Source organism: Salvelinus fontinalis, chromosome 18 (assembly GCF_029448725.1).
Source record: "Salvelinus fontinalis isolate EN_2023a chromosome 18, ASM2944872v1, whole genome shotgun sequence".
Lineage (NCBI taxonomy): Eukaryota > Metazoa > Chordata > Actinopteri > Salmoniformes > Salmonidae > Salvelinus > Salvelinus fontinalis.
In genome coordinates this window covers 36,082,149-36,154,237 of record NC_074682.1, presented here as the reverse complement: position 1 = coordinate 36,154,237, position 72,089 = coordinate 36,082,149, and the positions used below count along the sequence as shown (strand labels likewise).

The window sequence follows — 72,089 nt, the reverse complement described above, 5'->3', positions numbered from 1 at the left end:
ATTAGTAGCCAAAAAATACAATCTCTCCTGGACAACTTTTTAGCCTTAACATTCTCCTTCAGCAATGAAGGTGTAAATTTGGCCGTTAGAAACATAAACTTTATATTTGACAAATTATCCTCCTTGGCTAATCTAAAGAAGCATAAGAGCAAACCAAAAATAACAGATAATGAAAAATGGTTTGATAATGATTGCAAAAATCTAAGAAAGTCATTGAGAAATATATCTAATCAAAAACACAGAGAACCAGACAACAAAAATATACGCCTTCAATATGGGGAAACACTGAAGCAATACAAACGCACCCTAAGAACAAAAAAGGAACAGCACATTAGAAATCAGCTGGATGGAATTGAGGAATCCATAGAATCAAACCACTTCTGGGAGAATTGGAATAAATTAAACAAACCTCATCATGAGGAATTGGCTATCCAAAATGGGGATATGTGGAGAAATCACTTTGCAAACCTCTACAGCAATATAACAAAGAGCCCAGAACAAAAAGATATACAAGAAAAATTACAAATCCTTGAATTAGCAGTCAAAGACTATCAGAATCCTGTAGATACCCCAATTACAGAAGAAGAATTATTGGAAAAACTATGCAATCTCCAACCCAAAAAGGCCTGTGGTGCTGATGGTATTTTAAATGAAATGATCAAATATACAGACCACAAATTCAAATTGGCTATACTCAAACTCTTCAACATTATCCTCACTGCAGGTATTTTCCCCGATATTTGGAACCAGGGATTGATCACACCAATCTATAAAAATGGAGACAAATTTGACCCAAATAATTACAGAGGAATTTGCGTTAACAGCAACTTGGGGAAAATTCTCTGCAGTATTATAAATAGCAGACTACATCATTTCCTTGACGAACACAACGTCCTGAGCAGAAGCCAGATTGGATTTCTGAAAAATTATCGTACAACAGACCACATTTACACCCTCCACACTCTAATTGATAAACAAGTTAACCAAAACAAAGGCAAAATCTACTCGTGTTTTGTAGATTTCAAGAAAGCATTTGATTCAATTTGGCACGAAGGTCTTTTTTATAAACTAATAGAAAGTGGTATTGGAGAGAAAACGTATGATTTTATTAAATCAATGTACACTAAAAACAAATGTGCGGTTAAAATTGGCAACAAGCAAACAGACTTCTTCTCTCAGGGGCGGGGAGTGAAACAGGGCTGCCCAATAAGTCCAACATTATTTAACATCTACATTAATGAATTGGCAAAAACATTAGAAGAATCGGCAGCACCTGGTATCACCCTACACAACACTGAAATCAAGTGTCTGCTGTACGCAGATGACCTGGTGCTGCTGTCTCCCACTAAAGAGGGGTTACAGCAGCACCTAGATCGTCTTCACAGGTTCTGTCAGACCTGGGCTCTGACCGTTAACCTAAAAAAAACAAATATAATGATATTCCAAAAAAGGTCGGGAAATAAGTATGACAAATATAAATTCTATTTGGACACAGTTCTATTAGAACACACCAAAAACTACACATATCTAGGACTAAATATGAGCAACACAGGTAGCTTTCACATGGCTGTGAATGAGCTGAGAGACAAAGCAAGAAGAGCATTCTATGCCATTAAAAGGAACATCAAAATTGAAATTCCAATTAGAATCTGGCTCAAAATGTTTCAATCAGTTATAGAACCAATTGCTCTATATGGCAGTGAAGTATGGGGTCCACTCTCTAATAATGAATTCACTAAATGGGACAAACATCCAACTGAAATATTGCATGCAGAGTTTTGCAAGACTGTATTGCAAGTACAAAGAAAAACTCCAAATAACGCATGTAGGGCAGAATTGGGCCAATACCCCCTCCTCATTCGAATAGAAAAAAGAGCCATAAAATTTTACAACCATCTAAAAACAAGTGACCCTAAAACATTCCATCACACAGCTCTACAATGTCAAGAGATGAAACCAGAGAAGAGTCCCCTCAGCCAGCTGGTTCTGAGGCTCAGTTCACCAACCCAAACCAACCCCATAGAGCCTCGGGACAGCCCTCAGAAAATCTGGCCCAACCAAATCATCACAAAACAAAAAGAAAAATATATAACCTATTGGAAAGACACCACAAAAAATCAAAGTAAACTTCAATGCTATTTGGCTCTAAACAGACAGTACATGGTGGCAGACTATCTGACCACTGTGACTGATAGAAAACTGAGGAAAACATTGACTAGGTACAGACTCAGTGAGCACCGTCTGGCTATAGAGACCGGTCGTCACAGACAAACCTGGCTGCCCAGAGAGGACAGGCTGTGCTCACTCTGCTCCAGAGGAGAGGTAGAGACAGAGGTGCATTTCCTACTACACTGACAAATACTCAGACCTAAGAGCATATTTCTTTCCCAAAATCATAACTCAATACAAAGAATTTGAAACTATAAAAGATGAAGAAAAAATCTAATATTTATTGGGTGAAAAGCCAAAATGTGCAGTTTTGGCAGCCAAATATGTGTCCTCCTGCCACAACCTGAGGGACAGCCAGTGAAAAATGCAAAGTAATATTGATAATATTTCCCATTTAGCTTAGTTTTGTTTTGTCTTTCTGTTACGCACGCCTCTGAGAAGAGGGAACGCAACTCCCTGCTACAACTCAACTCTCTGAAGTGCAAGAGGTATGGACTGTAGGTGCGAGTAAGGATGACACCAAAAGCAGAATTTACCGTTTACTAGAATTTATTTTCTTACACGGTAATATGGGGAAAAGGGGCTGGACGGAACCAAAGCAAAGAAAGTAAATATCAAAGTTCCCCCTCTCCTATCTAACCTGCCTACCCACTTAACTTACCTAACTTAACACCGCCTGGTGCCCTAACCAAAATACAGGGGGTGGTCCGCCCAGGTCTTACCTAGTGTGCCTAGACAGTAAATATACTACGGGTATATGTATGCCCGCGGGCCTCTTGCCTAAGCACTCCCAAAGTGCCTTCTCCTTCCCCCCTGGGAACAAATGAAACAGAGTAATTATTAATGATTTCACAAACACTCACAAACACAGGACATAGAAAAACTGCTACCAACAACAACAGTACATACCACACTTTCTGATACACAACCCACACTATATCACAATCTAATTTTTCTCTCTCTCAATCTCCAAATCTCTACTCCTTATCTCATCTCTCTCCTCTCTCAACCTTCTCTCCTGGGCAGAACACTGGCTTTTATCTTCAGGTGGCAATGGTGATTAGAGTCAGCTGCTTCTTGACGAGGGGGCGGGGTCAGCTCCAATCACCAATTAGCCTGGGGTTGACCAATCAGCTGGTTGGGGAGTATTTCAGGAAGCCATCTCCTGAAACACACACACTAAAATACAAAACAGAACACAGAAACTGGGGAACGTAACACTTTCATACCAGGTCATATGTCTTCTCAAGTCATATTGACACTGGTCTACTACTGTTGCTTTAATTTATTGTTGTTCTGATTAATATTGTTGTTGTTGTTAATGGTAATCCCATGTCCACTACTACTGTTATTATTGCTGTTGGTCCCACCATTTATTTATATATAAATATATATATATTTTGTATATATATACATATATATTTGATTTTTATTTTTCGATATGTATACTTTGACAATGTAAGTAATAACGAACCTACCATGTCAATAAAGTCAATTGAATTGAATTGAATTTAATTGAGAGAGAGAGAGAGAGAGAGAGAGAGAGAGAGAGAAAGAGAGAGAGAGAGAGAGAGAGAGAGAGAGAGAGAGAGAGAGAGAGAGAGAGAGAGAGAGAGAGAGAGAGAGAGAGAGAGAGAGAGAGAGAGAGAGAGAGAGAGAGAGAGAGAGAGAGAGAGAAAATGTTGAGGTCAGAGAGGCGTGTCCACTGCTTCGAAATGCCATTACTTGTATCAGCTCACCAAGCAGTTAGGGTGTTTGGTTCAGTTGTCTGGCTGTGCTTGTCTCCACAGTGTTTGAAGGGGTTTCAGCATGCATTGATTCATTACATGACAGCATTATCACTTGACCTATGGGTCACTTCACCTGAGTACCAAGGTTGAACAGGCTCACCAAGACCCATAGTTCACAACTGCGCCAAGGCTCACCACTGCACTTAGCAGGTTTATCAAGACACCAGACTTATGTGCTCTTATTTGATAATTAGACAGACAAGGGAAGAAGATAAACCAAAAAACGGGAACAACAATTTCCCAGTAAACTCAACTGCATGAGTAGGCTATGGACTGTTGGATGAGGTGCATGGAATCACTGAGACATCATGCACATTTATGATCCAATTTTAAACACAGTTAATGACTAGTAATTAATTATTTCATGAATTACAATGAGCTGAAAATGAGTTCAGACAAAAAATATATATTATCCTCCAACCTAGGGAGTTGTGTATGTTGGCAAGATGCAGGTCGGTTTTAGAGGTATGCAGTGCTGAGATAATTAAACAGAAAAAGGAAGGATGAGGAAGGAAGGACACTTTTTTGTCCCCTACTCCAGATGCAGGCTATTACAAATGCATGCTGTTTCCTGTGTGTCTCTGTGAGGCAGCTCCGCAATCGACTGTGAGTAAATTAATATTCAGACGGTAAAAAAAGCTACCCGTAGATGTGTTAATCGAGCTCCGGGTTGGAGGAACAGTAGCGGGGATGCAGGTGAACCCTGGACAACCCCAGGCGCTGTCACACAGACATATCTGCTTATTATGCAAATGTAAGGAGTGAGCTATTGATCCCAGCCTGTAGGATACCATTAGCCCGCCCAGCTGGGACCAGGGATATGTCTCAGTGTTGTACCCATGCACACTGCATACTGCTGATCATTTGCAAATATATATAAAATGTGCATGAAACAGCCTCCAGACACTCAATGCAAACAGACCATATCCCATGAAGGTGACACTGGGAGGAGGGGTGATGATGATGAAGATGATGATAATGGCGATGAGGATATTGATAATGATTGTAATTCTACAATAACAATTACAAGCAGTAAACACATTTTATCCATGTTTATTGATGATTAATTTCCATTTCTGCAATGGTAATTAGGAATAGGGATCAAGTAGGCCTCCTGTACATATATATATAAAAATTAAGTAGGCTACACACTGTATCTTAATTGGGTTCTCTACAGATCTTTATTGTATTCTCTCTAGCAGTCAAACACACAGGATTTGACCACAAGCAGAACACAAATGCTAACACACACAAATAAGTTTACAGAGGAGACAACACAGATGCATGAAGAGGAGCACAGGCATGGCAATTCATTTACACTTGCCTGATTATCTTTCACCATCCAGGCCGCTCCACAACTGAACCACACCTTCCAGAGTTGCTCTTGCACTTGATCCCTACGGAAAACACACATCAAAGGGTTACAGCAATTCATCTATCAATCATAGGAATCACTGTGTAATCGGAAACAGGGCCCCTGGTCTGTTTATTATGAAGACTTATCTCTATTTGCACACTGTCTCTATCCATCTTTATCTAGCTACCATTCTCCACATCACCCAATCACATCAATCAATAATGAGAGTATACTGTGGTATTGCCTTGATGAAAAACGAACAGTAGCAAAAGAAAACAAAAGGAAGAATGGTGACAAAAGATATGTATATATAAGATACATTGTTTCTTCATACATTGTTGGTTGAATTCAAAGCTTTCTGACTGGACAAAAACTTGTTGAATCTACATTGTTTCCATGTTGTAACGGTCCTGACCTGTTTTATGTTGTTTTTTGTATGTGTTTAGGTCAGGGCATGTGTTTTGGGTGGGCAGTCTATGTTATCTGTTTCTATGTTGGTTTTGGTTGCCTGGTATGGCTCTTAATTAGAGGCAGGTGTTTTGCGTTCTCCTCTAATTAAGAGTCATATTTAGGTAGGGTGTTCTCACTGTTTGTTTGTGGGTGATTGTCTCCTGTGTCGTCGAATGTATGTAACATACGGGACTGTTTGGCTGTTCGTTTATTTTGATGTCGTCTGTTTCCTGTCCGTGAGTTTACGTTTAGTTATGTAAGTTTATGTTCAGGTTTCGTCAACGTTGTTTTCTTGTTTTGTATATTTGAAAGTGTTTTGTTTCGTGTTGCCATCGTCGTGTTAAATAAAAAGATGGCTTATTTCCCTACTGCTGCATTTTGGTCTGATGATCCTTCTCTCCTCTCCTCGTCCGAGGATGAGGAGAGAGACAGCCCTTACAGAATCACCCACCACGCTAGGACCAAGCGGCAAGGGAAAGCTCGACAGGGCAACAAGGACTTCTGGACTTGGGAGCAGATATTGAATGGAGAAGGTCCCTGGGCTAAGGCAGGAGAGAATCGCCGCTCTCAGGAAGAGAGGGAGGCAGCTAAAGCCCAGGAGCGGTGGTTTGAGGAGGCAGCAAGGAGACGTGGCTGGAAGCCCGAAAAGCCATGGGAGCAGCTGGAGGCACTGAGGAGAGCAGAGGCTACCGGAGAGAGGAACCGGAGTTATGAGGGAACGCGTCTGGCACGGAAGCCCAAAAAGCCCGTAAGTAACACCCAAAAATTTCTTGGGGGGGGGCTAAGAGGTAGTGGGCCAAGGGCAGGTAGGAGACCTGCGCCCACTTCCCAGGCTTACCGTGGAGAGCGGGAGTACGGGCAGGCGCCGTGTTACGCAGTAGAGCGCACGGTGTCTCCTGTACGAGTGCATAGCCCAGTGCGGGTTATTCCACCTCCCCGCACTGGCAGGGCTAGATTGGGTATTGAGCCAGGTGTCATGAGGCCGGCCCAACGCGTCTGGTCTCCAGTGCGTCTCCTCGGGCCGGCATACATGGCACCTGCCTTACGCATGGTTTCCCCGGTTCGCCTACATAGCCCGGTGCGGGTTATTCCACCTCCCCGCACTGGTCGGGCAACCGGGAGCATTCAACCAGGTAAGGTTGGGCAGGCTCAATGCTCAAGAGTGCCAGTACGCCTCCACGGTCCGGTATTTCCCGCCACCTCCCCGCCCCAGCCTAGTACCTACAGTGCCTACACTACGCACTAGGCTACCAGTGCGTCTCCTGAGCCCAGTTCCTCCTCCACGCACTCTCCCTGTAGTGCGTGTATCTAGCCCGGTGCCTCCAGTTCCGGCACCACGCACTAAGCCACCTGTGCGTCTCCAGAGCCCTGTACACACTGTATCTTCTCCCCCTACTAATCCTGATGTGCTTGTCCTCAGCCCGGTGTCACCAGTGCCGGTACCTCGCATCAGTTACAGAGTGGGCTTTGAGAGTACAGTGTGCCCTGTCCCTGCTCCCCGCACTAGTAGGAAGGTGCTTATCCTTAGCCCGGTGCCTCCAGTTCCGGCACCACGCACCAGGTCTACAGTGCGCCGTATCCGGCCAGAGCCATCCGTCTCCCCAGCGCCGTCTGAGCCATCCGTCTCCCCAGCGCCGTCTGAGCCATCCGTCTCCCCAGCGCCGTCTGAGCCATCCGTCTCCCCAGCGCCGTCTGAGCCATCCGTCTGCCATGAGCCTGCAAAGCCGCCCGTCTGCCATGAGCCTGCAAAGCCGCCCGTCTGCCATGAGCCTGCAAAGCCGCCCGTCTGCCATGAGCCTAGAGAGCCATCCGCCAGACAGGATCTGCCAGAGCCGCCCGCCAGACAGGATCTGCCAGAGCCGCCCGCCAGACAGGATCTGCCAGAGCCGCCCGCCAGACAGGATCTGCCAGAGCCGCCAACCAGACAGGATCTGCCAGAGCCGTCAGAGCCATGAGCGTCGAGAGCTGTCAGCCTGCCATGAGCGTCAAGAGCCGTCAGCCTGCCATGAGCGTCGAGAGCCGTCAGCCTGCCATGAGCGTCGAGAGCCGTCAGCCTGCCATGAGCGTCGAGAGCCGTCAGCCTGCCATGAGCGTCGAGAGCCGTCAGCCTGCCATGAGCGTCGAGAGCCGTCAGCCTGCCATGAGCGTCGAGAGCCGTCAGCCTGCCATGAGCGTCGAGAGCCGTCAGCCAGCCATGAGCGTCGAGAGCCGTTCAGTCAGGATCTGCCTGAGTATATCAGCCGGGACCTGCCCCTTGTCCCGGTGCTGCCCCTTGTCCCGGTGCTGCCCCTTATCCCGGTGCTGCCCCTTGTCCCGGTGCTGCCCCTTGTCCCGGTGCTGCCCCTTGTCCCGGTGCAGCCCCTTGTCCCGGTGCTGCCCCTTGTCCCGGTGCTGGCCATTCATTTAGGGGATGTTAGTTTTAGGGTGGTCATTGGGAGGGGAAGACAGAAGCGGGGAGTGACTATGGTGGTGTGGGGACAGCGTCCAGAGCCGGAGCCACCACCGTGGTCAACTGCCCACCCAGACCCTCCCCTGGACTTTGTGCTGGTGCGCCCGGCGTTCGCACCTTGAGGGGGGGGGTTCTGTAACGGTCCTGACCTGTTTTATGTTGTTTTTTGTATGTGTTTAGGTCAGGGCATGTGTTTTGGGTGGGCAGTCTATGTTATCTGTTTCTATGTTGGTTTTGGTTGCCTGGTATGGCTCTTAATTAGAGGCAGGTGTTTTGCGTTCTCCTCTAATTAAGAGTCATATTTAGGTAGGGTGTTCTCACTGTTTGTTTGTGGGTGATTGTCTCCTGTGTCGTCGAATGTATGTACCATACGGGACTGTTTGGCTGTTCGTTTATTTTGATGTCGTCTGTTTCCTGTCCGTGAGTTTACGTTTAGTTATGTAAGTTTATGTTCAGGTTTCGTCAACGTTGTTTTCTTGTTTTGTATATTTGAAAGTGTTTTGTTTCGTGTTGCCATCGTCGTGTTAAATAAAAAGATGGCTTATTTCCCTACTGCTGCATTTTGGTCTGATGATCCTTCTCTCCTCTCCTCGTCCGAGGATGAGGAGAGAGACAGCCCTTACACATGTCATTTCAACCCAAAATCGAACTTTCCCAAGTACAAATTCAGAGATCAATGAACACTGATGCTAGTGAATAGACACATTACAAACACTCAAGTGTCAATGGCGTATATGTAACGATCGTCTATAGGTGATTGAGCGGACCAATGCGCAGCGGGTGCTGAATGCATACTGAAATTTAATGAAGATCCAACCAAAACAGAACACTGACAAAATACAAAACAAATAAACGACGTGAACGAACGAGACAGTACCGTGTGGGACACAGACACAGCAACAATCACCCACAAACAAACAGTGAGAACAGCCTACCTTAATATGGTTCTCAATCAGAGGAAACGTCAAACACCTGCCTCTAATTGAGAACCATATCAGGCAACACATTAAACCCAACATAGAAACACAATACATAGAATGCCCACCCCAACTCACGCCCTGACCAACTAAACACATACAAAAACAAGGAAAACAGGTCAGGAACGTGACAGTATACCGAATGCCCCTGTCACTAGCCTACTACAACGCCTTATACCTGCTCTATGTGAGTGAAGACAGACATGGCATCTAAACACCATAATTAAAGGAAGTGGCTTACATAAAGAATCTCTGTATATTTGTGAATTATTATGAGTATTAATAGACTGTGCTGGATATTTACAAATGAATGACTGTTATAAATGCATCCATGCTGTTGGAGCATGACATATTATTTGAAAAAGATAAAACATTCAGAAAGAAATTAGTTTCTCAAAACCTAAGAAGACAAATAATGATTAAGCATATATTTTGAGATTATTTTTTAAGGGTTAAGCATAGTAGTAGCATGCTTTATCTCTATTTTTTGTTTTAGTTTGTCTCTAAAAGACATAGCAAACGAACAACAGCCACAATTGACCACATTAATCTGTCCACGTATAACCAAATTAATCCAATTTAAAGATTTAGGCTACAGAAATGTGTGCTCATGATGAATTTTCAAGGTTTCTGTTCAGAATGTATGGGAGTCAGGAATTCCAATTATCAAAACGTGTTGACAACGTTCTGCAAAATTGAGATTGTTCAATCTCTTTTGCTAAATAGTTTGTCAAAATACCTACCTTAATTTAATTGTGTTGCTAGATCTCCTTCGATTTGAGGATGGATCTAGTGTTTTCAGTAAAAACTGAGATTTTGATTGTATGCTGTTTTTTTCCTCCGATAAAATGTTCTTTATTTTTGTGATTACAGTTTGGAAAAGGTAGACCTATATTAGAAATCTTAATTAAGAAATATTTTTGGCAAGCATGATATAATAAATATGTGCGGAGTCTTGTACTGCAATATACCGTAAATGGCACAGTGGCACAAGGCACATTCGAATGGTTCTCAAAACTAACTTTAAAAACATAAATGGTATAAATCCTAGATGTGCAGGGTATATTTTAAATGTTTTATGAATGTGCACCTCACACAAAAATATAAACACCACCAAAATAGAAGTTTGATCTTCCATATCCTTACCATTCGAACCCACCCGCATCATGCAGCTTGCGCAATTATCAGGAGTCCATAATGAAGTCACTGGTCCACTACGGATTATAAATGGCTTTAGATCACCTCAGTTAGTCGGCAAAGGGTTTTTTCCGAGTTGATATATTTCCTTTCAATATTAGATATTCTAACCGAGCAATACAAAGTTGAATCCTGCTGTTTTCCAGATCATGAAACATTTCCATAAAAGTTTTTACTAACTTAGACCGTCATTGTAAAGAATAATTTGTTCTTAACTGACTTGCCTAGTTAAATGAAGGTTAAATAAATAAATAAAATGATTCGATCCTCAACTCGAAGCGCGGGGTATGGTGCCATTGCAACGACAAACCTAGGGACCCATCTATGCAGTCTATGTCATCACAGGTCGGTGGATCAAACTACTTCTGAAATGTAGGAAGAAAAATAATACAAATAAACAAATAAAAACTTCTGAAATGTAGGCTGAGGTTGTGACTGAAGTCAGGCGTTTGACAAGCCAGCCTGTTTCAGGTAAGCCTATGGGAAACCAACAGCTCTGGTTGTTTTTTATGTTTAAAAGTATATTTTAAACGAGGAGCTCTAAATCATGCATTGACGTCAATGGGTAGCCTAATGTGTGAAAATTCGAGTTACACACGTGCGTGCTCTAAGTTCCCTAACATAGTGGTCTCGTATAGGCTAACTAATAGGGTCAACTGTGCCCCATTGCTATCAAATGAGCTGCTGTCATAAGACACTTGGTCAGAGCAATCACGATAGAATCACATTTTGGAGCCATGTTGTCCAACTACAGGCTAAACCCAGTTCTAAGAGAGTTTATTGTAAGGTCTTCAAGAAACAATTGGCAGAGGTATATTTTTTATTTATTTAACTAGGCAAGTCAGTTAAGAACAGTCTTAATTACAATGATGGCCTACCCCGGAAGACGCTGGGCCAATTGTGCCCCGCCCTATGGGACTCCCAATCACGGCATGGAATCAAACCAGGGTTTGTAGGGAGGTCTTTAGCACTGAGATGCAGTGCCTTAGACCGCTGCGCCACTCAGGAGCCCAAATATATAAAGAGAGAGGACCAAGGTACTTGCTTTCAAGTAGTGTGACATGTTTGTCTAAACAGTGATAAAATGTGAAGGCTTGGTGTTGTAAAAATATGTTCTTCAATAGCCTATAAACGGCATTACATTTTAGAAATGAACTTAGAGAAAATCGTCAGAGCTACAGTCGAGAGAGAGGTCACAAAGGACAGAAGAAATGGATGAAGGAAGAGATAAAGAGTGAGGTTGAGGTAGCAAAGAAAGGGGAGATAAAATAAAGAGTTGGAGAGACAATTGAGAGAGAAAAAAGAGCACAGGTGATAGAGGGAAAGAAAAAAGGTGAAGATAAAGAAGAGAGAGATGGACCCAGAAAGAGAGATGGCTCTGTGTGCACGGGCCAATCCTATCATTTATCAGAGCCCTGGAAGATCTACCATCAGAGCACCTCTGAGTGATGTTGCTCACTTGCCTCCGCCTCCATCATACCAAACCTCAGTGGGCTATGACTGCAGTTCCACGAGCTGTGGCAATTTTCATAAAGCATCGGGGTGCTGATCTAGGGTCAGTTTTACCTTTTAGATCATAATAAATAAGAGGGGGACCTGATCCTAGTTCAGCACTCCTACTCTGAGACGCTTTGTCAATAGGGGCCCTGAGCTACTCTCAACATCCCCATGTAGGCTAATAGAGAGCGCAGTAACAGGTCAGTAACATGAACATTTCAACAACTTTGGTAGTCAGCAAAGAATGATTAGAATACAGGTTTCATTATGTAGGCTAAATAAGGATGTACACCTTCAAAGCACTCAAAAGCAAATGTAACATTAGGTAAAGGGTGTCAAAACGGGTATGCCACATGTGGCCAAGCACAAGATGTATGGACGTTTTATATCACCCATCATCACTTTTCTAATAAATTGTTTGTGAAGCATCTATGTAGGTCTCGTGATGGGTTATGATGGTTTCATTAAGCCCAAGAAGTTAAACATTCATTTAAACGATCCTTTATAATACATTTTGATACACAGGAAATACTAATTTCAAGCTGAACAAAGATATAGGCGTTTCCTTCATATTCCCAATGTGTTCTCTATTACAGATGTCTTGCGGGTAACATCTTGAAAAGGTCTAAAAGCAGCTCCCGTGCGTGAAGAATATCAGGAAAAAGTGGCACGTGCTGGTTATTTATGCAAAGGAAATTAGTTATCGTGTAGCCTAACACTATGACTAATGTTTTTTTGTGTTAAATAGCCCAGATAAACTAATACTTGAACAGGATAATAGGCTACATGGTAACCCCTTTCAATTAAATCCCATGGAAAATGTGTTCGACACTGTACAAGTTCAATGCAATCGAAATGCATGCAGAATGGCATACGATGATTATTGTCTGATTATTGACCTCGACGTTCTGGTAATAAATACGCCCACATGTACGTGAGTAGGCCAACAGGCTATTAGGACTAAGAAAATAAGAAAATATATTAGGCTAGTGCAACTTGAGAGATATGATTTGGTAAAATTAGCATATCAACCCCTTACAATCTCAGAGCCTATATAATGACTAACATCTAAAAAACGTAATTATGAAACTGGCCATTCAAAAAAACAAAAAATATCCCACTTTAACAACACACCAAAAAGGATAACACATCATCTTTAGCCAGTTCTATAACTGCCTACAAAGAAGTAGGCTACATTTAATTGACACAGCAAGTTCTGGTCTTGAAATTAATTTCCGATAATTTCTCGATAGGTTTCATCACTTTTATCAGCAGTCCTTCTGCTACAGAATTCAGTGAGCATCATGGTTAAAGGAAAAAGGCAATTAGCCTAATTCAATTAAAAACGATAAACTTTCGAGGTTTAAGTGCAGCCAACAAAACATGTTTTAAAGTTGGGCTAGATCTATATTAACTTGTGCAACCGTGCAATATTTTTCCGTCTCTTAAATGAAGTTTAACACGGTAAATGACTGCTGGCAAGTTAATGTCGGCCATAAGAAAAATGTGGATTATGGTGGAAAACAACAATTGACTAGTCACTATTGATTTCGGCATTATGCTGACATGTTTTTGGGGGAAACAAGGGAGAGAAGTGAGAACGGTAGTGAGTGGGGAGATCACATCTGGTACGTTCAGAATCTGAAAGTTGCTCACATTTGTCAGATATTGCTTGAAAAATAAACAATTACAGGGCAAAACAACGATATCAGAACGCTGAAGTATAGCCTACACGTTAAAAAAAATTAACGTTAAGAAAATACAAATGTAAGAAAATAGGTTTCTGCTGCATCGGAATGAATTTGTCACGCCCTGGCCTTATTATTCTTTGTTTTCTTTATTATTTTAGTTAGGTCAGGGTGTGACATGGGTAATGTTTATGTTTTGTTGGTTTTGGGTGTTTATTTGGTAAAGGGGTTATGGGGTGTAGTAGATGGTTTTGTGTTGAGTGTATATGTCTAGCGTTGTCTATGTTGGTTAGTTATCTAGGAGAGTCTATGGTTACCTGAATGAGTTCCCAATTAGAGACAGCTGATTTCGGTTGTCTCTGATTGGGAGCCTTATTTAGGGTAGCCATAGGCTCTCATTGGTTGTGGGTAATTGTCTATGTAAGAACGTTAGTAGCCTGTATGTTTGTGCACAACGTTTGTAGCTTCACGGTCGTTTTGTTGTTTTGTTGTTTTGTTGTTTTGTTAAAGTGTTTTTGTGTCGTGTTCATCTTCGTGTTGTTAAATAAAAGAAGATGGCTTATTTTCCAAAAGCTGCATTTTGGTCCGTTAATCCGCCACACGATCGTGACAGAATTAGATTAAATTCAGGCTAAAGTGGGGATAATGTTATACAGACCATTTCAAATACTTATTTTTTCACTCGTTGCAAATTCACTTCAATTAGAAACATCAAATTGCATGTTTACTGGTGTTTACAGCTCTTCACTTACTCCTCGACTACATTGCTTTCCTTGGGTGATTGGAACTTGCTCCCCGTTTCAACTTAGACCTTTCACCTCTGACTCTCCTTGGGCTGACTCGGTCACCGGGTTGGAGAGGCAACACTCAGTTGACTAAATATTCAAAGAAATTCTCTCAATCGATTACCAACAAACCACTCCAACTCCACTAATCTGTCACAGGCTATACTGCAAATTGAAATCGGCCTGGCGTGAAGTTGAATACGTTGTTATTTTGTAGAATCACCTCAGAATAGGAACTTGCACATTTAACAATGATGCGTACCCTTTTTTTTACTCACTTTGAAATTCAGGGTGTTCATTTATTTTTGTATAAGATTGAAAACATGTTAAATCATAAAGATTATTATTAACATATTCATAAAATAATGTTTGTTTATAAATTAAACTTTATTATTATCATGACAATAAAAAGGTTGTTGTAATGTGTAATTAATATGAGCAGGTATATTATTCATATTAATTTTATTAGCCTTAGTTCACCCGGTGATCCTTGGCATTAAGTGCAGGGACACATACTTTTAATGAATTGACTCGAACTTTAGTTTGTTAATGGACAAATCACATTGTATAAGGGCTGGTCCCGCTATTTACAGAACCATGAGCTTGGGTCTGAAACAATCGATGTTAGCGAAATAGAAGAATAATGAGCACCCGGTTACATTAAGATCATTGATGGTATAGGCATATACTTTTTATTTATCGTTTAGGGAGGGCACTTCATAATATCAACTTGGAGAGATCCGTTATTTTAACGTGACCATCATAACATAAGGCTGCCGAAATAAAGGTAACAGAGCTCCCTTACAGTTTATCCTCAATGTTGTGTAAAATAGTAGATATAACAGGCCTGCATGCCTGATTCATGTAGACGACAAATGAAAATGAATGATTCTTTCCATCTGAACAGCCTATGCAGAAACAAAGGGCCCATAATACTGGGGTATTCAAACTCTTCTAGTTCTTTGTCTACCCTATTGTAGCATATCATACTACCTAATGTAAAGTAACATATCATACTATCTAATGTAAAGTAACATTTCATACTAAATGGAGTGGGACGGATTTTAGTCAAATATAATAGCCTATGTTTAGTTGTGAGACCACAGCCAGCGTACAAAGAGGCTTCAATCTAGAGCGAGCTGATGTTGCAAGTCTGTGAGAGAGTGAAATATTGTTTTCAGTCGGATTGAACGCAAACATGCAGCTTCTCTCTGCCTGCCAGAAGTTAACGTCTCTGCAGTATAAATTAGCAGCATTCAAACGCAGAATTGCCTAATCCGTATTTAAGTGTTTTGCATTGTTATAACCACACAATTCAATTGGAAATAAGAATAGAACCAAATGTCACCTCAAGAACAACGTGGTCAGTATTTGCTAATACATGACGGCATACCTGTTTATGTTCTGGTATTGATACTACTCAGTAGTAAACCTCTGTTAAAAGTAATACTTGATGAACTACACTGGGAATTCCTAGTGGGATATAGGCTATCCAGCTCATGCTTTCTATTTATGGAGATTCTATCCGAGATTGGGGCACCATTGCGTGTGTTCAATATCTGCTGTTCATAGCGGAATTATTCTGTTGATTATGTGTTTTTTAGCAACCTACTAAAGAGGTTCTATGTTTCATGGTGACTGATGGGTTTTCGTTGCACTTCTCTGTTCCGACACTGTTTGCCTGGAAGTATTTTCCAGCACCAGCTGACAACTCCGAGTCCACACCCACTATGCCACGTGCACTGTTACGCAGGCCTTCAGGCTGCGTAATCCTGAACGAGCACGTCGAGAGCAACAAGCAGTTCGCAAACAACTTTTGCCTGCACAGTATTTTAACATGTTTCAAGATTGTATGCATAGTAAAGAATCGCATATTTGGTTATTGACTATGACAGCTACCCGACATCTGACGTTAATTAAAAGTATACAACTTTTGGTGAATCTTTCTTGAATTTCAGCGAAAGATTATGCTACGGTGTGTGTAGATAGAGGCTTTCACCTTATCAATGGAGATGAACAGTCGGGCTATTATTATAGCTGAGGTTAAGCACATTTTGCGTATTCGCAAATGTTCATGTTTCATTGTCATTCTTTACTCATGTTTCACTATCAACAGGTCAAAAAATTCGACTCCGGTGGGACTCGAACCCACAACCTTTGAATCACCACGATCTTTAACCTAGAAGTCCAATGCGCTATCCATTGCGCCACGGAGCCACTGAATATTGGGGAAGTAGTTTCAAATACGACCCTCGGCCTTGAAACATGCCCATCTTTTTACCTACACACTATGTCAATGTTAGGGCAGTTACGAAATAGGCTGCACACGATTTGAAGTAAAATCCAAAGTCAAAAAAATCCATCAAACGCTTTTATTTTGGGTGGTTTCAAAATAGATGACCCAAGCTGTAGCCTACAATAACTCAAGTTTTTTGGTCACATATTATTAGCCTACATAGACCCATTATAAACTCATCACAACCGTTACATTACTCCAGCACAGTCACAGTACCATCTCTTACATATTATGAAATTGATGGTCTTTCGTTACAATATTGTACTGGCGGTTTGAGACAGTCAGTCGAGGACATTTCTGGTAGCGAAAACCAATCATATCCCTGTTCCTACCAAGAAGTTACGAAGAATTGCCCTCACCAACCAATCAGAGACGGCACCGCTACCAAGACGTTACCATGAATTGGCCAATGAGAACAGAGCTGTGGAACACCGCTCACACAGCGATGACCGCTGGCCTTGGCGCGGTTCATGACGCTTCCACATAAAATTGGCTTATCAGAGTAAAAGTAGATAGATATTTGGTTGAGTGAGGTTCCCATTTATTGCATGATATAACATACATAGTTTCCCTGCAAAAGATTACCTTAGAAAGGATGCAGAGACGTGTATTCCATGTTGTTCTAGTGAGGCGGAAAGAACCGTGTGCTCTACTCTCACCTGTGCGAACACTTTCTTATTGTATACATACCTAGGCTACACACAGTCAGGTAAAAATGATTGGCACCCTTGATAAAGATGAGCAAAAAAGACTATGAAATAAATAATTCAAATACTGAGCTATATTGTATGCAAAAAAAATTATATGATTATTTTACATTAATACAATTGCTCAGAGAAGGAGATTTGGTTTAACTTTGTTTTTTAAAATGTGTTAAAATGATTGGCACCCCTGTTTTCAATACTTTGGCACCCTCCCCCTGCAAAGATAACGGCACTGAGCCTTTTTCAAAAATGTTTTATTTGATTGGAGAACACATTGGTAGGCCATTCCTCCATACAAAATCTTTCCAGATGTGAAGGATGTTTTTTTCTCTTTTTAACAAAAATATATGCCTTATAGAAATAGGACATGTTAATCACAAAACATAGCGTGACTGCAGAAAAGCTGTTGTTAATCTAGGTTGTCGACTGTGCAAACCACAAGGTTGAGACAAGATGTAAAAATGCTGAATAACAAGAAAACAGGAACTGAGGAATGTGTAGGAAAAATGCTGAATAACAAGAAAACAGGAACTGAGGAATGTGTAGAAACCGACAACTCAGCTCAATCTTCACAAACACCATTCCGGACATCTTAATCCTGAGGGCTGTGGGGCTGGGACCAGCTTGGGCACCACCGATAGGCTAGCAAGTTTAAACCACGCTAAGCCTCTTTTATACTGTGACAGAGGTAGTTCCAACTTTAGAGTTGGCTTGTCACAGTATAAAAGAAGATGTCTGTACTATTTCCGTCAGTTCTCTGCTTTACCCTGCGTGGTGATACAGTGAACCCGTATATACGAAAATTGCATTTACCATTTATCGCTTATGTTAAATAAAAATACTTAAAGTATATTCGGTGACTCTGAATCACATTTTATCCTGATACCAGATTTGATTGACGCAACCCTTTACAAGATCAAATATGGCCATTGCAAAATGTTTATTTTGTGGTAAACTAACCATTTCTTTGTGGAGTTGGATGTGTGCTTGGGGTTATTGTCTTGCTGGAAGATCCACTTGCGGCCAAGTTGCTTCCTGACAGAGGCAACCGGGTTTTTTGCTAAAATAACCTGGTACTTGGTAGAATTCATGATTATGTTGACCTTAACAAAGGCCCCAGGACAAGTGGAAGCAAAACAGCCATAAAACATCAAAGATTCACCACCATATTTTACAGTAGGTATGAGGTTCGTTTCTTCATCCTTCCTTCGACACTGGTGTGTGTGGCCACTCATGTTTTACTATCAACAGGTCAAAACCTAAACTCCAGTGGGACTCGAGCCCACAACCTTTGAATCAGTTCAACCCTTTACTTAGAAGTCCAATGCACTTTCCATGACAAGGATATTGTTCATCAATCGAGGTTGTAAAACTAGGAATTAATAATTGTGGCGAATTCACCGGGAATTTATTTTAAGCAAAAATGAACATACTGGCCGACACGGTCCTGAGATAGCTGCTGTATTTAGCCTAGAATTGTGTTTCTCATGCTTTCTTTTCCTTACTTTGAAAACATGAGAGTAGAAAAGCATTGGGCTTCTGCCAACATATATCATCCTTCATAACGTTTTAATATGAAACCTGTCTATTTTTGTCAAACCACTCACTCTCGTCAGGATTTGAACTTGTAGAAGGGTACATTAGAAGGCTAAACACCACAGGAGTTAAATCTTGTTTATTCCAGTTTTAGAGAAAGGGCTTAATCTATACATGTAATATCATGATCCCATCGAAAAAGTAATGTTAGCTAAGTTATTTTGATTGTAAATCAAGGAAGTAATTGAAGACAACATAATTGGAGGAAGATGTGAGAATGACAAATATACTCTATTTATTTTTTTAATCAGTGCACAGCACACACTCAGGAAAATTAAATAGTTTATACAATGGCGCATTCAAAGACTGACATTAATTGATCAGAATGTAATTACAGCATTCAGCTAAGGGGTTTTGTGCTCAGAGTAAATTAAGTGGAAGGGGAGAACACTGTTGACTAATACATCAATGAACAGTGATGCTGTAGAAGCTTGAAAAATAGAGGATCAGCCGTGCACAGGTGTGGAGGTCATAAACTTGTACCCTGATGAAGACAGCTTGCCTGTCGAAACGTTGGTAATTAAATATTTTTGCATCTGAGCTCCTAGAGTGTGCGGCTCTCCTTTATTTTCTAGTGGAGGTCATAAACACCACAGAGGGACAAACAATTGAACACAAATAATTACAATTTTGTATAATTAACTTAAAATGGAGAGAGACTGATCGTTAGCTCCAATCAGAATGCCCAGCCGTAAGGAACAGAGGACAAGGAGCTGACTGAGGGACAACCGAGCATAGATGTGGAGAATGGACAGAGGCCCAGCCGGGCACAGGTGGGGAGGTCCCAGACAGAGGCCCAGCCAGGCACAGGTGTGGAGGTCATAAACTCGCAGTTCAATTCCATTACACGTAAGAGTCATTGGACAAAGGCGTATTCTGTACGGGAAGTTGCTAAGAGCCCCGAAGTTCGGTCTGAACATTAACGTGCACCGCTTGCAGTACGGTTTTGGAACCATAAGGACCTTATCTTTCACATACAAAACAAAAAACAAAAGGTTAAATTGATACACACCTATATGGGGTTAGTCTTACCACAGGGCCATATCTCCATGTTACAGCTTGTGTTTGCCAGTGGCGACCCGTCATTCAGGGCAGGTGGGGCAGAGTAAATAAAAAGATTTAAGAAATAAAGTGCTTTCTGTGGTGGTGGTGGTGGGGCAAGCCAGCAGAACATACGGAGCATTGCGCCGTGATTGGCTCAGTGTTCTGTCAATCATGGGGACACTACGTCACCACCAAGTCTAAGGGTAGAGCTCGAAAATTTAAACCCCTTGAGTGCTTCCACAGAGTTACATTAGAAGTGCCCATCCAAGAAAGCTCAAGGTCATTGGCCAAAGATAAAATAACATCAAATCACGTTATATCTACAGTAGCTTTCTTACTTTCAAAACCTTAGCTAGCAGTCATCATCATGAATCAAGTCGACAATCTACTGGCAAATCCTTTTTAATCCTTGTCATATGAAGAGAAATAATTAAGTGAAATTATAAATAAAACGTATCGGTGCTCATCGGCCATAAACAACACAACAAGTTGGAAATCACAAATTCAACAATTAGTGGTTTGGAAGCAATCAGTGGCTAACTGCAAGCATTGCAAAGCAATCATTAGCCTGCTATTCAGTGGAGTGGCTGTGTGGTCCCAAGTCTAAGATTAAGGGTCTCTTTTCCTAGTTTAAAATGATTGACATTCCACATTGGCCATGCCGTCAATGAAGCATGATTTGTGCCGCGCTCAAAACAACTGTTAACTCGGAACTGCAAAATCTGACTTTAGTGAGATAAAAACAACTGGGAACTTGGGAAAAACGAACTACGACTGGGAAAATACGTTTGAACTTTCATCCAACTCGGAATTGTAAATCGGGAACTCGGGATCTCTTTCTAGAGCTACGACTTGAAGCTCACTGACGTCATCATGATTCAACCTTTTAAAAAAGAGAGTTCCCAGTTGTCTTGAAAGCACCATGAATCCAGAGAATGCCAGACTTTGATGACAAAATTTGCCCACGAAGGACCGCCACACCCCCTTCCTGTTCAAGTGAGCACAGCACAACAATGTGAGTCCAAAAATGTATTGTACTGTATGCTGCTGCATAAATTATGTAATATGCCAGGGAGATATGTATACTGTAGCTAAGAAAGTAATACTAAGTGAATGTTGTATAGTAAGCTGTTAGTAGCCCATGTGCCTCACCCTAATAATTTGGTATATTTTCACCACTTAATTTCGCCTACTGTTCTGACTTGGTGATGCACATGTTTTTGTGAAATATAATCATCGAATATTGTAAGAGCTTTCATTGTCTGCTTAAATGCCCCCTTTATTTATCCTACGTTTCTGACTTGGTGTACAGGAAGAATACTGTAAGAACAGCCCATGTTCTAAATTCTGTCGCTGTACATTTCAAAAGTGCTGAACAAATAGTTATATTGACTACGTCCATCCTAGCTCGCTCATTAATGTCTTAATCGAAATTATGGATTGCCTCTTATCCGCTCGTCATCCCCTTATGCCATAGTTTGTACATCTCAATTGTCAGCAGAAAACGCGTTTGTTTAAGTAAGTCAGCCATATCAGCAATGTTTTTTAAAAGGCAGTAAATGAGGCTGAAGGAACTGTTTTGCTACCAGACAAGACTCCGCTGATAGCTAGGTGTAGCAGTAAGGTGTTGGGACTTGTAACGGCTATCATCATATTCTTCCTCCTCCTCGGGCGAGGGGAGGCGAGACAGATCAGACCAATACGCAGAGTGGTTAGGGTTCATAATGATTTATTATAACGAAACTGAAACTGACTTAACAAAACAAATAAACGAAGTGCATAAACCGATACAGTACCGTGTGGTGCAACAAACACAGACACGGAAACATACACCCACCAAAACACACGTGAAATCCAGGCTGCCTAAGTATGATTCTCAATCAGGGACAACGATTGACAGCTGTCTCTGATTGAGAATCATACCCGGCCGAACACAAACATCCAAACATAGAAAATCAAACATAGACCAACCCACCCAACTCACGCCCTGACCAACTAAATAAATACAAGAAAAAGGAAAACAGGTCAGGAACGTGACAGGACTGCTGTTTGGACTCTGCTGTTGGGACAGCTTTATGTAGGACCTAACAGTTTGTGTTGGCACTGCTTGTCACCGTTATAGTGCAATTAATGTATTATTTAGTGTTGTGTAGCGGCTTTGATGGCATGCATCCCACTTCTTCTTTTTTTGCCCCACCAAGATTTACATGCTAAAATCGCCACTGGTGTTTACGGAAAAAACACAGAAGACAAGAGCCAACTGACTACCTGTGCTAATTAGCTATATGCGTCTGCTAACAGCTGTGTGTAAACGGAAGACGGATGCCACAAATGTGTCACTGAAAAATACTGTCGGCTGCAACTGTGTTAAAACCAGTTAAAACAGTGGTTACAGTAAGTGTGTATTGCATTTGTGAAATGATTTTGATGTGATGTGAAGGTAGAGGGATTTATGTTTCTAGAACCGTACCGCAATTGAGAATAGATTCACGTTTAGATGGAGTGTTTGGTTCTTTTGGCTTCCAGAGCCAATTCACCTTTAAACAGAACATCCAAGATCCTTGGACTATAAGGAGTAATGTTAGGCTCCTTTAGTCTATTATTAGGGCTATCTCTCAAAAGTAGGAGTAAAACTAGCAGTAACAGTATGTAGTATGAAATGTGCTATGTCAACAAGTAGATAAAGTGAGCAGTACATATAAACAGTAATAAATAATAGCAGCAGTGATGGTAGTGCGTGAGTGAGTGTGCATGCATGCATGTGCAAGAGACGCGGCTTTTGTGGAGCGATAGTTAACGATGCTTTGTGGGTGACAAGTTGTAAAAATGTTCAGAGGGTCCCTGAATCGAGCCCAGGTTGAGGCAAGGACAGGGACGGAAGCAATGCTGTTACAGAGAGTCAGCGGAAATAGTCTCTTAAGGTGCAGGTGAACAGCAGGTTGTGCAGGTGGACAGCTAGGCTTTTCAGCAGTCTTATGGCATGGAGGTGGATGCTCTTACCATCTGCTAGACGGAAGCGGAGAGAACAGGCCGTGGCTGAAGTCCTTTGTGATCTTCCAGGGGACGGCGTAGCTGCCTTTAAAGGTGGGGATGTAGCAAGACAGGATGCTCTCAATGGTGCATCTGTAGAAACTGGTGTCTTTCAGGACAAGGCTCCCATGTGGCAACTTTTTGAAGATGGGTTGCTCCATGTCTGTTATGGAAATAACGGGAAAAGATTGTAATGGTGAGTATAAGATGTAAAATGTAATCACAGTGTGCAGATTGGATCTATAGATGGAGCATTAATGAATAGTGCCTAACCTTTACTTAACATCTCAACACAATAGGGAAAAAAAGTGCATGTTTATTTAATATCACACAGTAAATGAGTTAAGGATTATTATCTAATAGTTAACTGGGTGTGACAAAACATAGGCCTGCTATAAAATCACACACTTAATGATTTTAGATTAGTGTGAAATTATTGGGGCTGACAGTAGACTATTTTGACAATCTGTCAAAATACACTGTTACTGCAAGTATTGTAGCTAGTTAGCTCGCTAGCTAGCTAAATTGTTGGACAACTGTACTAATGTGCCTAATGCACTGATCTTACCTGCGAGTGCTAGATATTATAATTGAAAACAGCAGACAACAAAACTTCTGATTTCAGAAAAAGATAACGTAAGCAGCAAAAACTTTACTGTTGAATGAAATGTTCACGGTAGAGATGGAGAGGAAATGCCCCTATTCTAGTGCCAGACAATTCTATAGCTCTGTTCTCATTGTTCTCAATTCTTGCACTGGGGTCTCGGATTGGTTGGCGAGTGCAATTCTTTGTTACGTCTTGGTTGCAGACGGCGATTTGATTGGTTGCCGCAACCAGACATTTCCTCGACTCACAGTTGTCAGGGGGGCGTCACAGAGCCACTGGGGGTGTAGAGTTTGGGGTGGTTATGAAATATGCTGCACACGATTTGAATTAAAATCCCAAGTCTCTCAAAAAATATCAAATGCTTTTATTATTTTTGGTTTCAAAATAGACCATTCCCAAGAGACTATTGGAATGGAGGTGGCATTTAATTGTAGATTTGGAGACTTGGTGACCAAAGATGTTGTAAAGGAGTGCGTAACTGGCTGCAGGGAAGTCAGGCGCAAGAGAGCAGAAATGGGTAGCAAACGGAGCACTTATTTGAGGCGAACAAAACACGGTACTCAGAAAACGAAACACACACGGGTTACAATAACCCGACGCAAACCAGCCTGGAGTACACATACATTTACATATAACAATTCCACACACAGACATGGGGGGGGGGGGAGGAAACAGAGGGTTATATGCAAGATGAGTAATGAGGGAATGTAAACCAGGTGTTCGGAAAACAAGACAAAACAAATGGAAAATGAAAGGTGGATTGGCGATGGCTAGAAGACCGGTGACGTGGACAGCCGAACGAACAAGGAGAGGGACCGACCTCGGAGGAAGTCGTGACAGATGTTCGGTAATTCTCCAACTTTGGCCCTTCAATTTTCCTTTGCCTCCCGAACCATCTTCCTGGTAGCAACAAGATACACTTGCGTCCAATACCAGGCAAGTTTACCACTGTTCCAGTGGTTTTAAGCTTCTAAATTGTTGCCCAAATAATGGTAAGTGGTAAATTTGTTGAATTTTTTTCTACCCATTGCCCGATCGTTTAGTAAATACATGAACATGTACATGAAAATCAACACATTTCAATTGTCTTTTCTGTTTCTTAAATCCCTCCATTTCATCCCTCCTCCTCAGTCTCCAACATGTGAAGATCTCTCTCTCTCTCTCTCTCTCTCTCTCTCTCTCTCTCTCTCTCTCTCTCTCTCTCTCTCTCTCTCTCTCTCTCTCTCCTCTCTCTCTCCTCTCTCTCTCTCTCTCTCTCTCTCTCTCTCCTCTCTCTCTCTCTCTCTCTCTCTCTCTCTCTCTCTCTCTCTCTCTCTCTCTCTCTCTCTCTCTCTCTCTCTCTCTCTCTCTCTCTCTCTCTCTCTCTCTCTCTCTCTCTCTCTCTCTCTCTCTCTCTCTCTCTCTCTCTCTCTCTCTCTCTCTCTCTCTCTCAGGGAGCCTTCACCCTGGAGATGATGGATGGGGCTTTTAGTACCTATTTAGAATGAAGCTGTCCCCACCGCTCTCTAATTACCCACTCCCTGTAGGAGGCTGCTGCCCCACTTAATTGCTTTTTGTTTGTTGACCTAGTTGAGCCCTTAGATGGATCGGTAAGAGAGAGAAAGATAGAAAACCAAGGAGACCTATAACCCCTACCGGCCATTACACTTCTTTATTGTCCCTGTCTGATCTGAAAGGTTTTAAATGATATTGGTAGGATGTTAAGCCCAAAACACTGAGAGGCAGACCAGTAGCTGAACGTTTGCTGGTTCAAATCTTGGGCCGGATGATAAAGGTGGGAACTGAACTGGAAACCAGAGCGCTACTGGCTTCAGATGATAGCTACCATCCACTGTCGTTGTGCCCTTGAGAAACGCAGTAACCATCCACCCTCCAGGGGAACAGCTGATATGTGTTGTCGAAGGAGAATAGGAGTAGATCAAGAGACACATTTCTGTAGTAATGGATGGACTAACAAAGTACTATTCTATTCAATTTACCTCCATATTGCTTACACCTATCCAGAAAGTATTTTCAGATCTTAAGGTATATGAGAAGGATGTAGTGGTGGACCGTAGGTTGATTCGACATACAGTATTTGCCAGAGTCATGAATATGCCTTTAAAGTTAATCATATGACTTAAAATGTACCTTTTTCACAGCATCCTCAACATCTGGCAACACACATATGAAGGTTGTCACATTTGGCGGAGGCAGGTCTCATATTCAGATCTGAATGTGTTTTTAAAAGCTGCACTCACAGTGAAATCACAGCATTTCTAATTAAGTGAGGGATTGGTTCGCCCTCTACCATCTACGTGCCACCGCCATTTCTCATCCATCAACCCAATCACAAGTATCACCTGAGCAGGGCAGCAACTTATAGGTGCTCTGTCAGTTAGACAGCTCATTGCTCAGAACAAATGAATAATTTTAAGCTGAAAAAAAAGAGGAACAGACTACTTCAGGAATACCATCTGTAAACTCAGAGAACAGAATCTGTCATCATCGCTTACCACAGCCAGTACCACAGCCTCTGAAATACCACAAAGAGTACTGGCCGCACCACAATGCACACTGCTCTCAACCCATAGAGACTTGAGACAAGGCAGCAGGATATCTGTCTGCTGTATACGGTGCTAAGGCTTGTTCACACATAACTCACTGAGTTTATCCCACTGCCCCCGCCCCATAAATAAGTCTGCCTTCTTTTGATAATGCCAGCTTAACATTTAGTCAATAAACTCTTCTCTGCTGGTGTGCTTTTACCAAGGCTGCTTTTCCCCAATATACAGTATATCTTCAAGTATACACTCTTAGAAAAATAGGTGCTATCTAGAACCTAAAAGGGTTCTTTGGCTGTCCCCACACTTTGAGGAACCCTTTTTGGTTCCCGGTAGAACCCTTTTGGTTCCAGGAAGAACTATTTTGGGTTCCATGTAGAACCTTTTCCACAGAGGGTTCTGCATGCAACCCATAAGAGTTGTACCTGCAATTATACATAATGTGGAGCGTTTTCCTTTGCATACAATGGACATTTCTATCAAATGTTTCAACTTGCTGCCTTACACACACGTACACTACACACACAAGCACACACGCACACACAGTCGGCCCAGTGTCTAATTTATTAAAGACATTCTATTCCTCTCAGTAAGGATTGGAGAATGGTTGAGAACTGAAGCATACCTTTCTCTATAAGCCTCTGGGTAAGACTCCACTGAACCTTCACCTGCTCATAATGATGACACAACTTATGCATCAGCAGATCTACTAGCATTAGCCAATAGTCTCTTGGCCTCTATGTGGACAGTTGGGGACAGTTTAGGTCCGGTGGTGAGGGAACTAGTTTTTCAGGCCAACCCAACCTTAACATCGACAAAATCCACATTTACTGAAGGAGACAAACTGGGTTAGACTGGAAAACAAATAACTTGCAGCTGATAAAATGTGGGGGGTGGTTTAAATTTGCAGAGGGAGGTAGGCCATGACCAAGCCAGAGAATTACCATAGTAAGTGAGTGAGAAGCAGTGTGGTGCCTCTACATAACCCAGCAGCACGCTCTCTCCTAACGACTCCAGAGGTGTAATGAAGACAAACTCGGGCAGAAATTAGCAGCGACAGTAACTAAAACATTGATAAATAAACCACTAATAAAAAAGAGCAGTGGGGGCGATGGAGGAGGTAGAGAGAGGAGAAGGGAAGTGACTAGTACAGTGCATGGTGCAGAAACTTGACAATTTATCTGTCTCGTCTCGTATTTTCTTGAGACATACTGAAAACAGCAATGGCCGATGGTAAATGGATTTGCCTAGAAAAATCAATCTCCCATATGACCGTGTGCATGTACGTCCGTGTCGTAACCGCACGGTGAACCCTCACTGTTCTTTTCCCCTGCTGATCCGACTAATATCCTGCGCCTGTATGACTTATCTGTGTGTAACGCGTGAGCACCGTCCCACTCTCGAGAGCACGCCATGATTGATGGCCTTTGCAGCCACAGAAAAAAAGAAGAGTTCAAGAAAAATGGGAGTCACACAAGACTTATTAAAACAACAATTCTTATGATAAGCAAAACACTTAGGAAAATTAAACTTCTACATTCAAATTTTCATTAAATGATTTTTTAATGAGAACATTCATCTTACGAGAATCTATCCAATTAATTTCACAGTAACCTTTTCTTATAAGCAGGACATTTTTTTTAAATAATCTATTTATATTTTCTAGATTTTCCAAAAACATGAGGCTGGATAAAACTGCACATTTAAAAATCTGAATATTCCAATAGAAACCCCAGTCATCTCAACACTGAAGGCCAAACGGAATGATGGGAATGGGGAGGAAACAGCCTCAGCAGAGGGGGGCAGAACTGAAGGTTCCACAAGGGGGGTATCAGTAATGTGTACCCCCGCCTACACTTCCCCAACCCCCTTTCCTCCAGTGTGTGTGGACTGTGTGGAGGTTATCAGTTAGGTGTGCCCCTCTCGTGCCCTCGCTCTCTCCGTATGAAGGGCGGCCCTGGAGGATAATAAAGAGGGATGATGCTGATGTTGTGCCATCCACCTACCTCAACATCCCCCCCACCTCCTCTATGCTCTCTTGCAGAACCTTTCGCCCCTTCATTTATCACCTCTCCCCCTCCTCCCTGCCTCCCCCTCCTCCCACCCTCGCTCTAATTCTGGTTTAATAACCACCACTTCCATTCATCACAGAATCGATGGCTCTGACAGGCCCACGCCGGCTAACGTTAGCTCCCCTGTCCTTTCCTCACGTATGGCTGTGGGGTCACCGGGAGGTCAGGCTGTCAAGAAGTATGTCCTGCGCCATTGTTCCTTGGCGTAAGATGCTGAAATGCACATACAAACACCCACACATCATCAGTCAAGTGGACTGTCATGTTTGAAAAGCAACAAGCAAGACACATATACCAAGTCAAACACACGTTGAAAGGATCAGTCTCAAAATTGAAAGTGATGCACCTGAGGAACATCAGAATCGATTGAAGCATCAAACTGGACTATCTTGAGGGGTTATTGTCTTACCCCGTTTACTATATGCTGAATACACTGTACATAATACACTGCTCAAAAAAATAAAGGGAACACTTAAACAACACAATGTAACTCCAAGTCAATCACACTTCTGTGAAATCAAACTGTCCACTTAGGAAGCAACAGAGGGCAACAACTCAGCAGCAGGACCGGTACCTCCGCCTTAGTGCAAGGAGGTGCACTGCCAGAGCAAAATGACCTCCAGCAGGCCACAAATGTGCATGTGTCAGCATATGGTCTCACAAGGGGTCTGAGGATCTCATCTCGGTACCTAATGGCAGTCAGGCTACCTCTGGCGAGCACATGGAGGGCTGTGCGGCCCCACAAAGAAATGCCACCCCACACCATGACTGACCCATCGCCAAACCGGTCATGCTGGAGGATGTTGCAGGCAGCAGAACGTTCTCCACGGCGTCTCCAGACTCTGTCACGTCTGTCACATGTGCTCATGTGCTCAGTGTGAACCTGCTTTCATCTGTGAAGAGCACAGGGCGCCAGTGGCGAATTTGCCAATCTTGGTGTTCTCTGGCAAATGCCAAATGTCCTGCACGGTTTTGGGCTGTAAGCACAACCCCCACCTGTGGACGTCGGGCCCTCATACCACCCTCATGGAGTCTGTTTCTGACCGTTTGAGCAGACACATGCACATTTGTGGCCTGCTGGAGGTCATTTTGCAGGGCGCTGGCAGTGCACCTCCTTGCACAAAGGCGGATGTAGCGGTCCTGCTGCTGGGTTGTTGCCCTCCTACGGCCTCCTCCACGTCTCCTGATGTACTGGCCTGTCTCCTGGTAGCGCCTGCATGCTCTGGACACTACGCTGACAGACACAGCAAACCTTTTTGCCACAGTTCGCATTGATGTGCCATCCTGGATGAACTGCACTACCTGAGCCACTTGTGTGGGTTGTAGACTCCGTCTCATGCTACCACTAGAGTGAGAGCACCGCCAGCATTCAAAAGTGACCAAAACATCAGCCAGGAAGCATAGGAAAGCCAGGAAGCATAGGAACTGAGAAGTGGTCTGTGGTCACCACCTGCAGAATCACTCCTGTTTTGGGGGGTGTCTTGCTAATTGCCTATAATTTCCACCTTTTGTCTATTCCATTTGCACAACAGCATGTGAAATTTATTGTCAATCAGTGTTGCTTCCTAAGTGGACAGTTTGATTTCACAGAAGTGTGATTGACTTGGAGTTACATTGTGTTGTTTAAGTGTTCCCTTTATTTTTTTGAGCAGTGTATGTTCGTCTTACCTATGAGCAACATTTGTGTGTCAAAATGGGTGGATGGAACACCGTGACACAAAAACAAACCCCTCTATTGTCAGCCTCCATCATGCTAGGCAGTTTGCTCACCACATCACAGCTTGGGATTGTGGCAGAGAGACAGGACAGCAGCTGAATTTCACCTAGACCCACATCCAGGGCCCATGACAGTACACAGGAGGGTACTTGCAGAGGAGTACGCGTGTTGTACCGCAGGACTCTAATCCACAGAGCAGGTCCTATTGGCAAGGCTCATTGAGCTAATTAATAATGCGGCACAGAACAGAGAGAGATGGGAGTCATTAGGAAACTGCGGCTATGCTCTCCGCCCTTGGTGGAGCGCCATTCTGTGTGTGTTTGCATGTATGAGAGAGATAAAGAACGCAAGGGAGCTTGTGTGCTTGTTTGCAATTGTATTATATAGAAGTGCGAGAGAGAGTAGGGGGGAAGTGAGAAGGAATGTGTGACTCTCGCTACATGTGTCACAGCAAAGACCAGAGTTCAGATAGAGTGTGTGCATTTGAATACATGTGATTTTGCTTGTGCTGCTCGGCCATCTCTCATGCATATATTTATATGTACATATTCTCATTCACCCCTTTTAGATTTGAGTGTATTAGGTAGTTGTTGGGGAATTGTTAGATTACTTGTTAGATATTACAGCACTATCGGAACCAGAAGCACAAGCATTTCGCTACACTCGCATTAACATCTGCTAACGATGTGTGTGAAAAATAAAATTTGATTTGATTTTGAGTGTGCAGGTGCTCTGAAGTCAGAGAGTTTTTGTGTGAGAGAGAGCAAATGTACATTATACAGACACCAAATCTGGTGCAGTCCATGAGGAGGAGATGCACTGCAGTACTTAATGCAGCTGGTGGCCACACCAGATACTGACTGTTACTTTCCCCCTTTGTTCAGGGACTGTTAGTCACATGTCTGCAGAACTTGTTCAGTTTATGTCTCAGTTGTTGAATCTTATGTTCATACAAATATTTACACATGTTAAGTTTGCTAAAAAATAAACACAGTTGACAGAAAACATTTTTTTTTTTAAATTAGTTTATTTTTTAAACACTAACATCAGGTACACACTAAAGTGCATTACAAGGCAATAGCATAAGATTAATTTCATGCATATCTTAAACGATCTTTCTTATTAAGGGACCACCTGATTTAGGTTCACACATGGAGTGGCACACAGAAAGCTTGATCACCTGACCTGTGGAATTTTGCCTGAGGTGTATAGAATGTTGTGTAAGGGAGGAAGCATCATCGGAGAGAAACCTGCAAGGGGAACACTTTAGTCCCTTTTCCATTACAAGCTTAACCTCCTGCAGAGCTGAGTGGTATAACAGCATGGTGCAAGACCATTTGAGTGCCATGTATGTCAAGGGCTTCTTCTAATTATGCATGACCTATTGGGGCGTCGTCCCAGTACAAACATTATAGAGATGGCTTTATACCTAGCTATGCAGTAATGTGGGTATAGGACCATGAAGGTCAGAATTTTGCTTAGTAGTAATGATAAGATGTCAACACGTTAAAAAACTTCTGGCCGCACGGATCACTATTACGGGATCATTTTCGTAAACAACTGCTGAATTGGCAGCGCACCAAACTCAAAAATAATACAAAAAATATTTATAATCATGGAATCACAAGTGAAATATACCAAAACACAGCTTAGCTTGTTGTTAATCCACCTATCGTGTCAGATTTGGAAAAAATGCTTTACAGCGAAAGCAATCCAAGCGTTTGTGAGTATCAATCACTGCTCGAACAGCTAGCCTTAAATTAGCTTGGTCACAAAAGTCAGAAAAGCAATACAATTAATCGCTTACCTTTGATCATCTTCGGATGTTTGTACTCACGAGACTCCCAGTTACACAATAAATGTTATTTTTGTTCGATAAAGATTAGTTTTATAAAAAAAAAAAAACATTTGGTTTGCGCGTTATGTTCAGAAAACCACAAGCTCGTTCTGGTACTGAAGGGCAGACAAAAATTCCAAAAAGTATCCGTAATGTTCGTAGAAACATGTCAAAGGTTTTTTTATAATCAATCCTCAGGTTGTTTAAAACATACATATTCAATCATATTTCAACCAGACGGTAAACTGTTCAATTCTACAGAGATAGAAAATGTCGAGCCAAATCTCTCCTGCGCAGGAACCAATCAAAGGACACCTGGTCATCCACTGATGCGTTTTGATAAATCTCGCTTCATTTTCAAAATAAAAGCCTGAAACTATGTCTAAAGCCTGGTCACAGCCTGAGGAAGCCATTGGAAAATAAATATGTTTGATACACCTTTAAATGGAGGGGCAAGGAATGGAACAAGTTTTTTTATTTTTTATTTTTAAAGCACTTCCGGGTTGGAGTTCCTCGGGTTATCGCCTGCAAAATCAGTTCTGTTATACTCACAGACAATATTTTGACAATTTTGAAAACTTTAGAGTGTTTTCTATCGTAATCTGTCAATTATATGCATATTCTAATATCTGAGCCTGAGAAATAGTCCGTTTACCTTGGAAACGTTTTTTTTTCCCAAATATAAAAATTCTGCCCCCTAGCTTCAAGAGGACCTGCTAAGATGTAACAGGTAAGGACAGGGCATGCGCATGCATAAAGCATCAGCCAAGCAACAATGGTTGGCTTGAGCAATGTACTAAATTGACCAAATGAGAAACATTGTTGTTACAATGGGCCAAAAAAATAAGAAAACTAGCCCACATTCACTCCAAATTTGAAAACCACTGTCGGGAAAGAAGAAAATAAAAAAACTACTGCAACATGACTTATTTCTCTTGTTAACAAATTACAACACATTGTCATTTAACAGTGAAAATAACTCTGAAGAACAAACTAAAACCTAATCTAGACTAACTGGTCAGTTACAACACCAGAGTCTGATAGCAACAGAGCTGTTAAAAGACCTAAAGCAAGCTCCTCCTAAACCTGTATACAGTATCTACTGTAATCCTGAAAATACTTAATCTTATAATTGTTGTAAATTATATCATTTTAAAAAGTTTTAATTTCTTCATTACAGTCTCTGGAACTATTTCCAGGTAATATGCTACAGAAAGTCCTCACAAAGGTCAGAGATGAGTACCTGTCGACATGCTGTGAGGCAGTACACACCACAGTAAAGTACATACAGACATAATGTATCTTCTCTGTAATGGATATAACAGCATCTGAGGAGAGTAATTGTGATGCAGTATTTCTTCGCATGGCCTATAAACATGAGAGCTCGGGGGGGGGGGGGGTAGACTGCTGCTCAACAGGGACTGCTGTGTGAGAGGGCCTGGGTGATGTGTTCTTCTCCCTAAAGATAAAGGTCAGGATTTGGGAAGGGTAAGCTGACCCTAGATCTGTGTCAGCGGACAACTTATACCCCCCAGGCCAGCATACAGCAAATACAGTATTCGCTCATGGAGGCTGATTAGCTAGAGGTCACATGGTCAGCAGGGATAGGACACCCAGTTCCTCCAGCTTGGCCTTGGCTACTGCCTCCCAGCCCTTATTGGCCAACGGGTTCCTGGGGGATGGGTGCATGATGCCCTCCACCCGTACCTCCATGCCCGCCGCAGAGAGGGCTCGCCGCGCTCGCTGCTCTGCCACTCTGCCAACCCCAATCACCATGGTGACACCAAGGGCAGCCACAGCCTGGCACAGTGCCATGTCACAGAGAGCCAGGAGGGCCTCACGTTCCCCAATGACCAGCTCGGGGGGTGTTAAGTTCTTGCCGGTGGTACCCATGAACATAAGTGGGCACAGGTTATGTACGAAAAAATGGCGGAAGAACACATCTGGCTCACCACACAGCTTGCGGAAGAAGCCCCAGAAACGGGCGCCACTCACTTCGCTCTGAATACAGGCCAGGCCTTTGATTAGTCGCTTTGGGTGCTCCGAAGGGGGATGTCCAACCTCCCCAGTAATTTTCAGCCAATCACGGACATAGTTTACCTCACCAAAGGGTACCTGGGAGCAGAGGAGGACTGATGATTAGGTGGAAAATAATACAACTCTATTCTACCCTGACTTTGATCAGATGCAAACAGAGTGGGCAATATTGACTTATTCATGTGTACGCCTTATTCCAGACATTTCCATTCTGCAATGGTGAATATGAGAAAGTGGTAATTCCCAGTATTCACACATGATAAACGTTTATATTATCCTCTATCAACCAAAAGTTCTAGGAGGCTACTATTTACCTTTTGCCTTGAATGGAAGTAGGCTAACTTAATAATGTAGCTAACAAGTGAGAGTTGTTGCTCTCTCTCTTTGGCCTGCCTGCACATCCTTACCCCGGTCTGAGCCATGCCGAAGGGTCCCGGGTTCATCCCCAGGAAGAGAATACTCTGTCCGCCGCGACAGTACGTCTCAACGAAGCAGCGGTGCGGTTCCCAGGCATACTCCAGCGGGTTGTAGATGTAGTGCACCGGCTCACTGAACGACAGCCGGCGAAGGTGAACATTCAGCTCCAATTCTACGTGCAGAAAACGAGAGGCTACCGTGGAACCATCCAACATCAACCCCGGACCCAGAGTGAGTGAACAAACGTTGTTCTCATCCGGTTCGTGTTTCTCCGCATCTCCCTCTCCAACCCTGCGGACAAATAAATAAAACAATCCCGGTACATAGATTATCAATAGGATTGCTAACCCGGTTAGCCCTCAATGTCAGCGGATATTAAATTGCTGAGCCACAGAGTTATTTTAAAGTAGGCATAATATAATGCACATGTCCCCTTATAATAGAACGGCTGCATTAATGTCCTTAAAACAGCACATTTGTCGCTGTAGTTGCACTGTACCTTTTGAGTTCATGTGTGTCCATTCTGAGCGGATGTTTTCCGGTAACAAAGACCAGCAATTGCATTCTGGGAATAGTAGTTCCACGCAGATAGGCGACCTAACCTTCTTATTATACAGTAGCGCAGTGCTACCAACCAACGAAGGTGATGGTTTATGTCTTACACGGAACCCAAACCGGCTGCGCGCGTGCGCCATCGTGCATACATTTATTTTGTCCCCCTACACCAAACGCAGGTTAAAATATCAAAACAAACTCTGAACCAATGACATTAATTTGGGGACAGGTCAAAAAGCCTTAAACATGTATGGCAATTTAGCTAGTTAGCTTGCACTTGCTAGCTAATTTGTCCTATTTAGCTAGCTTGCTGTTGCTAGCTAATTTGTCCTGGGATATAAACATTGAGTTGTTATTTTACCTGAAATGCACAAGGTCCTCTACTCCGACAATTAATCCACACATAAACGTTTCTAGCCATCTCTCCTCCTTCCAGGCTTATATGGTGATTGGCTTATACCACGACAGGCAAAACATTTCGTCTTTCAATCACCCACGTGGGTATAATCAATGAGGAGATGGCACGTGGGTACCTGCTTCTATAAACCAATGGGAGAGGCAGGACTTTCAGCGCATCTGCGTCAGAAATAGAAAGGAGTTCTATTTTAGCTCTTGGCAACGCAGACGCTTGTTGGCGCGTGCGAGCAGTGTGGGTGCAATAATTGAATAACATGGATTTCTAAATTTATTTTGCTACGCTCGGGTACGCGACGTGTCCGGTCTGGTCAGCATGTTATGTAAACAGCTCCACCTATCTCGACTGCACTAGCACCAAATTGCATGTTTCTACGTGAACACAGAAGCATGCGTATTTTGTTCTGGTCAAAGCGCAATGTTCAATGGCTTTCCGTCTCTGTGATAAGAGTCTCCTATGATCTGCACCGCGAGGGATTTGACAAAAATAAACACATATCATGCACCTGCACAGGGTTGGGGAGTAACTGATTAGCCCACATGTAATTAGTTACATGTAATCTCTGATTACTAAAAACGGTACTACCTGTAATCAGTTACTTTACCAGCAAAAATATTGGAATAAGATTACAGATACAGAAAAACAAAATAATTACTTATTGGATTACTTTTAAATTCAGAAAGGATGTTTGGTGTTTTGATGTTTTGTGAAAAAATACATTATGACACCTTTCTGTTTTCTCAATGACATTCAATTCAGCATTGAAAAAAGGTGCAAGTTTAAGTTTCTTCTACCTGAGCGAGCCTGACCACAAGTCAGAGACTACTATGATGACACACCAAATACATTTGATGGATCATTTATGTCTTCTTCTAATGCTTCTTAAGGGAAAGGTAATACAAAAGTAACTGAGAGTAATTCCGTTACTGAGTTTGGGTAATCTTAAAGTTACATTACTGATTACATTTAGAAAGTAACCTACCCAACCCTGCACACACACACATTTAAATGGGTAACATTACATACACACAAGCTTATAGTGAATAAGGTAGTCGGTTTACTTAGAGCCATCCCATCCTCTCTCTCTCTCCTTGTCCTTTGCATGACATCGAACATGGAGAAAGTAGAATTAGCAAAGCTTTGACCCTCATATCAGACGAACACTGCCACCGATCTTCGATGTTACTAATGGGTAATTGGTTATCACTGACGTGTGCCAGTCTTATCTCCTGTCCTCTGAGACTTCAGGTCAAAGGTTTAACACGCTGCTACAGTTTATTTTTAATTAGTGACATTTATGTAATTACTGTTTGCATTAAAAGCTTCCTTTAAAGGTTCGTAGCACAGCTATATTGCACAAGCTGACTTCCCACTTTATTCAATATTTGTCTACAACATCCCCTAACCATTTCATAGGCCTTCTTGGCTATCCGTGGCAATCCTAGGTGAAATTTGATAAATGTTTCTACAGCACTTTATTAGCACCTTGATTCATCTCATTGGTCCACAGTTATTGAACAATAATTGAACCGCAATTAAAGAACAACAAACACTTAACACTAATGGCATATGTTCAAGGGTGACGTATTTATTTTCCGTATTGATGATTTACCAGAGTTTCCTTGTGTGTGTATATTTGTCATGGTTCTCCCTTCACTGCAGAGCTCAACAAACTGGAGAAAGAATGCTGAAGATAAAATGAAAGAGAGAGAGAGATACACCTGGAGGAAGAGTATGAAATGGGGGAAATTTACAAATAGAAAGAGAGAGGGGGAGAGAGGGAGAGAATGCGGTAAGGATTGAGTGGGAGATATGACAGGAGTGTTACATTTGAGACCGGGACTCCAGCTCCTCTGTGCAGCCAGTCTAGTGCTGTTGCCATGGCAGCAGCAGCCCTGTATCTGCAGCGCAGGCAGAGAGCCTACAGTCCGCAACAACACACACACACACTCACACACCCCTCCCACGCCTGAACTGCAGCTGAACCTGAGTGAGGTTATAGGTTGGACAGCTGGGAGCATATAGGTGACAGTGAGCGATGAGTAGGGGATAGAGAAAAAGAAGGTGCAAGTGAGGGAAAGAGGAGGATGTGCCACACAGATGGGGCGAGGGGTGACTGAACAGGATCTAATTATCATACAGGGGGAAAATAAATTATTGACAGCGGAAGGGTTTTTGCTTGTTTTGCCATGAAAAAGGAGGGTTCCTATCTCCTTGGTTTTTTATTATTCTTCTGGGTGGGGGACCGCTATTTTTGCTTATTCTTTATGTTGTATGGAAATGTGGGTTTAACAAAGGATATCAAATACAAACGCTTCATAAATTTCACCATGGATCATTTCACTCGTGCGTGGTGTGTGCATGTATCTCTATGAGTGTGTGTTGGCGTCTTCTTGTTGAAGATGAGTGAGGTTTGAGGGAGTGTGGAACTTGTTCCTGTTTGCGAAATGAGTTTGCCTGCATGTCTGTGTGCATTCTGCATGCATTTGTCTTTGTGCAATGCCTCACAATGGTGTTAGACACAACACGTGTTTGAGCTGTGTGTTGTTCACTCTACCTGTCCTGCCTGCCTTTGTACACACTCTGTGTGTGCATGTGTGAGTGTGTATTGTAAGTGTGTTTGCATATCTGATAGATGAACTCACTTGACAGATGGTATTTACACATCCCCCTGTAATTTCCCACATCATGCTCAGGGTGTGTGTGTGTGCGCTAGGTGACTGTGTGTGGGTGCATGCATGGTTTTGTGTAACCTGGTGCCACAAACCTGGTTTATGTTATATTCTCAATTTCCATGAAGTACAAGCATAGTCAGGTACTGTAAACACAGATTGTGATGTGTCGTGTCTTGGTTTCTGGTATTTGATGGTCAAGGTTACTGGCAGCTTCATTAAATAGTACCCGCAAAACACCAGTCTCAACATCAACAGTGAAGAGGCGACTCCGGGATGCTGGCCTTCTAGGCAGAGTTCCTCTGTCCAGTGTCTGTGTTCTTTTGCCCATCTTAATCTTCAATTTTTATTGGCCAGTCTGAGATATGGCTTTTTCTTTGCAGCTCTGCCTAGAAGGCCAGCATCCCGGAGTCGCCTGTTCGCTGTTGATGTTGAGACTGGTGTTTTAAGGGTACTATTTAATGAAGCTTCCAGTTGAGGACTTATAAGACGTCTGTTTCTCAAACTAGACACTCTAATGTACTTGTTCTCTTGCTCAGTTGCCATTGGAACACAGGAGTGATGGTTGCTGATTAAGGGCCTCTGTACACCTATGTAGATATTCCATTAAAAAAATCTGCCATTTCCAGCTACAATAGTCATTTACAACAGTAACAATGTCTACACTGTATTTCTGATCAATTTGATGTTATTCTAATGGCCCAAAAATGTGCTTTTTTTTTCAAAAGCAAGGACATTTCTAAATGAGACCAAACGTTTGAACGGTAGTGTAGTATAATGGAGTAACGGTCTCTGTCAGGGTTTCTAACCGTTCTAGAGGTCTTGATAGGATCTTATCCAAGAGTGACTAGGATACAGTGGGGTCAAATGAGTTCCCCATTGACCCCTCACCTTACTAAGGGGTCAGACAGTTGAGGTCATGACTGCAGGTCTGTTTGTGAAGTGTCCTAATATTTAGACATACACAGTGTTACCATGGATTGTAAATTAGAATACACTACTTTTTTGACAAAAATGAAATGCTCATCAGAAAAAAAATAATCAAATTATCATTGTTATCACTGTTTGTCAATATTGGCATTAACAACAATATTGATACTATTAATAATAATATCATATTGTTTCATTATCATTAGTAGCAATAATAGGAGTGGTATTTAGTCAGTTCTTTATTACTAATAGCTGCTGTAAAAACAAACATTACAGACATTTTTAGGAAACAGAGAGAAGAGGATAGTATACTGGAGCCTCCATAGAAAATGAATCACAGAGTGCCATCTAGTGGCACTGCTGATATCTCATTATTACCTACAAGGGCTGATTGTTAAGTGTTATGATGTTATTGCAACGCATGCAAGTGTCATAGAAAATGTCATGTTCTCACATAATATTCTCTCTGACGCTCTCTCTCTTTCTCATGAACTCGATGCCCCCCCCCCCCCCCCCCCCGCCACCTGATCCTCGGTCACAGCCTGAAAACATATTAGGGAGGTACAGGCAGACATCTACAGGAGCCTCTCCATCCATCAGAACACAGCCAATGGCTTTTGCAGGGCTCCCTGGGTCTGGCTGGGATTGGTGTACACTGAAATGTACAATGACACATTCGTAGAATTGACACACACACACACACACACACACACACACACACACACACACACACACACACACACACACACACACACACACACACACATACACATACACATACACATACGCCTCATTCCAAGGCATCTAGCAAGTGCAAAATGGTGCTCAAACACACGCTAACACTGAGCTCTATATTCTCTATGGCTAGAGACTGGATCAGGGCGGTGAGGGTCATCATCCGTTCTGCCTCCTCGTTACCATGCCGTGACTCCAACCTCCACACACAGACAGACACACACACACACACGCACGCACGCACGCACACACATTACCCCAGACAACTCTCCCTCTCTCTGCACCCCAGTCAAATCTGTTTTCCAATATCGATTGTCTTATGGTCAGAAGTGGTAAAACAATACTTTTACTCTCTGTATTGTAATATACGGTTTTGAAAAGCAGGTGTATATGTTACTGGGATGTGGTAATGTGTAATCTGATTGAAGTACTATAATGCTTTATTGTTGATTTCCCCCTGTGTATCTCTTTTTAAGTCAAGACTTGGGTAACAGGAACTAGGTTTTCCCTTGAGCTTTCAAAGAGTGATTTCTAAGCTTTTTCAAAAGTATTTCCCTTTCTACCTAAGCTATCATATTAATTAAGCCATTATATGCTATTATACTATCATTTTCTGTGCACTGACTATAGATAAGAGCAACAGCTAAATTAATAAATATACAATAAGAGCATCAGTGAGGTCTGATGTGATTTCCAGGCCAGGCAGACTAAACTAATGCAGATCCAGCCTGGTGCCTGGTGCTGTGAGTACAGGATGTGAACCACATGCTCTATCTGATGATGATTAGGCTGTGCTCCTGGATTACCCTGTCTGTCACACCACTCAACTCCTGCACCATCGAGCCTCTGTTTCATCTTCAAGTGTCTTCCGCTGCCCACACCGGGCTGCGAGTACCCTCGGAGTGTGTGTGTGATTACTTTGGGAGTACATATTTGAGTGCGTGCGTGTGCACGTCTGTGTCTTCCTTCCCTGTCTCTGTGCACAGCTGTTCCATACCTCTTCATCCTTCTTTCCCTCACCTCAGGGTGCATACAAAGCTGAACTAGAAAAAATTATCTCTCCCTCCATCTCTGTTTAGCCTTTAGCATATCTTTCTCTTTTCATCTCTCGGCTTCCCTACCCTGCCTCCTCCGCTCTCTTCCATTCTTTATCTCCCTTTCTCTCCTGTTTTGCTTTCTCTTTTTCTCTCCATCCTTTCCTTCCGCTCTTTCTCTTTAGCTCTTTCTTCCTCATCTCTCCATCTCTATCTCCCTACCACACCCCTCTCTCATACACTCCCTCTCTCCTCTCTGTCTGATGGATCACCTTCCCCTCCCGTTGAACTCCTCTGATAATCCAGGGGAAGCAGTAAGACTTCATCCATCAGCAACGCTGACAGAGCCGCAAGCTGGTGCAGTCTGACATACCACCACTCTGTCTGTACCGTGTGCGTGTGTTTGTGTGTGTGTTTGATGTGTTTGCTTGTGCGCTTCGTAGCAGAACGACTTGGCTGACATGTTATGAACATGCGTGTATATGCATGTGTGAGTGAATTAACTCAGGGCTCCTGTACGGATTGTTGTTTTGAGGGTGAAATTTCAACCACATGATAATGTCATCATGGTAACCAAATTTCAACATAGACAAATCTTGTATAAAATATGTTGAATTTGTACCTTTAAAACAACGTCATACTTTTACCCCTTTTTCCCCCCAATTTCTTGGTATCCAATTGGTAGTTACAGTCTTGTCTCATCGCTGCAACTCCCGTACAGTCTCGGGAGAAGCGAAGGTCAAAAGCCGTGCGTCCTCCGAAACACAACCCAGCCAAGCCGCAATACTTCTTGACACAATGCCTGCTTAACCGCACCAATGTGTCAGAGGAAACACCTTACACCTGGCGACCATGTCAGCGTGCATTGCGCCCGGCCCGCCACAGGAGTCACTTGGGCGCGATGGGACAAGAACATCCCTGCTGACCAAACCCTCCCCTAACCCGGATGACGCTGGGCCAATTGTGCGCCGCCCCGTGGATGTCCCGTTCACGGCCGGCTGCAACAGAGGCTGGACTCAAACCAGGATCTCTAGTGGCACAGTTAGCACTGCGATGCAGTGTCTTAGACCACTGCGCCACTCAGAAGGCCCCAGATTTTCAATTTTATGTCCGCTATCAGAAGAAAAAAAACAATAGGCTGGGGAGCACCTCCTACTGGAGAATTGATCAATCTACAGCTACCTTTTGGTCTCCCATCAATGGTTTTAACCGAGCCCAGCACTGCATAGCTAGGATATTTGTCACTGACTATTGAGTACCACAGTATGAGTCATAATACCCATAAAACCTAGCGTTTCGTGTAGGCTTACCCTGGCATGACGTTTTCATAAACAAGGTACCTTTTATCAATATATTCACCTGTAATTGCCCCTTAAAAATGAAATGCTAATTAGCTATTAATGTTGCTATCATACAGAACTGCACATCCTGACGCAAACTTTGACATACTGTAATCACTCAATGCAGGGTGGGAAAAACTTCCACATTTTTCTATGCAAACTCATCAACAAGTAGCAAGTAACCTAGAAAGTAGCTTTTATTTCTTGTGTAAATAATTAATATTGCGTATTTCTTGCGTGTATTCTTATTTAGCATTTTTAAATTACCCTGGCCTTTGTAGCTAACTACCCAACCTTAGGTCTCTCCGTCAATCAGAAGCAAGGATGGTTATGTGCTATGTACCGGATTGTAACCACTACTAAGATAACCACACAATTGTTTTCTGACCTTTATTAGCGAGTGGCGTCACTGGATCTGTGTGAGTGGCGCAGCGGTCTAAGGCACCGCGTCTATGTTCTAGAGGCGTCACTACAGACCCTGGTTCGATTCCAGGCTGTATTACAAAAGGCCGTGATTGGGAGCCCATAGGGCGGAACACAATTGGTCCAGCGTCGTTCAGGTTAGGCCGGGGTAGGCCGTCATTGTAAATAAGAATTTGTTCTTAACTGACTTGCCTAGTTGAATAAAGGTTCAAAATACATAATAATAAGGTAAGCCCTGTTTGCTAGCAAGCTATTTTGGTTAGGTCAAAGATCTGTGGTTAGCTAGATGTTTTTGAAAATAAGCTAGATATCCACCGACTGTAGTTACTTGTACAATGCACTTTGCCTTCCTTACAAGAACCAGTATAGGCTAGCATATTGACTGTTGTGACCTTTATTGTTTTTGTGACCTTTATTATTTGTGAGCTAGCCAGATAATCTGTTAGCTCACAGTTTGTGTAGTCATACTTTTTCACGTGGTGACATGCTAGCTAATGTTATCACTCCAGCCAGGGCAGGGATATAGCTAGCTAAATATTCCCTGGTGGGCTAGCTAGTTAGGCACTTTGGTAGCTAACGTTGCACCATATCACCGTGGTGTAGTCGAACTTCCCTGACAGGAGGTGACATGCCAGCGAATGTGCCTAACGTTAGCGATTAGCGCTAACTAGCTAATGTTAAATATTTCTGCCGTGGTGGACTAGTTAGCATGTCACCATCTGTGGGGTCTGGGGAAATGTCTGACTACACAAACGATGAACTAACGTAATTAGCAAGCTAAACGTGTTAGGATTTATGTTTATGCACTATAGGCTGTTAGCATATTGGTTGAAGAGGAATATTGTTTTGTTACACACACACACAAACAATACAGAGGGGGGTGTGTGTAGGTGTAAGGACTGACCAACACAGGCCATAAAAGCTGTGGACAGTCTGGAGAGGGGAGGGGTGCATCTCTCTAGACCAACCAGGAGTTTAGAATACTGGACAATACCATATTAGGAACTGTTTCAGTGTAGAATCGACAGACACAAGACGGATCTAATCTACCCAACAACCAGATGTGGAGAAGGAAAACGCCAAGGGGCTTGGACAAGTTCGGGGGCCCACAAAGGAGGAGCAAGAGTATTACCCATGCTAAACCTCTACTATGATAGGCCAACTGGTCAAGTTGAGAATAAAATTGTCATAGTATAAAAACTACTATTTGAGTACATTCCACAGTTCTCTGATCTACCCTGCGCGGAGATACAGTGAACCCGTATATACAAAAATTGCATTTACCATTTATCGTTTGAGTTTAATTAAAATACTTAACCTGTTGGGGATGGGGGCGCTGTTTAGACTATTTATGCTAATGTGGCTAATTTTTTAAACGGCTTCCCACAAAATCCTTGATCGTACAATATGCATATTATTATTATTATTGGATAGAAAACAGTCTATAGTTTCTATAGGAGTTGAAATTTTGTCTCTAAGTGGAACAGAGCCCATTCTACAGCAATTTCCCTGACATGGAGTCAGATTTGAGAAACGTTGGCCACTTTTCTGAAGTCATTTAAACGGGCACTGTCGTTGCTATGACTATACGGACACTTCTTACGTCTTCCCCTGGATGCCTTTACGTGATGACGATTCCAACGGGCTCGATTGCTCGTTCACAGGCACTACAAATGAAAAAAACCTTTAGCTAGCAAGTCTTTTCTTGCTGCGTAACGCGCGTGGAAGACACCGACCCTCTCCTGTTCCAAGCATTAGTTTAGCCTGTTATATTTCTCCGGTCATCTTTTCACTCGTTATAGGAGTTACAAACATCACAAAGTAGTTAATTTAAAGCGTTTTATAGCAATTTATATCCGTTTAGTGCGATTTTGGGACATTTATTTTTGCAACGATGTGAAAAGTTGGGAACGCTTTTCAGTTCATCCCGAACGTAGTTGACATTTCCACATGGCAAGAGGACAGCTTTCCACCAAAAGACGATTTCTCCCAAGAAAGGATCCTTTGCCCAAGATACTGATGGAAGAACAGCTCAAGGTAGGACATTTTTATTATGATAAATCGTGTTTCTGTCGAAACATTTTAGTGGCTTAGGACGCCATGTTTTTTGACGTAGCTTCGCTTGGCGCAAACTGTATTGAAAAGTAAGGATAAATTAAAAAATGTAATAACGCAATTGTATTAAGAATTAAATTGTCTATCAATCCCTGTCCACCCTATATTTTTTAGTCACGTTTATGAGTATTTATGTATAAGAGTAGATCACTGTCTAAGTGGCGCAAGGACAAATTCTGACCAGCTGAGTTACATTTCACATTGTCTAACCATGATTTTGGTGGCTAAATATAAACATTTTCGATCAAACTGTATATGCATGTTGTAATGTGATGTTACAGGAGTGTCATCGGAAGAATTCTGAGAAGGTTAGTGAAAAAATTAATATCTTTTGGCGATGTTGACTTTTATCGCTCACTTTGGCTAGAATCAATGCTGGGCTGCTAATTGCTATGTGCTAAGCTAATATAACGATTTATTGTGTTTTCGCTGTAAGACACTTAGAAAATCTGAAATATTGTCTGTATTCACAGGATCTGTGTCTTTCGATTCGTGTATGCTGTGTATTTTTACGAAATGTTTGATGATTAGTAGTTAGGTAAACACGTTGCTCATTGTAATTATTCTAGTCCATTTGTGATGGTGGGTGCAATTGTAAACTATGCCATATACCTGAAATATGCACTTTTTTCTAACAAAACCTATCCCATACCATAAATATGTTATCAGACTGTCATCTAATGAGTTTTTTTGTTGGTTAGGGGCTATAAATATCTTAGTTTAGCCGAATTGGTGATGGCTACTGGTGTTGGTGGACAAATAAAAGATGGTGGAATATGCTAATGTGTTTTTAGGTAATAGATGTACATCTTTACATATTGTGTCTTCCCTGTAAAACATTTTAAAAATCGGAAATGTTGACTGGATTCATAAGATCTGTGTCTTTCATTAGCTGTATTGGACTTTAATGTGTGAAAGTTAAATATTTTAAAAAAATATTTTTTTTGAATTTCGCGGCACTGGTTTTTCAGTGGGGGGGGGGGGGGTGTGCCGCTAGCGCCACGCTGATCCTAGACAGGTTAAAATATATTCGGTGACTATGAATCACATTTTGTCCTGATGCCAGATTTGAACTGACGCAAATCTCTTTCAAACGCTAGCTAAATATCCCTGCCCTGGTGAGCTAACATTAGCTAGCATGTCACCACATGGAAAATGTGTGACTACACAAACGGTGAGCTGACGTTAACTAGCTGGCTAGCTACATCACATAGGACTTGTGGGTCCAATGTTTTCCCATACGAAACACAAACGGTTTTGTTCCACAAGTACACCTGTTGTACATCAAATGATCTGTGAAGTCAGTTAGCTATACATGTCAGCAGGGATGGAAATTAAGCTAGTCCGAGGCTAGTACTTTTCAGACTGGGCTAGTAGACAATGTGCCAAACTAGCCTGACAGCAGTGAAATAGCTAGTAGAAAATGTGCCAAAGTAGCCTGTCACAGCAGTGAAATTTTGCCTTTACAAACATCGCATGCCACAGATTTAGGACCTGAATGTTACCATGGCCAGTAGAAATCGTGGTCTGCTGGCCAGTGCCCGAAATCCTTATGTTCCATTGCTGCATGTCAGTCCCTTTCAGATGATCCCCCTATCACTGTTGGTCCTCCTCAGTGACCTCACGGCTGAGGGTTTTAACTTTCCTCTTGAGAATTAGAGGGTTTTAACTTTCCTCTTGAGAATTAGAATCAGAAGTACAGTCATATAGCTCATCACAATACTTTACCTCTTTGGGCAAATAGTATCCTACACTGTCCTGATCATCTAGTTGAGCATTCCAGATAGTTCCTCCATCTCAGCAGAAATGTCCCATCCACATAGTAGGGTTTTAGATGTGCAGATAGACCAAAGCCCAGTCTATTTTACCATTACTATAGTCTGTGGGTTATGGCATTTTAATATAGATGTTACCATTTTAGTTATCAACTTGGCTACCTAGTAAAAGTAACTTTTTTTTGTCTTTCAGATGGACGGACCAAAAACACAGTAACAACACTTTGTTCTGCAGCTTCCATTTTCCAATGGGAAAGAGAAATGGCCCTGTATTTCCAAGAAAAGGTAGCTCATCCACCTTGGCAGAAGAGGAAGATCCAGACTGTTGACTGGTGAACAAGAACAAACAATGAGGCATGAGGATTGGGTGTTGACGGACCACTTGTCACATTGTCCAATGTGGGTTTGTGTTATGATAAACAATGCATTTTCTGTCCAGATAAAGATGTTGATACGGCATTGAAAAAGACCCACCACTGACCAAATGTCTCATTGATTTCCAGTCCAATAGGAGTGCATCCCTCAGACCTTCCGGTGCGTGGACATCCTGTGCCAGTGTGATCCGAGACTACAACAGATCAAGCCTGTGGATGGATAGGTCAGTAACTCATCACATATGATAGCATACTGAGTAAAACAATGAATTTGTATATGCATAGACATTTTGACTTCATGTCCCCTTTTCCCCATGTTTTAGACAAGAGGCGTGACATGCGGAACATCAGGCTCACCCCACGAGAAGCAGTGCATGATCAACGCCACCCTCAGCAAGGCAATCTGCTGGAAGTGATGTACTCTCTCTCTCACTCTGGGTGTAACGGTGGTTCTCCTCCTCTTCAACCGAAGGGGAGGAGTAGTGATTGAACCAAGGCGCAGCGGGTTGTGAATACATAATTTAATAAAGACACGACAAAACAATGAAGACAGAAAACGACCTAGACTTGAATAAACTACAAAATAACAAAACCGAAATGTATAGACAGATCTGAACAATACGAACTTACAAATAACGCGAAGAACGCACGAACAGGTAAAAATAGACTACACAAAATGACAATGTACAAAAACAAACCGAACAGTCCCGTATGGTGCGACAAACACTGACACAGGAGACAACCACCCACAACGAACACTGTGAAACAACCTACCTAAATATGACTCTCAATTAGAGGAACGCCAAACACCTGCCTCTAATTAAGAGCCATACCAGGCAACCCTTAAACCAACATAGAAACAGAAAACATAGAATGCCCACCCAAACTCACGTCCTGACCAACTAACACATACAACAAACTAACAGAAATAGGTCAGGAACGTGACACTGGGGGTAAGACTTATAAATTCCCACTGTGCCCATGATAAAATGCAATGTGAATTGTGTTGTACTACTGAATGAAACTGTTAGGAGATGCACTCAAAATGTAACTTACGTTGACTACATTACTTTAGTTTTCTACTTTGAGCAAAACTTGAATGTAATATAACCTATTGTTTGTGTATGATCTGTATTCATTGTTCACTTGTTTTCAACAATGTTAGGTCCAAGCACTCGGGCCTTCAGCAAGTAAGACACAAGGGGTACAAAATAATTTGTACATCACAGATATAAATTCCCACTGTGCCCATGATAAAGGTTAACTACATTACTTTAGCTGGCTGCTTTGAACAACACTTGTATGTAATATAACTAGGGCTGTCATACAAAAAAAAAAAAAAATCATGATTAATTTCATTCAATTCTGTAGTTAATCGCGATTAATCACTCATTTATTTTTTCAAATTTGTTCCCAAATAAAGAAACAGTGTATTGAGTTATAGACATGTAGGGACTGAAACACAAAAAATAATCTGTATCAGAATGTTTTTAATGGCATATTCACCATAAACAATTTAAGCAATACAAAAGTCCTGTAACCTTCTAATGCTCCCTCATACATTTTCTTGAAGTTGTCAATGAGAAATGTGGAAACTGGAAGGAGCCGCAGTGAGAAGAATTAGGGGTGGAGTTGGAGGCGGGAGAGGATGAGGAAGAGTTAGTCAGGTAACTCTTTTCCCACTATACAACAATTCATGCACACAAACGCACACACACACACACACACACACACACACACACACACACACACACACACACACACACACACACACACACACACACACACACACACACACACACACACACACACACACACACACACACACACACACACACACACACACACACACACACACACACACACACACACACACTGTTAAAGCTTCAGCCATTACAAATTATTGTTCTCCCAATTACTGATTGGAGGGTTGGCTATAATAAAAAATAACTGGCACTATGGATGCAAAGAACAAAGAGCATAAACTTGTCCAACAATGTAATGAATTCCACAGAACATAAACCTGTGACCATACACTTCAGTCGTCCGCCTTTCTCTTTTCACTGAGCCAGTTGCAAAGACAAACAAGCATGTTGACATTTTCAGATAATAAAGCTGCTCTCTTCTGTACGATATGCTCAGAGAGTGAAAACAACCTCCCACAAGTTACTGATGTGGCAGGCATTGCCAGGTACTGTATGTAAATAAGGTATTTCTGTTTTTTATTTTTAATATATTTTCCCAAAATTATTGGGTATTATGTGTAGATTGAGGAAAAAAACTATTCAATCCATTTTAGAATACGGCTGAAACGTAACAAAATGTGGAAAAAGTGAGAGGGTCTGAATACTTTCCGAATGTACTGTACCTTCGTGCAATGCAGGCCAGCCTGGTGTGTGCCCCTGCATGCTGTGACCACCACTGTTGTGGACAGTCCTCCATGTAGATGCTGGGCTCTGCTTTGTAACGCTCCACACATTTCTCAATGGACTCATATTCTTCAACAGACTCAGAAGAACTCAACAAGAGGGCAGCTTTCTTATTTGGTGGATCTGACTCTGTTGCTTTATCAGGTTGCTGTACAGACCTCTCTTCCTTCAGCAAGTTGCTGACCAAAGCCCTCACCCCTCTCAGGTCTGGGAAGGCACTTCAGGTCCTTAAACCTTGGGTCGAGTGCTGTGGCGATCTTCAGCCATGTGAGGTTGGTGTTTTCCTTGCATTTCTTCAGGTTTGTTGTGAATATTTGCTTGAAACTTTCCACGTAGGCAGGGTCATCATCGGAGCTCTCCATCACCCAAATGAGATGGCACAAAGCAGGCAACACCACTGAGCAGGAAATGTAGTTCTCTCCTCCCAGAAGTTCAGTCAAGTACCTGCAGTGGAAGATAATTCAAAATCATTTAAGTCATTTGTGAGATACTTGTTATACACAGACACATATTCTCTCTCTCTCTCTCTCTCTCTCTCTCTCTCTCTCTCTCTCTCTCTCTCTCTTTCTTTCTCTCTCTCTCTCTCTCTCTCTCTCTCTCTCTCTCTCTCTCTCTCTCTCTCTCTCTCTCTCTCTCTCTCTCTCTCTCTCTCTCTCTCACACTCACACACACACACACACACACAATCATATTATAACACTAATAGTGTGATAAAGAAGCTTACCTTCAGGGCTCCAGCAGTGCCTACAACTTCTGCAGTTTCTCCAATTCAGCTGTGGTTTGCATGGTGAAGTTGGTTTTCTGTTGAGCCAGAGCATCTCTGTGGTTGTTGGTTTCTGTGGACACACTTTACCAATTCCTGTGTGGAATTCCATCTTGTTGTGACATCTTGAACGAGTTTCTCCTTCTTTTGCCCATTTGCAACTTGCTGTTGTCCTAGCTCTGCAGCGTTTGGTGGGCTGTGTTTGAAATGCCCAACTATTCTTCAGCATTTGGCTAGGGCATTTTCAAACCTGCTGTTCTGTATGGACACTGTGATGGACCTTTGGAGACTGTGAGCGGTGCAGGGTGTTCAAAAGGCAGATGTCTCGCAGCTGCAATCATGTTCTGTGTAAAGTGTTTTCAATGTTCCACTGCTTTGCTACATCCATGAAATGCTTGGCACACGTTTCAGCATAGTGCCTCTCTTCTGTCTTCATTACGGCCAGAGCATGTGGTGCGCGGTGAGTAACCACCACAAGGTAGTTGTGATTCCTCGTGAGAGCAACAGCCATTACATGTTTCAACTACTCCGCGTTTGTAACACTCTCGCTTTTATACAGCTTGTGTATTCTTGTAACATCGGTGGCTCTCGAAGGTAACTCATACGTTGCGTGTTCGATGCGATCCAGATGATATCCCTCAAGTCTTTGTCCTCCACAATGTGGACTGACCTGCAAGCTGTTGCTACCCACTTGGCTATTGCTTGTGTTGGCTTGCTGCTCGTCCACTTGTCCATAGGCCTCCTGCCCGCACACCCTTCTAGCTTAGCCTGCCAAAGATGTCCTCCATTGCTACTTGTTACTTGTATTGCCGGCGTCAATATAAGTAACTCTATGTACTTCAGTGATAAACCAATTCAGCCTTACAGTAGATGAAAATTACTTTGGTTTTATCCAGAGAGCCATCTGGGAGGGATTCAAATTTTAATGTGCCATTTTAAAGCCCCTTACAAGCATTCTCCATCATTCAGTAATACAAGTCGCTAGCTAGTAAAGTGCTTGTCAAACTAGTGCATCGGCTGCTGGGGCTTGAATTTGAAGTATAGATGGTTCAGCGGGTCAAAAATGCGTTAATGGTGTAAAAAAATGTTTTATGTCTTTGAAAATGTAACGTATTAACGCAGTATTTACGCGTTAACTTTGACAGCCCTAAATATAATGTATTCTGGAAGCCTAGTGTGTGTGTGTGAATTATGCAGAATATTTTTGGACCATTGGCTTCCCTGAAAACAGGTACTGACAGGAGGAGCAATATGAGTCTGTCAGAGGTCGTCATGCTGGATGAGGATGGTGATGGAAGCTTTGGTGGTCCACACAACGAAGAAGCAGGTGAACCTTCCAGTGATATGGAGCTGACCTTGGACCTGGTGCCTGTAAGGATGGTCTTCACAGAGGCTGTAAGACTCTCCCTCCTTGATATAGAAATCCTTTGACGTCACTGCCTCTTCAATGGTATGGTCCCTTGACCCATAGGGACATTTGACCTCTACCACTGCTGTGGTGCCCACCAGAACATCCAGTGAGGCAGCCAGGCTCCCAGTGCCCATGACCCAAAGCCCTGACTCCTCCACATCCATCTCTGTAGCCATTTTGAATGCCTTGATGCCCTCCTATTCGTTATCTGTGCCCCACTTTACACACAACAACCCATCCAACGACTGTGATCTGAGGACCCTTTTTAGCAGCGACAGAGTTTTGCGCTTGGCGCTAACCACTGCTCCATAATTGCTGGCTGTCAACCTCCCTCTCCTCATGTTGTGCCAGTTGGGGTTGGTGCACTGTCCATTTGTTGCCTGCTGTATCGCCTGTTGCGGCTCCACCAACAGCACTATGCCAGCCAGGATGCCTGCATTCCCCAGGTGCCCTTGTACTTTAACAATATCTGGTACAGACAGGGAGGATGGCGGTTGTTCTGGCTCAGGTTCAAGGAGACATGCCATTCCACTTAACCTGTCCCGGAAACTGTCCTGGAAATGGTACCTTAGCCACTAAAGATCCTGTTTTGTGGGCTTCGGGACAGATTGTATTGTGAACCGCCAAAATAGGCTGCATGGCTACACTTATGAGCTCCACGGAGGCATTCGCATGTGGTATAGAGAATACCCTGGTCACCTATAGAGACCTGCAAAGAGGAAGGATGTTAAGTGGCACATGCCTTTTAATGCATGACTTTGAACACCTTGAAATGTTTATGCTGTAAGAAATGTGCTATATACACTACCTTTCAAAAGTTTGGGGTCACTTAGAAATGTCCTTGTTTTTTGAAAGAAAGCACATTTTTTTTGTCCATTAAAATAACATCAAATTGATCAGAGATACAGTGTAGACATTATTAATGTTGTAAATGATTATTGTAGCTGGAAACAGCAGATTTTTAATGGAATATCTACATAGGAGTACAGATACCCATTATCAGCAACCTTCACTCCTGTGTTCCAATGACACCTTGTGTTAATCCCGCAAAACACCAGTCTCAACGTCAACAGTGAAGAGGCGACTCTGGGATGCTGGCCTTCTAGACAGAGTTCCTCTGTCCAGTGTCTGTGTTCTTTTGCCTATCTTTTATTTGTATTGGCCATTCTGAAATATGGCTTTTTCTTTGCAATTCTGCCTAGAAGGCCAGCATCCGGGAGTTGCCCCTTCACTGTTGACGTTGAGACTGGTGTTTTGCAGGTACTATTTAATGAAGCTGCCAGTTGAGGACTTGTGAGGCGTCTGTTTCTCAAACTAGACAGTCTAATGTACTTGTCCTCTTGCTCCGTTGTGCACCGGGGCCTCCCACTAATCTTTCGATTCTGGTTACAGACTGTTTGCGCTGTTTTGTGAAGGGAGTAGTACACAGCGTTATACGAGATCTTCAGTTTCTTGGCAATTTCTCACATGGAATAGCCTTCATTTCTCAGAATAAGAAAAGACTGATGAGTTTCAGAAGAACGTTATTTGTTTCTGGCCATTTTGAGCCTGTAATCGAACCCACAAATGCTGATGCTCCAGATACTAGCTAGCTAAAGTGTAGTCAGGGGGTACCTAAGACAGAGAAAGGGGATTGAAGAAGTACAACACTTTATTTCAATACAGCACATGGATTCATCATGGATTAGGCACTGGTCTCTGATCACGCTGGTGAACGGTAGTGGACAGTGTCGGTAAGAGATGACATGCATGAGCTTCCTGAGGTTTTCTCTGTTAGTTAGCATTTAGAATGTTTTTGAGTAAATTGAGGCGAATATATTGAGAGAATTACACAGTTATTAAAACGTTACACAAAGGTAAGTCTAGACCAAACACATATTTAATTCAATGAACGGTGAAAAGACGATTGGAACCATTTCCGTGTTTGACCACTAGGTTTTATGAGTATAGGACGCATCCACTGTGGCGGGCTATTACCAATGTGGTATTGTGAGAATGATTGTTCAGAGATCTTCACCTAAAAACTAAATAGATTCACTGTTGCTATCGAAGTCATTCCAAGGGTAGGTTTAACAGAGCAAATGAAATGTGTCCATACTTTATCAATCCTCAACGATGCCATTTAGGCCTATATATCATTTGCAAAGTCATTAGTAATTGTTTGAATTCAACTAATACTGAACAAAAATATAAATGTTAAATGTAAAATGATGGTTCCAAAACTTTTTCTCTGAAATTTGATGCACAAATTTGTTTACATCCCTGTTAATGAGCATTTCTCCTTTGCCAAGATAATCCATCCACCTGACAGGTGTGGCATATTAAGAAGATGATTAAACAGCATAAACATTACATAGGTGCACCTTGTGCTGGGGACAATGAAAGGCCACTCTAAAATGTGCAGTTTTGTCACACAACACAATGCCATAGATGTCTCAAGTTTTGAGGGATCGTGCCACTGGCATGCTGACTGCAAGAATGTCCAACAGAGCTGTTGTATGTCTGTCTGTAATAAAGCCCTTTTGTTGGGAAAAATGTATTTTGATTGGCTGGGCCTGGCTCCCAAGTAAATAATAATTTGTTCTTAACTGACTTGCCTAGTTAAATGAAGGTTAAATAAAATAAATTAAAAAGTGGGTGGGCCAATGCCCTCCCAGGTCTACCCATGGCTGCGCCCCTGCCCAGTCATATGAAATCCAGAGATGAGGGCCTAATGAATTTATTTTAATTTACTGATTTCCTTCTATGAACTGTAACCCAGTCAAATATTTTTAATTGTTGCATGTTGCATTTATATTTTTGTTCAGTGTAAAAAAAGACAATACAATACGCCTAGGGTTTCAAGCTCTGGTTGATTTAAAATGTAATGATATTTAGTCAATGCAACCAAATATCAACATTTTAAGGAGATGTAGTAATAATAATAATAATATATGCCATTTAGCAGACACTTTTATCTAAAGCGACTTATCTTCTGCTTGGATAGTTCCATCTGTGCCGCTGATTTAGTCTGCCTTTAATTCCAATTTGTGTGCAAATTAATAATTGCTATGTTGGATTCACGTCTCCAGCTCAAGCAACAATCTAAGTTAAAGAATAGGACTGTACAGGTGTGCCAAGCTTGTAGTGTCATACACAAGAAGACTCGAGGCTGTAATCACTGTAAAAGGTGTTTCAACAAAGTACTGAGTAAAGGGTCTGAATACTTATGTAAATGTTATATTTAATTTTTTATTTATAATACATTTGTCATTAAGGGTTATTGTGTGTAGATTGATGAGGGGAAAAACGATTTAATCCATTTCAGAAGAACGCTGTAAAGGAACAAAATGTTGAAAAAGTCAAGGGGTCGGAATACTTTCCAAATGTACTGTAGTTAGTATGCCAAAAGTTCCCAGATGCCATGCTAAATTAACCTAAATACAAAATATACAAGCAATTTCTGTGCTTTTTTCCAATTCTTCAGAAAACGGGCATGGCTTCACAACATTTTCAGATTTGAAGAAAATGGCGGAAAATATGCAACCGAAGTCTGACGAGAGCAGGTATAAATTCATTGCTTTAACTAATTATGACAATGTAATAAAGTAAGGACTTTTCACATTTTGTTAGCTACGCTAGCCTTACGACCCGCCAGACACTTCTCCTCTCTGACATGCATCTTCACTACTACTATAATAAATTCTATACTGTTTCTTATTTTCTTTACCTGTATGATGGTGACTTTCCAAATGTAGCTATATTATGTGACCCAGAATTGAAGCATAAGATTGTTTTTCAAAACCATTTTAATAGTTATTTGCTATCATTATAGCAGTTGCTTATATGTTAGTGAGCTAATTAAAGTTAGTTGGCTACTAATACATCGAACTTGCCAGTATATTAACTATATGCTATCAAACTAACTACCCAACGTTTGGTGACTTGATTATTCACGTCATTCTTAGCTTAGCTAAGTGGTATAGTCGTTGTGCCTTCTCGATGGACATTGTTAATGTCGTAAGATGTCTAGCTAGTAATTTGTTATGCTAACGAGTTAGCAAGAAGTTGCATAGCAACAGCATCAACTTCCGGTACACAGGCAAAGCACTAGTACACTCAACTGAAAGGATTACATTCGTTTACAGTATACTAATTTTAACTAATAGTATGTAGTATAGACTCATCAAGTATGTAGTATACAGTATGTTAGTATGGGTATACGAACACAACTCTAGTTTCTCCTGTTCAGGTCATGTGGTCAGGACAAAATCAGGCTCCTACTGTTAGTGGTTTGGAGGATGTATACAGGGCACTCTTCTTCCCTCTGAGGAGTTTCCCATTCCCCTGGTTTTATGATGGGGACAGTGTAGGCTACTGTCCAGTTGCTGTTTTTCAGATGTTCAGTTTAACCTGTTGATGTTTTATCCAATGGCATCTTTGTCACCTCATGGCTGTGTAATTTCCTGGCTGTCAACCTGATCCTTCTCACAGCCATCTGATCATCACCTGCCTCTTAACTGTCTTCATCGGTCTCACCTCTCCACTCCCATAGATTGGGGATTATTGAGTAGGGTAGAATGTCACAGATAATCGCATTCTAATGTATTATGCAGAACAGTCACTGTTTTCTGTCATGTCATATAGGGCATAATGTTAGCTCTATACATGACAGTTCTTTCTGATACATTCAGAATGTTCACCCCACTGAATATAGTTCCCTGATGTGTGTTGACCTGTACGGCGGCCGTACATCACCCAGGTGGGTGTTATACATTGGTGGTGCACCACCTATATGCAGTTACTGTAAAGTACCTTGAGACCTAGCGAACAGCATTGCATGACCTCAATCCATTATTATAAACTGGGTGGTTCCAACCCTGAATGCTGATTTTTCTGACAGCCGTGGTATATCAGACTGTACACCATGGGTATGACAAAACATTTATTTTTACTTCTCTGATCTTTGGTACCCAGTTTATAATAGCAATAAGGCAACTTGAGGGTTTGTGGTATATGGCCAATATGGCCAATGTATCCAGGCACAGCGCGCTGTGTCGTGCATAAGAACAACCCTTAGCCGTGGTATATTGGCCATATACCACACCCCCTCGTGCATTAATGCTTAATTAGACCTCTTAATCTCTCTGCATTAATTTCAGTATAACAGTATGTTGTTATGATGCGTTCATATTCCCAGGCAGTCATTTCAGCCAGAGCGTCTTCAAGCCAGGTTTCATCTCTCTTCCCGCTGTGTTCAGTCCTAAATGGAGCAGGAAGCCGGGTCTCATTGAGCTCTCCATACGGCAAAGCCATTTCCATTTCCATCTCCATCCTCCTCTCCTCATCTTTTTCCCATCAAAATAACAACAGCCAAAAATATCCAAACCACAGTAGTCAGTAAAGAACCCTTTGTCATCAGAACACTGCAAGCGCCATCAAGTGGTGGAAATGTAATATTGCATGTTCTGCATAATTCTAGAAATGGTCACAAATAACCACAAATGGCTATTGATGTGGATGGGAAACACAAAGAGTAGGCTACTTCAATGCAAATTGTGTACAAATTGACCAATTATGTAGATGGGAGAGTCAATGAGCAGACAAAAAGAGTGGAGTGGAGCTGCTTGTGACCTCATGCACAGGGAGAACAGACTCTTCCAAATCAGAAAGGATTAAGGATATACAAAGTGACATGACTAGAACACACACTGGGTCCATTAGACCTGATCAGGAAAAACGCTAGGCCCTTATAAGTGCCTATAACTAGGGCCCAGAGTTGTCCTGCCCATAATGATTGCTGACATGCAGGTATGTAGGCTACAGTATGAGTTAGTACATACCTCAAGGCCAACAGCTACCTGACATGATGGCAGCTTCTAGTGATTATAATCAAGTAATTTTGACTGTCAGGATCATCATTATGTGATTCATTGCTCTTAGTAAATGGAAACTATCAGGTACCTCAATGGAATTGCTGGTATTTTTATAGAAATGCACGTCAGTGTAACGATCTTCTTCATCTGAGGAACAGGAAAGATCGGACCAAAACGCAGCGTGGTAAGTGTCCATGTTCATTTATTTCAACTGAACACGAAATACAAATTAACAAAGTGAAACAACAAAAATCGAAAAAGTCCTGAAAGGTGCTACAACACAAAACAGAAAACAACTACCCACAAACACCAAGTGGGAAAAGGATACCTAAGTATGGTTCTCAATCAGAGACAACGAAAGACAGCTGCCTCTGATTGGGAACCATACCAGGCCAAACACATAGAAATAGAAAACATAGGGAAAAACATAGAATGCCCATCCCAACTCACGCCCTGACCAAACCAAAATAGAGACATAAAAAAGGAACTAAGGTCAGGGCGTGACAGTCAGTTATGTCACGAGTGAACTATCTGAGAGTATTGAAACATTTGTTTGAACATGATGTAAGTGTTTGTGCATTTGAGTGTTGATTGAATAGTTAATTTGTGCATTGATTGTGCATGTGTGAGGTTGAAAAATGTGCATGTACAGTTGAAGTCGGAAGTTTACATACACTTAGGTTTTTCAACCACTCCACAAATGTCTTGTTAAACAAACTATAATTTAGGCAAGTCGGTTGGGACATCTACTTTGTGCATGACACAAGTAATTTTTCCAACAATTGTTTACAGACAGATTATTTCACTTATAATTCACTGTATCACAATTCCAGTGGGTCAGAAGTTTACATACACTAAATTGACTGTGCCTTTAAACAGCTTGGAACGTTCCAGAAAATGATGTCATGGCTTTAGAAGCTTCTGGTTGGTTAATTGACATCATTTGAGTCAATTGGAGGTGTACCTGTGGATGTATTTCAAGGCCTACTTTCAAACTCAGTGCCTCTTTGCTTGACATCATGGGAAAATCAAAAGAAATCAGCCAAGAGCTCAGAAAAATAATTGTAGACCTCCACAAGTCTTGTTCATCCTTGGGAGCAATTTCCAAATGCGTGAAGGTACCACGTTCATCTGTACTAACAATAGTACGCAAGTATAAACACCATGGGACCACGCAGCCGTCATTCCGCTCAGGAAGGAGACGCGTTCTGTCTCCTAGAGATGAACGTACTTTGGTGCGATAAGTGCAAATCAATCCCAGAACAACAGCAAAGGACCTTGTGAAGATGTTGGAGGAAACAGGAACTAACATAACTATATCCACAGTAAAGCGAGTACTATATCGACAGAACCTGAAAGGCTGCTCAGCAAGGAAGAAGCCACTGCTCCAAAACCGCCATAAAAAAGCTAGACTACGGTTTGCAACTGCACATGGGGACAAAGATTGTACTTTTGGAGAAATGTCTTCTGGTCTGATGAAACAAAAATAGAACTGTTTGGCCATAATGACCATCATTATATTTGGAGGAAAAAGGGGGAGGCTTGCAAGCCAAAGAACCTCATCCTAACTGTGAAGCACGGGGTTTTAGCATCATGTTGTGGGGGTGCTTTGCTGCTGGAGGGACTGGTGCACTTCACAAAATAGATGGAATCATGAGGTAGGAAAATTATGTGGATATATTGAAGCAACATCTCAAGACATCAGTCAGGAAGTTAAAGCTTGGTCGCAAATGGGTCTTCCAAATGGGCATTGACCCTAAGCATACTTTCAAAGTTGTGGAAAAATGGCTTAAGGACAACAAAGTCAAGGTATTGGAGTGGCCATCACAAAGCCCTGACTTCAATCCAATAGAACATTTGTGGGCAGAACTGAAAAAGCGTGTGCAAGCAAGGAGGACTACAAACCTGACTCAGTTACACCAGCTCTGTCAGGAGGAATGGGCCAAAATGTACCCAACTTATTGTGGGAAGCTTGTGGAAGGCTACCTGAAACGTTTGACCCAAGTTAAACGATTGAAAGGCAATGCTACCAAATATTAATTGAGTGTATGTAAACTTCTGACCCACTGGGAATGTGATGAAAGAAATAAAATCTGAAATAAATCATTCTCTCTACTATGATTCTGACATTTCACATTCTAAAAATAAAGTTGTGATCCTAACTGACCTGGAAGGTCTGTTATAATGGTACTAATGGACAGAAATAATAGTTCAATGTCTCCCACTGGTGGTAAATTTTTGCTCTTCAATTATTCTCATGGACTAATATACTCAAATCAAATTTTATTTGTCATGTGCCGAATACAACAGGTGTAGTAGACCTTACTGTGAAATGCTTACTTACAAGCCTTTAATCAACAATGCAGTTCAAGAGAGTCAAGAAAATATTTACTAAATAAACAAAAATAAAACAAAATAACAATAATGAGGCTATATACAGGGGGTACCGAGTCAATGTGCAGGGGTACAGGTTAGTCGAGGTAATTTGTACATGTAGGTAGAGGTAAAGTCACTATGGATAGATAATAAACAGCGAGTAGCAGCAGTGTAAAAACAAAGGGGGGGGGGGGGGGGGTTCAATGTAAATAATCTGGGTGGCCATTTGATTAATTGTTTAGCAGTCTTACGGCTTGGGGGTAGAAGCTGTTAAGGAGCCTTTTGGACCTAGACTTGGTGCTCCGATGTCGTTTGCCATGCGGTAGCAGAGAGAACCGTCCATGACTTGGGTGACTGGAGTCTTTCACAATTTGTGGTGCCTTCTATATTATATAGGTCCTGGATGGCAGGAAGTTTGGCCCCGGTGATGTACTGAACTGTACACAATACCCTTTGTATAGCCTTACGGTGGGATGCCGAGCAGTTGCCATACCAGGCAGTGATGCAACCGGTCAGGATGCTCTCAATGGTGCAGCTGTAGAACTTTTTGAGGATCTGGGGACCCATGCCAAATCTTTTCAGTCTCCTGAGGGGGGACTCAGCTCATTGTTGTGCCCTCTTTATTGGTGTGTTTGGACCATGATAGTTGTTGGGGATGTGGACACCAAGGAATTTGAAACTCTCGACCCGCTCCACTACAGAGCGACTCTGAACTTACAATGGCTAGCCCCAAGTTGTTTATATATATTTTTCTTGTGCACTTTGCTATTTGCCCCATGACTCCTGCATGCTTTGTTGACTATGAAGTTTCTTGTTTACCCAACTGTGGGACAGACTGTTTGTTCCCACAGTCGGGACTCTGACTCTCTATTGGTTACACAGACTTTTGGCCTCCCATCCCATTCTAACCACCTCTTGCCGGCTTTGTATTCATGTTACCTGATGAAATTGCTGTACAATATGATCTTGTTGCCATCTGATGCACATTCAGATGTCATAAATCAACACTGCAGAGCTCTCCCTGTCCTCCCCCGTGCCTTGATTGTATTACTGTTGATGATATCTGGAAAGGTGCATGTACACCCTGGCCCATCTACTGTTGCTAGCCCCAATTCCGACTTGTGCTCTGATATCTGCTTCACTGTGTTCTGCTCTCGTAAAAGCCTGGGTTTTCAGCACGTTAACACTAGAAGCTTATTACCTAAAATGGATCAATTGAAAGTGTAGGCTCACAGCTCCAATCCACATGTGTTGTCATTACTGAGACGTGGTTAAGGAATAGTGTTTTGAATATTGATGTTAACCTTTCTGGTTATAGCCTTTTTCGGCAAGACAGATCTTCCAAAGGTGCGGCAGTCCGTCCCCAAACAATTTGATTTGCTGTTTTTAAGCATTAAACTTTCAAATAGCTCTTTGTTGACTGTTGCTGGGTGTTATCGTCCTCCATCAGCACCGACCTGTACCCCAACTGACCTAAACTCTCTCCTGGCCCCTTACACTAAGTCTGAATTTATCCTGCTAGGTGACCTAAACTGGGACATGCTTAAACCACCTAACCAAGTCCTAAAGCAATGGGACTCCCTGAAACAAATAATCCTGATAGGTATCTGTCACGTTCCTGACCTTATTTTCCTTTGTTTAGCTTTGTTTAGTTGGTCAGGACGTGAGCTGGGTGGGCAGTCTATGTTATTTGTTTCTATGTTTAGGTTCATTGTTATTTAGCCTTATATGGTTCTCAATCAGGGGCAGGTGTTTGACGTTTCCTCTGATTGAGAACCATATTAAGGTAGGCTGTTCACACCGTTTGTTTGTGGGTGATTGTCTTCCGTGTCAGTGTTTGTACCACACGGGACTGTTTCGTTTGTTTAGTCTGTACCTGTTCGTGCGTTCTTCGTTATATGTAAGTTCACATGTTCAGGTCTGTTGACGTCGTTTGTTGTTTTTGTATAGTTATGCAAGCGTGCTTCGTGTTCGTCTTGTTTAATAAATCAACATGTATTCTCCACAAGCTGCGTTTTGGTCCGATCCATGCTCCTCCTCAGACGAGGAGGAGAATAACCGTTACAGTATCAGTCTGGTGTTTTCTGTAATGACCTTAGTGATCACTGTTTTACAGCCTGTGCTCGTAATGGCTGCTCGGTGAAACAACCTGTCCTGATTTGTCATAGACGCTCGGAAAAAAACTTTAATGAGCAAGCCTTCCTTCATGACCTGGGCTCTGTAAATTGGTATAGAATAATTTGATCCCCTCTGTCCAAGACGCTTGGAACTTATTTTTTGATATTTTTAGTGGTATTGTTAACAAACACGCCCCTATAAAGAAAATTAAAATTAAAAACAGGTTCAGCCCCTGGTTTGACCGTGATCTTGCAGAGTTACTCCACCTCAAGAATTGCATTTGGCGAAAGACTCGGCACACGCATACTCAGGCTGACTGGTTCTCGTTCAGGCAAATGAGAAATAAGTGCACTCAGGCTATCCGGAAGGCCAAAGTTAGTTACTTTAAGGAGCAGTTCTCTCTCTGTGGGTCTAACCCCAAAAAGTTCTGGAAAACAGTTAAAGACCTGAAGAATAAACCCTCCTCCTCACAGCTGCACATGTCCTTTAAAGTTGATGATGTGGTTGTTACTGACAAGAAGCACATGGCTGAGCTCTTTAATCACCACTTCATTAAGTCAGGATTCCTATTTGACTCAGCCAAGCCTCCTTGCCCGTCCAACATTTCCTCATCTCCCACCCCTTCTAATGTGACTAGCCCAAATGCTCCTCCCTCTTTTTCCACTGCCCTGGTACAAAGTTTCTCCCTGGAGACGGGACTGAGTCCGAAGTGCTAAAGGAGCTCCTTAAACTCTTGACCTCAAAAAAACATCTTGGTCAGATGGTTTAGACCAGGGGTGTCAAAGTCAAATGGACGGAGGGCCAAATAAAAAATTTAGCTACAAGCCGAGGGCCGGACTGTTCGAATGTTCATTGAAAATTTTTTAAATGACGCATATAGTCTAGTGAACCTAATTGAACCTACTGAAAACCTAACAAATATATTCCAATATGATCAGATAAATAAAGCAATATTTTCTTATGGCTCTGTCAGTAATCTTTAATTTTCAACAGACACAAAAGACAAATTTCCTTTATATAAAAATCCCCATAACATGAACATTAAATGAAAGAAACCGGTATTCAAGGCACCATCAGTAGCCTATATTTTCTATTTTAGCAAAAGTGGGCTAAATTTACTTCAAAGAAAAAAACAATAATAGCAATTTTCTATCATCCACTCAACTGAAATATTTTTAAAATATAATTGGATTGAAATACAATAAAATAAAGTGCAAAAATCTATTAATCAAAAACAACACTTTGTTTAAGGAGAAGTAACATGCAGTGAAAACAAATATTAAACTTTAACTTTTAAACTTGAACTGAGTAAAAACTCTAAATATGTGATTGCACAGTAATGTTCACTTGTTTGAGGTTGAGGGTGATACTTGGTGGTGTCCCATCTTTTCCACAAGTTCATCAATGTTCGGGGTAAGGCTCTGAGCTGAGGAAATCCTCAGAATTGAGTGGAGGTGTTCAGCAGTAAGTCGACTTCTGTGTGATGTTTTGTTCAGGTTCATCAAAGAAAACAGTTGTTCACACAGGTATGTGCTGCCAAACATAGACAACGTTTGAGCAGCCTGGATGCGCAGCTGGGGCATTGTGTCGGGGAGGAAACGGGCGAACTCCGCAGCACCCACTGCCGCATATTTTGCCCTCAGTGCATCATTGCATTGGAGGTCAATCAACTCCATTTGGAGGTTTGGTGGTGAGCTTTCCACGTCAACAGCAAATGGGTTACCGAGCAGTTCCAACCTGCTTTTTTGTGCTTCAAAGTCAGCAAATCGGCGTCGAAAGTCAGCGGCAAGCATACCTATTTTATCAGCCAACTGTGCGCTCGGGAACGCACTGGTAGAGAGCTTCTCTTTCATGGTCTGGCAGCTGGGAAAGTGGCTCAAATTTTCTTTCCGCATCTGCGTCTCCCACAGAGTCAGTTTGGTTTTAAATGCCTTCACTGTACTGTACATATCAGAGATGACATGATCCCGACCCTGCAGCTGCAAGTTCATTGCATTCAGATGACTCGTAATGTCACACAGAAAAGCCATTTCACACAGAAACATTTCGTCTCGGAGTTGTGTTGTGTCTTTCCCTTTGCTGTCCAAGAACAGACAAATCTCCTCACGAAGCTCGAAACATCTTTGAAGCACCTTTCCCTGGCTTAGCCATCGCACCTCTGTGTGATAAGGCAAATCACCATGCTCCGTTTCTAACTCCGTCAGAAATGCCTTGAACTGGCGGTGATTCAAACCTTTGGCTCTGATAAAGTTAACTGTGCGCGTGATGATGCTCATTACATGCTCCATTTTCAAGGCTTTACCGCACAACGCTTCCTGGTGTATGATACAATGATAAGCTGTCAGCTCACCTGTCGCGTTTTCCTCTTGCATCTTTTCCCGTATCTTCGCCACCAGTCCGCTCCTGTGTCCACACATCGCAGGTGCTCCGTCGGTTGTCAAACCCACGAGTTTTTCCCAAGGCAGCTCCATCTCATTTACACATCTTGACACCTCTTCATACAAATCATGCCCCGTAGTTGTGCCATGCATAGGACGTAAAGCCAAAAACTCCTCTGTCACGCTTAGGCTGGAGTCCACTCCGCGGATGAAAATTGACAACTGGGCAATGTCAGAAATGTCGGTGCTCTCATCCACAGCCAAGGAATATGCAATGAAATCTTTTCCCTTTTTCACAAGCTGCTCTTTTAGATTGATGGACAACTGGTCTACTCTCTCGGCAATGGTGTTTCTGCTCAGACTCACATTTAAAAAGAGTTGCCTTTTTTCTGGGCAAACTTCGTCACAAACTTTAATCATGCAGTTTTTGATGAAATCCCCCTCCGTAAATGGCCGGGCTGATTTAGCGATCTCTTCTGCCAAAATAAAACTGGCCTTGACAGCAGCCTGGCCTTGTGATTTGGCTTTTTTGAACAGAGCCTGTCGAGATTTGAGGCCTCGTTTTAATTCCTCTGCCTTTTGTAGCCTTTGTTCCATGTCCATATTCTTGTTTTTGTCCGCGTGTTTCGTTTCATAATGTCGTCTCAGATTATACTCTTTCAGTACCGCCACACTTTCTCCACACAGAAGACACACAGGTTTTCCAGCTACCTCCGTGAACATATACTCCGACTCCCACCTTGTTTGAAACCCCCGGTTCTCAGTGTCCACCTTCCGTTTTGCCATTTTTGATGGGTATCTGAAAGTTAATTTTACTGTGATGCTGACGACTGCTGTGCCAATAAATATTGAAATGAAGCAGCCTACTGCTCGGTGCGTCACCGTTGCATTGTGGGAAATGTAGTATTGGTGCGTGTAAAAGATCTGCGGGCTGCCGGCTTGCTGCGGTCTGCGGGCCGGTTCTAATAATAAATCAAGATCATCCCAGGGGCCGTAAAAAACCTTCTCGCGGGCCGGATGTGGCCCGCGGGCCTTGACTCTGACATATGTGGTTTAGACCCTTTCTTCTTTAAGGTTGCCGCCCCTATCATCATCAAGCCTATCTCTCCCCTTTTTAACCTGTCTCTCCTCTCTGGGGAGGTTCCCAATGCTTGTATGGCAGCCACGGTTCATCCTTTATTTAAAGGGGGAAATCAAGCTGATCCTAACTGTTATAAGTCTATTTCTATTTTGCCCTGTTTATCAAAAGTCTTGGAAAAACTTGTCAATAATCAACTGACTGGCTTTCTTGATGTCTATAGTATTCTCTCGGGTATGCAATCTGGTTTCCGCTCAGATTATGGATGTGTCACTACAACCTTAAAGGTCCTCAATGATGTCACCATTGCCCTTGATTTTAAGCAATGTTGTGCTGCTATTTTTATTGACTTGGTCAAAGCTTTTGATACGTGGACCATTCCATTCTTGTGGGCTGGCTAAGGAGTATTGGTGTCTGAGGGGTCTTTGGCCTGGTTAGCTAACTACCTCTCTCAAAGAGTGCAGTGTATAAAGTCAGAACATCTGCTGTCTCAGCTACTGCCTGTCCTCCAAGGATGTACCCCAAGGCTCAATCCTAGGCCTCACATTCTTCTCAATTTACATCAACAACATAGCTCAGACAGTAGGAAGCTCTTTTATCCATTTATATACAGATGATACAGTCTTATACTCAGCTGGCCCCTCACCGGATTTTGTGTTAAACTCTCTACAACAAAGCTTTCTTTGTGTCCGACAAGCTCTCTGCCCATAACCTTGTTCTGAACACCTCCAAAACAAAGGTCATGTGGTTTGGTAAGAAGAATGCCCCTCTCCCCACAGACGTGATTACTACTAGCTTGAGCTCATACAAGTACTTGGGAGTTGAACTAGACGGTACACTGTTCTTATCTCGGCACAGAACAAAGCTGCAGGTTCTGGAACAGGTTTTCATCAAGGATCTCTCTTTACTTTGCCCTGTTCATCTTTCAACTCAAACCTGACTAGTCTCCCAGTCCCTGCCTCTGAAAAACATCCACACAGCATGATGCTGCCACCACCATGCTTCACCGTAGGGATGGTGCCAGGTTTCCTCCAGACATGACGCTTGGCATTCCAACTTAATTGAGGGAAATAAGAATAATCCAAAATGTATTTTTGATACTGTCGCAAAGCTAACTAAAAAGCAGCATTCCCCAAATGAGGATGGCTTTCACTTCAGCAGTAATAAATTCATGAACTTCTTTGAGGAAAAGATCATGATCATTAGAAAGCAAATTACGGACTCCTCTTTAAATCTGCTTATTCCTCCAAAGCTCAGCTGTCCTGAGTCTACACAACTCTGCCAGGACCTAGGATCAAGAGAGACACTTAAGTGTTTTAGTACTATATCTCTTGACACAATGATGAACATAATCATGGCCTCTAAACCTTCAAGCTGCATACTGGACCCTATTCCAACTAAACTACTTAAAGCGCTGCTTCATGTGCTTGGCCCTCCAATGTTGAACATAGTAAACGGCTCTCTATCCACCGGATGTGTACCAAACTCACTAAAAGTGGCAGTAATAAAGCCTCTCTTGAAAAAGCCAAACCTTGCCCCAGAAAATATAAAAAACTATTGGCCTATATCAAATCTTCCATTCCTCTCAAAAATGTTTGAAAAAGCTGTTGCGCAGCAACTCACTGCCTTCCTGAAGACAGACAATGTATACGAAATGCTTCAGTCTGGTTTTAGACCCCATCAGGGCACTTAGACTGCACTTGTGAAGGTGGTAAATGACCTTTTAATGGCGTCAGACCGAGGCTCTGCATCTGTCCTCGTGCTACTAGACCTTAGTGCTGCCTTTGATACCATCGATCACCACATTCTTTTGGAGAGATTGGAAACCCAAGTTGGTCTACACAGACAAGTTCTGGCCTGGTTTAGATCTTATCTTTCGGAAAGATATCAGTTTGTCTCTGTGAATGGTTTGTCCTCTGACAAATCAACTGTACATTTCGGTGTTCCTCAAGGTTCTGTTTTAGGACCACTATTGTTTTCACTATATATTTTACCTCTTGGGGATGTCAATCGAAAACATAATGTTAACTTTCACTGCTATGCGGATGACACACAGCTGTACATTTCAATGAAACATGGTGAAGCCCCAAAATTGCCCTCGCTAGAAGCCTGTGTTTCAGGCATAAGGAAGTGGATGGCTGAAAACGTTCTACTTTTAAACTCGGACAAAACAGAGATGCTTGTTCTAGGTCCCAAGAAACAAAGAGATCTTCTGTTAAATCTGACAATTAATCTTGATGGTTGTAAAGTTGTCTCAAATAAAACTGTAAAGGACTACTCTGGATCTCTCTTTTGACGAACATATCAAGACTGTTTCAAGGACAGCTTTTTTCCATCTACGTAACATTGCAAAAATCTGTAACGGCGTTCCTCTCTCTCTTCATAAGAAGAGGTGGAGTAGTGATCGAGCCAAGGCGCAGCGGGTTGTGAATACATGATGATTTATTAAATAAACAAAACAGACAAAGACGAAAACGAACTATACTTGATATAACTAACAAAATAACAAAACGATGTAGACAGACCTGAACAAACGAACTTACAAATACACGAAGCACGCTGACACAGGAACAGACTACATAAACGCACGAACAAACCGAAACATTCCCGTATGGTGTAACATCGACACAGACACAGGAGACAATCACCCACAAACAAACAGTGAGAACACCCTACCTAAATATGACTCTTAATTAGAGGAGAACGCAAAACACCTGCCTCTAATTAAGAGCCATACCAGGCAACCAAAACCAACATAGAAACAGATAACATAGACTGCCCACCCAAAACACATGCCCTGACCTAAACACATACAAAAACAACATAAAACAGGTCAGGACCGTTACAGAACCCCCCCCTCAAGGTGCGAACTCCGGGCGCACCAGCACAAAGTCCAGGGGATGGTCTGTGTGGGCAGTTGACCACGGTGGTGGCTCCGGCTCTGGACGCTGTCCCCACACCACCATAGTCACTCCCCGTTTCTGTCTTCCCCTCCCAATGACCACCCTAAAACTCACATCCCCTAAATAAACGGCCAGCACCAGGACAAGGGGCAGCACCGGGACAAGGGGCAGCACCGGGACAAGGGGCAGCACCGGGACAAGGGGCAGCACCGGGACAAGGGGCAGCACCGGGACAAGGGGCAGCACCGGGACAAGGGGCAACACCGGGACAAGGGGCAACACCGGGACAAGGGGCAACACCGGGACAAGGGGCAGGTCCCGGCTGATATACTCTGGCAGATCCTGGCTGAGGGACTCTGGCAGGTCTATGCAGGCTGACGGCTCTCGACGCTCATGGCGGGCTGACGGCTCTCGACGCTCATGGCGGGCTGACGGCTCTCGACGCTCATGGCGGGCTGACGGCTCTCGACGCTCATGGCGGGCTGACGGCTCTCGACGCTCATGGCGGGCTGACGGCTCTCGACGCTCATGGCGGGCTGACGGCTCTCGACGCTCATGGCGGGCTGACGGCTCTCGACGCTCATGGCGGGCTGACGGCTCTCGACGCTCATGGCGGGCTGACGGCTCTCGACGCTCATGGCTCTCTGACGGCTCTGGCAGATCCTGTCTGGTTGGCGGCTCTGGCAGATCCTGTCTGGTTGGCGGCTCTGGCAGATCCTGTCTGGTTGGCGGCTCTGGCAGATCCTGTCTGGTTGGCGGCTCTGGCAGATCCTGTCTGGTTGGCGGCTCTGGCAGATCCTGTCTGGTTGGCGGCTCTGGCAGATCCTGTCTGGTTGGCGGCTCTGGCAGATCCTGTCTGGCGGACGGCTCTAGCGGCTCCTGTCTGGCGGACGGCTCTAGCGGCTCCTGTCTGGCGGACGGCTCTAGCAGCTCCTGTCTGGCGGACGGCTCTAGCGGCTCCTGTCTGGCGGACGGCTCTGTAGGCTCATGGCAGACGGGCGGCTTTGCAGGCTCATGGCAGACGGGCGGCTTTGCAGGCTCATGGCAGACGGATGGCTCAGACGGCGCTGGGGAGACGGATGGCTCAGACGGCGCTGGGGAGACGGATGACTCAGATGGCGCTGGGGAGACGAATGACTCAGACGGCGCTGGGGAGACGGATGGCTCAGATGGCGCTGGGGAGACGGATGGCTCTGGCCGGATTCGGCGCACTGTAGACCTGGTGCGTGGTGCCGGAACTGGAGGCACCGTGCTAAGGATAAGCACCTTCCTACTAGTGCGGGGAGCAGGGACAGGGCACACTGTACTCTCATAGCCTACTCTATCCCTGATGCGAGGTACCGGCACTGGTGACACCGGGCTGAGGACAAGCACATCAGGCTTAGTAGGGGGAGAAGATACAGTGTGTTCAGGGCTCTGGAGACGCACAGGAGGCTTAGTGCGTGGTGCCGGAACTGGAGGCACCGAACTGGATACACGCACTACAGAGAGAGTGCGTGGAGGAGGAACTGGGCTCAGGAGACGCACTGATAGCCTAGTGCGTAGTGTAGGCACTGTAGGTACTAGGCTGGGGCGGGGAGGTGGTGCCGGAAATACCGGACCGTGGAGGCGTACTGGCACTCTTGAGCATTGAGCCTGCCCAACCTTACCTGGTTGAATACTCCCGGTTGCCCGACCAGTGCGGGGAGGTGGAATAACCCGCACCGGGCTATGTAGGCGAACCGGGGAAACCATGCGTAAGGCAGGTGCCATGTATGCCGGCCCGAGGAGACGCACTGGAGACCAGACGAGTTGAGCCGGCCTCATGACACCTGGCTCAATACCCAATCTAGCCCTACCAGTGCGGGGAGGTGGAATAACCCGCACTGGGCTATGCACTCGTACAGGAGACACCGTGCGCTCTACTGCGTAACACGGCGCCTGCCCGTACTCCCGCTCTCCACGGTAAGCCTGGGAAGTGGGCGCAGGTCTCCTACCTGCCCTTGGCCCACTACCTCCTAGCCCCCCCCCCCAGAAATTTTTGGGAATTACTTACGGGCTTTTTGGGCTTCCGTGCCAGACGCGTTCCCTCATAGCTCCGGTTCCTCTCTCCGGTAGCCTCTGCTCTCCTCAGTGCCTCCAGCTGTTCCCATGGGAGGCGATCCCTACCAGCCAGGATCTCCTCCCATGTGTAGCAACCCTTTCCGTCCAATATATCGTCCCATGTCCATTGCTCCTTCTTTTCCTGTCCCTTACTCCAATAACTCCGCTGCTTGGCTCTGGAATGGTGGGTTCGGCGTTCCTCTCTCTCTTCATAAGAAGAGGTGGAGTAGTGATCGAGCCAAGGCGCAGCGGGTTGTGAATACATGATGATTTATTAAATAAACAAAACAGACAAAGACGAAAACAAACTATACTTGATATAACTAACAAAATAACAAAACGATGTAGACAGACCTGAACAAACGAACTTACAAATACACGAAGCACGCTGACACAGGAACAGACTACATAAACGCACGAACAAACCGAAACATTCCCGTATGGTGTAACATCGACACAGACACAGGAGACAATCACCCACAAACAAACAGTGAGAACACCCTACCTAAATATGACTCTTAATTAGAGGAGAACGCAAAACACCTGCCTCTAATTAAGAGCCATACCAGGCAACCAAAACCAACATAGAAACAGATAACATAGACTGCCCACCCAAAACACATGCCCTGACATAAACACATACAAAAACAACATAAAACAGGTCAGGACCGTTACAAAATCAGAAATGTTCTGTCCAAAAATGATGTAGAAAAATTAATCCATGCTTTTGTTACTTCTAGGTTAGACTACTGCAATGCTCTACTTTCCGGCTACCCGGATAAAGCACTAAATAAACTTCAGTTAGTGCTAAATATGGCTGATAGAATCCTGACTAGAACCAAAAAATTTGATCATATTACTCCAGTGCTAGCCTCCCTACACTGGCTTCCTGTTAAGGCAAGGGCTGATTTCAAGGTTTTACTGTTAACCTACAAAGTGTTACATGGGCTTGCTCATACCTATCTGGCCGAGTTGGTCCTGCCGTACATACCTACACGTACACTACGGTCACAAGATGCAGGCCTCCTAATTGTCCCTAGAATTTCTAAGCAAACAGCTGGAGGCAGGGCTTTCTCCTATAGATCTCCATTTTTATGGAATGGTCTGCCTACCCATGTGAGAGACGCAGACTCGGTCTCAACCTTTAAGTCTTTATTGAAGACTCATCTCTTCAGTAGGTCCTATGATTGAGTCCTATGTAGTCTGGCCCAGGAGTGTGAAGGTGAACGGAAAGGCTCTGGAGCAACGAACCACCCTTGCTGTCTCTGCCTGGCGGGTTCCCCTCTCCCCACTGGGATTCTCTGCCTCTAACCCTATTACAGGGGCTGAGTCACTGCCTTACTGGTGCTCTTTCATGCCGTCCTTAGGAGGGGGGCGTAACTTGAGTGGGTTGAGTCACTGACGTGATCTTCCTGTCTGGGTTGGCGCCCCCCCTTGGATTGTGCTGTGGTGGAGATCTTTGTGGGCTATACTCGGCCTTGTCTCAGGATGGTAAGTTGGTGGTTGAAGCTTTCCCTCTAGTGGTGTGAGGGCTGTGCCTTGGCAAAGTGGGTGGGGTTATATCCTTCAAATCAAATCAAATCAAGTTTATTTTATATAGCCCTTCGTACATCAGCTAATATCTCGAAGTGCTGTACAGAAACCCAGCCTAAAACCCCAAACAGCAAGCAATGCAGGTGTAGAAGCACCTGTTTGGCCCTGTCCGGGGGTATCATCGGATGGGGCCACAGTGTCTCCTGACCCCTCCTGTCTCAGCCTCCAGTATTTATGCTGCATTAGTTTATTTGTCGGGGGGCTAGGGTCAGTTTGTTATATCTGGAGTACTTCTGTCTTATCCGGTGTCCTGTGTGAATTTAAGTATGCTCTCTCTAATTCTCTCTTTCTCTCTGTCTTTCTCTCTCTCGGAGGACCTGAGCCCTAGGACCATGCCTCAGGACGACCTGACATGATGACTCCTTGCTGTCCCCAGTCCACCTGGCCGTGCTGCTGCTCCAGTTTCAACTGTTCTGCCTGCGGCTATGGAACCCTGACCTGTTCACCGGACGTGCTACCTGTCCCAGACCTGCTGT

General features: G+C 43.0%; 2 protein-coding genes, 1 long non-coding RNA gene and 1 other non-coding gene across 4 annotated transcripts; 1 reads left to right on the top strand and 3 right to left on the bottom strand.

Annotated features, from left to right (window-relative positions):
- Positions 1-16,486: 16,486 nt before the first annotated feature.
- Positions 16,487-16,576, bottom strand: trnar-ucu (transfer RNA arginine (anticodon UCU)). Its single transcript is given in 2 exon segments — positions 16,487-16,522; positions 16,540-16,576. It is a non-coding gene; the product is annotated as a tRNA-Arg (tRNA).
- Positions 16,577-32,265: 15,689 nt separating this feature from the next.
- On the bottom strand, positions 32,266-34,910 carry smug1 (single-strand-selective monofunctional uracil-DNA glycosylase 1). Its single transcript, XM_055869256.1, has 3 exons — positions 34,759-34,910; positions 34,250-34,550; positions 32,266-33,920 (listed from the first exon to the last, which is right to left on the bottom strand). The coding sequence occupies exons 1-3, from the start codon at positions 34,821-34,823 to the stop codon at positions 33,393-33,395; spliced, it is 894 nt and encodes a 297-aa protein (XP_055725231.1). The 5' UTR covers positions 34,824-34,910; the 3' UTR covers positions 32,266-33,392.
- Positions 34,911-46,452: 11,542 nt separating this feature from the next.
- On the top strand, positions 46,453-48,322 carry LOC129815982 (uncharacterized). Its single transcript, XR_008753503.1, has 3 exons — positions 46,453-46,652; positions 46,757-46,851; positions 46,951-48,322. It is a non-coding gene; the product is annotated as an uncharacterized LOC129815982 (long non-coding RNA).
- Positions 48,323-62,922: 14,600 nt separating this feature from the next.
- On the bottom strand, positions 62,923-64,915 carry LOC129815981 (general transcription factor II-I repeat domain-containing protein 2-like). Its single transcript, XM_055870184.1, has one exon. The coding sequence runs from the start codon at positions 64,741-64,743 to the stop codon at positions 62,923-62,925; it is 1,821 nt and encodes a 606-aa protein (XP_055726159.1). The 5' UTR covers positions 64,744-64,915.
- Positions 64,916-72,089: the final 7,174 nt, after the last annotated feature.

What these genes read in the sequence shown, in the direction of transcription:
- smug1 (XM_055869256.1), bottom strand. Translation starts at nt 34,823, where the DNA reads ATGCAATTGCTGGTCTTTGTTACCGGAAAACATCCGCTCAGAATGGAC. An exon ending in GACACACATGAACTCAAAAG is followed by an intron (nt 34,551 to 34,758) that starts GTACAGTGCAAC and finishes ATTTGTCCGCAG; the next exon opens with GGTTGGAGAGGGAGATGCGG. An exon ending in TCGGCATGGCTCAGACCGGG is followed by an intron (nt 33,921 to 34,249) that starts GTAAGGATGTGC and finishes CTCTGCTCCCAG; the next exon opens with GTACCCTTTGGTGAGGTAAA.
- LOC129815981 (XM_055870184.1), bottom strand. Translation starts at nt 64,743, where the DNA reads ATGGCAAAACGGAAGGTGGACACTGAGAACCGGGGGTTTCAAACAAGG.